General features: G+C 35.2%; 5 protein-coding genes across 5 annotated transcripts; 2 read left to right on the forward strand and 3 right to left on the reverse strand.

Annotated features, from left to right (window-relative positions):
* Nucleotides 1-12,263: 12,263 nt before the first annotated feature.
* Nucleotides 12,264-15,708, forward strand: LOC145047646 (F-box family protein). The gene is made up of 7 exons (XM_078995973.1): nt 12,264-13,192; nt 13,303-13,428; nt 13,903-14,007; nt 14,095-14,491; nt 14,710-14,839; nt 14,936-15,230; nt 15,312-15,708. Exons 1-7 carry the CDS (start codon nt 12,560-12,562, stop codon nt 15,555-15,557), a joined length of 1,932 nt encoding a protein of 643 aa, XP_078852099.1. The 5' UTR covers nt 12,264-12,559; the 3' UTR covers nt 15,558-15,708.
* Nucleotides 15,709-15,975: 267 nt separating this feature from the next.
* Nucleotides 15,976-17,444, reverse strand: LOC145046605 (bidirectional sugar transporter SWEET16-like). Its single transcript, XM_078994891.1, has 6 exons — nt 17,411-17,444; nt 17,272-17,308; nt 16,938-17,151; nt 16,697-16,855; nt 16,469-16,588; nt 15,976-16,266 (listed from the first exon to the last, which is right to left on the reverse strand). The coding sequence occupies exons 1-6, from the start codon at nt 17,442-17,444 to the stop codon at nt 15,976-15,978; spliced, it is 855 nt and encodes a 284-aa protein (XP_078851017.1).
* Nucleotides 17,445-22,418: 4,974 nt separating this feature from the next.
* LOC145046606 (uncharacterized) lies at nt 22,419-25,887 on the reverse strand. The gene is made up of 3 exons (XM_078994893.1): nt 23,393-25,887; nt 23,264-23,310; nt 22,419-23,149 (listed from the first exon to the last, which is right to left on the reverse strand). Exons 1-3 carry the CDS (start codon nt 25,885-25,887, stop codon nt 22,419-22,421), a joined length of 3,273 nt encoding a protein of 1,090 aa, XP_078851019.1.
* A 9,706-nt stretch (nt 25,888-35,593) lies between these two features.
* LOC145047647 (phospholipase D zeta 1-like) lies at nt 35,594-41,185 on the forward strand. Its single transcript, XM_078995974.1, has 19 exons — nt 35,594-36,079; nt 36,375-36,476; nt 36,603-36,718; nt 36,784-36,922; nt 37,003-37,164; nt 37,254-37,424; nt 37,494-37,742; nt 37,828-37,944; nt 38,024-38,163; nt 38,261-38,567; nt 38,655-39,122; nt 39,202-39,312; nt 39,442-39,588; nt 39,668-39,865; nt 39,966-40,067; nt 40,225-40,356; nt 40,453-40,518; nt 40,592-40,653; nt 40,759-41,185. Exons 1-19 carry the CDS (start codon nt 35,885-35,887, stop codon nt 40,997-40,999), a joined length of 3,225 nt encoding a protein of 1,074 aa, XP_078852100.1. The 5' UTR covers nt 35,594-35,884; the 3' UTR covers nt 41,000-41,185.
* Nucleotides 41,186-41,232: 47 nt separating this feature from the next.
* Nucleotides 41,233-47,562, reverse strand: LOC145047648 (kinesin-like protein KIN-14G). The gene is made up of 18 exons (XM_078995975.1): nt 46,857-47,562; nt 46,427-46,593; nt 46,197-46,340; nt 45,930-46,121; nt 45,759-45,818; nt 45,595-45,663; nt 45,449-45,520; nt 45,263-45,367; nt 43,994-45,178; nt 43,824-43,905; nt 43,462-43,722; nt 43,257-43,363; nt 42,981-43,159; nt 42,658-42,819; nt 42,334-42,587; nt 42,018-42,238; nt 41,852-41,937; nt 41,233-41,651 (listed from the first exon to the last, which is right to left on the reverse strand). The coding sequence occupies exons 1-18, from the start codon at nt 46,975-46,977 to the stop codon at nt 41,564-41,566; spliced, it is 3,555 nt and encodes a 1,184-aa protein (XP_078852101.1). The 5' UTR covers nt 46,978-47,562; the 3' UTR covers nt 41,233-41,563.
* Between the last annotated feature and the right edge of the window lie 7,283 nt (nt 47,563-54,845).

Here is a 54,845-nt window from a genome sequence, read left to right on the forward strand (position 1 = left end):
AGTAGATATCGTTTGTATAAAAAATCGTTGTTACCAAGTTCTGAAATATGTAAGCATGTTTACCAAGAAAATCCAATATTTTCTAACAGGTTTGTTGGTTTTTGAATGAAAGGTACGTTCTGTATGAAAACCCTGGCTACCACCAGTATGTAATGTATGATCGTTTGGAAAACCCTAGTTACCACCAATATGTATAGTAGTTTTATTACTTAAAATAAAACTATAGATTTTGTCCCTGGAATACCCTCCAGTAAGTAGATAAGTAGTTTTATTAGTTAAAATAAAACGATAGAAGAAAGAAATCCCGTAAACAATGATTAGTTTATACTTATTATGAGTCGTATAACCATACTAATATGACTGATGACCTCATTGACGTTCTTCAGGCGTCGTACGATTTCAAATTTGTCACCCCAGGCATGCCCACCTAACTGTAGCTAACAGTTCAGGTGTGGGATTGTCGGTCCCGAATAGATCTATTCACAAATTTCACGCTCTCCCTCCAGGAGACTCTGGTTATACTACCGGTGAGGATTTATTGGTACCCCGAGGGGAAAAGCGAAGATAGTCTCACAATCATGTATTAACTAGTTTACGTGTTTGTTCGGTTGTTCTCGAGTTCGAAATCGTTTGTAACGGTTTAGAGTATAAATAATTATTTAGCATGATACTCTAGTTTTGTATTCGTAGCAATGAATAAACTAAATCTGACATAGTTTATATGTTTAACTTTGCATGAAATTTGAACCTGTATGACTGGTAATGAAATCCCAAACTATACCTATTATAGTTTGAATGGTTGTTATGTTCGGGTATAGTTTTGAAAGCTATGTAATTATGAATTGAAAACATCCCTTATGTGTGACATCCCCAAAATCACGGTCAGGAAAGACCGGTTTTGTTTATACTTTATTTCAAAATCAGAATAATCTTTTAATAAAAGAGTTGTGAAATTTGTCCCAAAACAATATTATGATAAAGATTTATCAAAAGCATTTCCATAGAAATGTATTTCATTAAAAAGACTCGGGATTTCATGTTTGATACAGTACATAAGTATAAACAATACTGTTGAAATATTTGATTAAAATACTCCATCATCTCCCAAATTAGACCATTGACCTTTCAAGCCTGACTTCTGGTCCTAGCTAATTGCCAGCCATTCTTTTCAATGCAATTTATTGTATTTTCCTTATTTAGTTTTTTGTATAGACTATATATTCAGTACGTAAGCTTGTTCATACATACAAGAAATAAAAAAGTGATTCTGCTTTCTCTTCCATTCCTCTCATCATCATGGTCAACATGGTATCAGAGCAGTGTTTATGATCCAAAAACCATTTCTGCTCATCATCTACCAGAAGCAATGTCAGAAGAAGATAGCAATAACCTAGCCATCCAAATAGCCAATCTCCTCAAAAATGGAGTTCAAATTCAAACCCAGAACTCAAAACCAAATCCCTCTGATAGCCTAAAAATTAGCCTGAATCTTACTAGCCAAAACTACCCTCTATGGGCTCGGATGATACGAGTCGCCATAAGGGGGAAATCGAAAACTCTTTTAAACCATCTCACCCAAAACCCGCCAGAACCCAGTGATGATCAGTGGGAACAAGATGATTTGATCGTTTTTTCATGGCTCATCCAAAATATAGAGCCGGTCCTTGCTAGTAACTTAGTAGAGTTCCCGACAGCGAAACGCTATGGGATGCTCTTACGGTTACGTATAGCAGCGGAAAAGACAAACTTCAGACTTTCGATCTCCACGTCAAAGCAAACGAGTTCAAGCAAAATGGCGTACCTTTAGAAGAATTTTGGATCGTGATGCAGGGTATCTGGGGAGAAATTGAACGGCGAGATCCAAACCCGATGACATGTTCTACCGACATCGCCACTTACAACAAAGTCAGGTCAGAACACAAATTGTTTCAATTTCTCAATGCCCTTGATCGAAAGTATGATTCCATTAAAAGAGAGATCCTCCGGTGGGACCCCTTTTCGTCTGTTGAAGCCGCCTATGCTGCTGTCCGAAAAGAAACAGCGCATCAAAGTATTTTCGGGAACATACAACAAGGGGTGGCATCGGGTCTGAACTCAACCGGTGATTCCGATGGGTTACGGTTCGTTTCCAAAGGTCGTCGGTCAGACCAGAAATCCAATCCGTCATCATCCCGGGTTGATAAAAGTAGATTGAAATGCGAACACTGTGGCATGACCAAGCATACGAAAGAACAGTGTTTCAAACTTCTGGGGTACCCGGAATGGTGGGCCGATGGACATAAAAAAGGGAGAGATGGCATAGCCGCAGTCGCTATGGGCAATCAAGGGACCACCAGCAGCGGCGATAGCAGTGACGACCACTCAAAACCCGCCGGAAATCAAGAGAGCACCAAAAAAGTAAACCATGGAGGGAATTTTTGTTCGACGGCAATTAAAGAAGAAGAATCAGGGGGCATCACAGGTATAGGGTTTGAGAATTACACCTCAAACCCTTCACTCTCTCAACATTTTCATTCACAACCCTATAGTTCCAATATGACAGTCAAGTCAACAAATTCTTTTAACATCGGGAAAGTTAACATAACAACAAAAAATATAAAAAATAAAGACTCATGGATATTTGATTGTGGTGCTACTGATACAATGACTTTTGAAATTTCTGACATGTGCTCAATGTCAAAACCGCAAAAATCAAGAATTCATACTGCAAATGGAGAAGTTCTCCAAGTCAAAGGAGGAGGGACCATTCAAATTTCACCAAACATGAAATTAAAAAATTGTCTCTATGTTCCATCCTTATCTCATAAATTGCTATCGATCAGTCATGTTACCAATCAATTAAATTGTGTTGTTATAATGCATCCAACCTTTTGTATCTTACAGGACATCAGGACGGGGAAGATCATTGTGCGTGGTACTGAGCAACAAGGACTATACTATGTGGATGAAATGACTCGACAAGGTACTGTAATGCTAGCTCATGGATCTACAGATAGGGAGGCTTGGTTATGGCATCGAAGATTGGGACACTCATCCAGTGGATACTTGCATCATTTATTTCGTGAATTATTCCCAACAAATAAAGTCTTAAATTGTGAGACATGTTTTTTGGCTAAGAGTCATAGACACACTTTCAAATCAAATGATACTAAGGTTGATTTTCCTTTTTTGTTGATTCATTCGGATGTGTGGGGGCCAGCAAAAGTTGAGGGGGGACAAAATTTCCGGTATTTCGTTGCATTCATTGATGATTGCACCCACATGACTTGGATTTACCTCTTGAGAAATAAATCCGAAGTTTTTTCAAAATTCAAAAGTTTTTGTGCCATGGTTAAACCCCAATTTAAAAGTGATATACAAATTCTTAGGTCCGATAATGGGGGGGAATTTGTTAATACTTCCATGAAACAGTTTTGTCAAGAAAAGGGAATAATTCATCAAACCTCATGTGCTCACACCCCCGAACAAAATGGGGTATCTGAAAGAAAAAACAGATTCCTCTTAGAAATAACCCTTGCGCTCATGATTGAATCCCAAGTTCCAAAATCCTTTTGGCCCGAAGCTCTTGCCACAGCAACCTATCTTGTGAACCGTCTTCCAACAAGAGCTCTTGACTTAAAAACTCCAATTCAAGCCATGTCTAAATTTCACAAACCTCCATCTACCCTTACCCTTGGACCTCGTGTCTTTGGTTGTTCTGTGTTTGTTCACATACCAAAATCAGAACGTTCCAAACTTGATGCATGTGCTGAGAAATGTGTGTTTGTCGGTTAAAAGTCAATTAACAAGGTTATCGATGTTACAGTCCGAACAAACGTCATATGTACACCACGATGAATTGTGACATTCTCGAAACCGAATATTTCTACAATATCCAACATACTGGTCAGGGGGAAAAGGAGTATGATGACACATTGGGTTGGATAAAATGGATGCCATCATCAGTAGAAATTAATCACGGAACCCAAACCATGTCACAATCCACGAGTCGAGAAGACAGTACCACTAACAATGATCCTCCTAACCTGACGTCAGAGGTAAGTAATTCTCAATCTCAAGAGCATGTTGATTCTCCCATTGTTTCTGAGTCATCTACTAACTGTGAAACTCATGAGCATGTTGAAGCTCCTGATTTGCCTAACCATACGACAGAACACGAGTCATCACAGGTTGAACAAGCCAGATATGTTCTACCCCCAAGATCCAATAGAGGAGTTCCTCCAAAAAGATACTCTCCCGAGAAGGAAGCTCGAAGTTCTCAATACCCGATGGCAAACGTGGCAGCCGGAAATTTATCACAAGAAGCCCAAGCTTTTGCCACATCTCTATGCTATGAAGAAATTCCAACTACAGTTGAACAAGCTCTTGAGTCTAAGGACTGGAGAAAGGCTATGAAAACTGAAATGGATGCACTGAATAAAAATGACACATGGGAAAAATGTACCCTTCCTCCTGGAAAAAAACCAGTAGGATGTCGTTGGGTCTTCACTATAAAGTATAAGCCGGATGGAACCATTGAAAGATACAAAGCCCGACTTGTAGCAAAGGGATACACTCAAACTTACGGAATTGACTATTCCGAGACATTTTCTCCCGTGGCCAAAATCGACACAATCAGGGTCCTATTCTCTATAGCTGCAAATAAAGGTTGGCCTCTCCTTCAATTTGATGTAAAAAATGCCTTTTTACATGGAGAACTTAAAGAAGAAGTTTATATGGAAGCCCCTCCCGGATTCATGGGAGACTCTAAAGAAGTATGTCACTTGAAGAAATCCTTATATGGATTAAAACAGTCTCCTCGTGCTTGGTTTGGCAGGTTTACTTTAGCCATGAGAAAATATGGCTTCAAACAGAGTAACTCAGATCATACTCTGTTCCTTAAATGGAGGAATGGACTTGTAACATGTTTAATTATTTATGTCGATGATATGATAATCACAGGTAATGATGAAGAAGAGATGAAAAGGTTAAAGATAAATCTATTCAAAGAATTCGAAATGAAGGATCTGGGAAGACTTAAATATTTCCTTGGAATCGAAGTCCTGAGCTCCAGGCAGGGGATTTTTATCTGCCAAAAGAAATACATCCTTGACCTGCTGGCAGAAGCAGGGATGATAGATTGCAAACCTGTGGATACTCCTATGATGGTGAACCAAAATCTCTATATGGAGGAAAAGGCTAAGTTGGCTGACAAGGGAAAATATCAATGGATAGTAGGTAAACTAATATATCTCTCACATACCCGGCCTGACATTGCTCACGCAGTGGGAGTGGTGAGCCAATTTATGCATCAACCTCAAGTTACCCATATGGAAACTGTGTGGAGAATTATCAGATATCTCAAAGGGACACCTGGTCATGGAGTTCTGTTCAAGAAAAATGGGCATCTAGAAACCCAAATATATACTGATGCGGACTGGGCAAGGGATAAAGGAAATCGGAGATCAACATCTGGTTACTTTACCCTTGTTGGTGGAAATCTTGTTACTTGGAGGAGCAAGAAACAAAAGGTGGTGGCTCTTTCAAGTGTCGAAGTAGAATTTCGAGGAATAGCACGTGGTCTAGCAGAGATACTTTGGATACGGAAACTCTTGACAGAAATCGGGTACCCTCCAACCCAATCCAACAAAATTATGTGCGATAACAAAGCAGCTATTCAAATTTCAGAGAATCCAGTCCAACATGATCGCACAAAACATGTTGAAGTAGACCGACACTTCATCAAAGAAAAACTTGAAAAAGGGATAATTGAACTTCCGTTTGTCCGCTCAGAAGACCAACTCGCAGATATATTAACAAAGGCGGTCAATGGAAAAAATTTTAATCATTGTCTTGGCAAGTTGAGTATCGAAAATCCCACTACTCAACTTGAGGGGGAATGTTGAAATATTTGATTAAAATACTCCATCATCTCCCAAATTAGACCATTGACCTTTCAAGCCTGACTTCTGGTCCTAGCTAATTGCCAGCCATTCTTTTCAATGCAATTTATTGTATTTTCCTTATTTCGTTTTTTGTATAGACTATATATTCAGTACGTAAGCTTGTTCATACATACAAGAAATAAAAAAGTGATTCTGCTTTCTCTTCCATTCCTCTCATCATCATGGTCAACAAATACAACATATGCCTTACTACATTATTCCGTATTTACAGGCCTAAAATCCATTAATCTCTTATCCCAAGACATCACATCTATGCTCATGCGCCACTACCTGTAATACAAGAAACTGAGTGGGTCAGGCTTGGGAGCTTGGTGAGCACATAGGGTTTTCAACCCACAATAAATAAGTTTATTAACTTTATCAAACCAAATAAACCCGATTACCCATTCCCGTTATCCTCACTTTATGTCCCTAAGACATCTAACACAAGGGACCTAGTCTAAGGACTATCATCGGGATGGAAAATACTGCTAAGGGATTCCTCAGCCGTAAATGTCCTTAAGGCAACCATGTGTGGGATGGAGTACATATGGTGAGCACACAGTTCAAATAAACACACAGTTCGAATAAAAACCTACAGGTTGCGAGTCTGCTAGTGTTCCACTGCACTGTCTAGAATATTCCATGGTCGTCATCTATACTCCGCTAGATGACTGGATCTATAGCGAGACCTCTCATTATTTTATTTTGTCACACAGCAACTATTACATCTACCCATATTTTACTTGAGAAGGTGGTGACTCGGTACTCGGACAGCGCTTCGTTTACTTTAAAATAATTTCCTTCGACGAAACCTAGTATTATCACCACTAGATCTTAGTCTAATATTACCGTGACTAATTATTATTATTATTATTATTATTATTATTATTATTATTATTATTATTATTATTATTATAAACAATACTTTCCAACCACTATGTACAAACAGGGGCCAGACATAAAACACCGGAGGGCAGGACCATTTTGGCGTATAGCACTTCTGAAATCCAACGACCCTATGCGGCCCTTTAAACCAGATTCTCCGTACCGCGAGTAGTTAAAAAGATATTATAACGACACTTATATAAGTCATAATAATAGCTCAAATATGTATTATAAATTTATAATAACAATACTAATTTTAAATATAAACTATATTTAAAATAGGGTAAGCATAACTTACTTACAAGGGGATTTTAGCTAGGAGTCGAGCTCTGCAGGGGCAGAACTTCGTCGTTGAATCTTTCTAAGAAAGATTTGTGCAGCGCTTCAGCGCTCACCTTACTATACTAAAACTACAGAAAGAGAAGTCGAATCACGAGGGACCGAAATGCTCGGGGGATAAGGAGAGAAAGACTCTTGAATCAAGAGAATGGTGCAAGAAATATGAGAGCCCAAGCCTCTTATTTATAGTAATTGAATTCACAAAAACTACCCTCCATAATTACTTAATGACCTTATAGTTATATAAACAACTAAACACCCATTCATAATATTATTTTAAACAGATTTAACGATATTTGCACTAAACTAATGTCGAAAGAACTCAACATTAGTCTTATAATGACCGCATCGTCGATACCTTTCTAATGATATATACATATGTATATATATATATATATATATATATATATATATGTGTGTGTGTGTGTGTGTGTGTGTACGTATATATGATTTATACTTTATTTTAATACGTAAATATGGTATTATAATTTGTAACTCATTCATATCAACTCCGTTTTTGACGTTATTTATATCCAACCGTAGGTGGAGACGTACTCTAAAACTTTCATTTAGACTCCGTCGGCTAATTTTGACTTTATTTTTAAAGTTATATTTTTAACAGGCCGGGACATGATTGGTCCGTTAAAATCTCATAACTTCTTTATCCGATGTCCATTATCGTCTGTCTTTTTATCTTTACGCTACTAATAACGAGATCTTCAATTCTCGTTTATGTTGTGTCGGCTAAAAACCGCTCGATCTAATACTCGAATTTCGGGCTGTACATCGTTAAGCCGAAACTTCGAAAAATCATAATTTCCTCATAAGAAGTCAGATTTGGGCATTCTTTTTATGGACGCTCTCAGGTTAACATATTCTATGACTTTCATTTAGATTACTAAGGCTAAAAGAAGCTCTATCATAAATTTACTATTTACGTCTCCCGATGCTGTGCCGGTTTTGCCGTAAAACTTTGATGAGCCATAACTTTTTCGTTATAACTCGGATTTCGACGCTCTTTATATGTACGGAAACCTTGTAACATATACTAAAACTTGGTTGATATTATTTATTCTTAATAATCTTTTGTCGAAAAGTCGTTTTCGACCCCTATTGCCTCTAAATTGACTAGCTCGGATCTACGGGCGTTACATTATGCTCCGCATAATACAAAAGGGATAATTGTATCTAAATGTTTGATAGAAAATCATTGTAATTGCATCAGTTTTTAAGTTATGAAAACCTTTATGTTTAGCTTGTATTCTCCCCCTGAGAACATGAAAAACTCGGAAAAGTGTAGGGGTATGAACTCACAGTTTAACGTAGGATCCGAATGCACAATTGGTTACGAGCGTCGAGTGTCAACCGATTTTTTATTCGCGTGTTGACCCTATGAATATATATTACACACACACACACATATATATATATATATATATATATATATGTATATATATATGTATATATATATATGTGTGTGTGTGTGTGTATTAGATTGAGTATCCCATGATACATCATGTTGGAAAACCACCCTAAAGGCTTGGAATCACTAGAACTAAGTGTTTTATGTCTCATACTTAGGGATCTTTACAAGTTCAAGGCCAAATATGAGCATTAGAGTGGGTGTATGGCCATAAAAATGAGGGTGCGACCAGGGAGTGCGGCCAAGCTGTGTGTGCGGTTACACACATATGTGTGCGGCCGTATAGAGGGTGTGTGCGGCCGTACACTCCTCATTTGAGTCCAAAATGTCGATTTTAAGGTGTTTTCTCCTAACTTTGGAGAGTTTTGAACGTGTGTGGCCACCTTATAAAGGTGTGTGGCCGTACACCTTCAAAGGACGAAGAACACTATGAGTTTTTGGCTTAGTTTCAAGTGTTTTACCAGTTTAACAAGCTGATTGATGGAGTAATTCACGTTTTTGAAGCCCTTAGAGTGTTCTTGGATGAATTTTTTAGAGAGAGAAAGTAGTGAGAGAAAGTAGAGTGCAACCAAAGAGAGAAAAGAATGAATGAAGGGGTCCTCCTCTATATATAGAGGGGAGTGTGTGGCTGGGGATGGGTGTTCGGTTGTGCTGCACACACCTTCCTTGGTGTGTTTGGCACGATTTTGTGATGTTACACTCCTTCCGTACCTTCTTAAGACTCATATCAAAATTGTGGGTCCATATGAGTGTGTTAGACTTAGTATATCAATGAACTCATGTGTTAGACTTAGTATATCAATGAACTCATATCAAAATTGTGGGTCCATATGGGTGTTCGGTTTGGCACGATTTTGTGATGAAACATTGATATACGGATCGAATGTACATGATAAAAGTTTCGGGTTGTCACAGTGAGCCTTTGTGGATCTTTTAATTTTGGGCCTCAGTTTTGGTTCATGTTGGATCAGGGGTAAAATGGTTATTTTACCCCATGTATGGTTGGTGGGCCTTAGAATGGAACCCAATTGCTAACTGGGTGTTATTTTGATCTGATTGTTCGGAGGTGTCGTCAGATCAGCAACTAGGGAATTCTCTCAGTGAGCTTCTGCATTCGAGATGAATCTACTCACTGTTCTATGGGTCGAAGGGACCAATGTCGGCTCATTTGGTTTATCTAGGAACACCCGGGGGTTAGCCTTTGACATTATGTATGAAAGACCCGGAAGCGGCTCCTGACACACTGTATGCAAGACTAGAATATGAACTCTGGCAGTTAATTAGTTATGTAGTGTAGATTGTATGCTAGTTGTCTTTGTGATGCTTGCATGGAAGACCCGGAGGTGGCTCGTGGCACTTGTCTATAAGACTCAGGGTTATGCCCCCCCCCCCCCCCCCCGCCCGCTTAGAAAGAAAGACCACAAGGTGGCTCGTGCCATAATGACAATACTATGGATGACGCATAACACCTTTATTGATTATGATATATGAATGTTATGTATGGCTCGCGGTAATGTATGACATGTATTGACCGTTTGATGTGTATGACATGTGGTATTTTGGGAACTCACTAAACTTTGTGCATACGGTTTCAGTTTATGTTTCAGGCACTGTGATTTTCAAAGGATAGAGCTTGAGACAACCACAGCGCATACACCCGTGTGTTCCGCAACATGTGATCTTTGGGAATGGACTCTGATGATTGTTTTATTTGAAATACTTTTCAATGTTTTGAACAAAGTTACAATAGTGTTTTGATTATAATAAAAGTGAATTTTTTCCCCGTGTTTTTGGGTTGTTACATGAACGAATCCGAAAGAACCTCAAGTGGCTGCAATAGTAAAATATGAATCAGAGCAAATTGGTTAATCGTCTGTTCATCACATTCATCGCCCGATTCAGACCTTGAAGTCAAGGTGTCACTTGTTCGTCACCTTCATCGTCTGATTCAAACCTCTTCATTGTCGATTTCAAGGATAACACACCCATTTTGGGCTTCACCAATATATGCTTTGTGACTAAAATTTGCACAAAACACACAAGTGTATGATTTGCTACTAATTTATGTGTTATGTGTGTATTTTTGTGTTCCTTTGTATTTCCAAGATGACCACGGTGAATAGGGTAAATGAGGAGGAAAATGTTATGGGAGCTGAACTTGAATTTTGATATGGACAAAAATGAGAGGTGGTGGTGGACCATGTCAATGTAGATATAGTTGTGCATCTCAGTGATGGTAGCAGTGGTGGATTTCAGGTGTGATGTTTATGTAAAAAATGATGAATAGAACAAATGATGAATAAAACAGGGGATGAAGTACACGATGAACAGGTGGTGATGGGTTGTGTACATCTTTAGTTATGGAGAATAGAGATGGTGATTTACCTTTAAGTTGCATGTTTGAATCAAGAACAAAACTCCCTCGAATTGTAGATTTGAATCAAGAAGAAAACTTGATGTTTGATTCAATGGTTTCAACTTCAACTAGTTAGATGAAGTGTATGTGTTACAGACAGTTAACTAGGAAACCCTCTAAAAAGGCATTAATGCAAAAATTAAATAAAATTGTTGACTTTTAATGAACATAAAAAACATCAAATGATAAAACGCATAATTTCTTGAAAATGTTATGATTTTTTATGATATTAGTTATTTTTATATGGAAAATGATTGAAATAGTGTCAAGTGTGAATGGAGTGCCACGTTTATTATTATTTTAAGGGTAAATTACACGAATGATCCCTATGGTTTAGGGTAATTTGCGCGTTTGGTCCCTAACTTATTTTTCTAACTCGGAAGGTCCCTACTGTTTGTTTTTGTTACACGCTTGGTCCCTGTCTTACATAAAAAGTCTATTTTTCCCTTAATTTTTTAATTTATTTAAATAAACACACCCTCAATCTCATCCTCTCTCCTTACCTTACTACTATATCATTTTTCTCTATTTAAATAATTGTATTTTTACGTAAGATAGGAACCAAACGCGTAACTAAAACAAACAATAGGGACCAAATGTGTAGCAATAACAAACAGTAGGGACTTTCCGAGTTAAAAAAATAAGTTAGGGACCAAACGTGCAAATTACCCCAAACCATAGGGACCATTCGTGTAATTTACTCTTATTTTTTAAATATATTGGCTTTAATAATAGAAAAAAAAATACAACGATTAAACTGTAAAAATAAACAAAATATGATGGATTTCATATAAACAACCCTACCTTTTAATATAAAATTGTTTTAACTACTGAAAATGAAACATCATTTTTAATATTTACACCATCTTATAGAAAATGATTGAAATAGTGTTAAGCAGGCCTCTTTTAAATCAAACGACCACATGAAACTGTGAAAGCGTAAAAGCCCACGTGATGATGTATCGAGTAAACATTTCGGCCTTTTTTGCCTTGGAGAATGGACAAGGACTTAACTAGTTGAAAGATTTTGTTGGGTCAGAAATATAACATCTAAAATGTAGGGGATAAAATCTATCGCTTAACTAATAATTTAGGGACCATTTGTGTGATGTTTATCTTGTTCAAACTCGGATGAATAGGAGATAGGTACGGTCGCTGCACGTACATGGCCCCCACTGTACCACTGTCTCGTCACCCGCTTTGCTATATCCAACGGTCTAAAATCAATCACGCGTTTGCTTTTGCCACTTGGAGTGTCACGTGAATATTTACGTCAAATCTGCGACACAGCTTATCACTGCCAACGGGTGTTCAGGTTTTTGTTTTCTCTCTCTAAAACTGATCTGATGATCGTACCTCCGCCGTACAAAGGAAACCGCCGTTAGTGTCACGCCACTGTAACTCCCATACCGCCGGAGAAAATGACCGTCATCCGGAAACGGAGATTCAAGTCTTGCCGTTCTCTCTCCGCTGCTACCCACCAACCACTGAACATCCTGCTCTTCCTTTTCGTTCCCACTTAGATGCATAGATTTTTAGATTCCGATCGTACCTTACCTTCTCTATCAAATGAATTTGTGCTTAGTTCTATCTCTCCTCACGGACGACCTCCTAGCACGAGTTCTTGATTGTCTCTTCGATGATTCCGACCGCAAATCCTTCCGTGCAACCTGCAAGTTTTTCCACCGTGTTGAATCTAGCCACCGGACTCGTCTGAAGTTCTTACGACCCGAGTTCATCCCGGGTCTCCTCCGAACTTACACCAGCGCCTACACGCTTGACTTCTCCGTCTGTCCTCGGATCTACGACGGGACAATCTCTGTGTTGCTCAACAACGTCAGCTGTTATGGATGGGCACAAAGACTGAGGAGGGTGGTGCTGTCCAGGACGACGTCGTTTAGGTTTTCTGGGCTGGAGATGCTGGTTGGGTCCTGCCCTGGGTTGCAGGCTGTGGATGTGTCGCACTGTAGTCAGTTTGGCGATAGAGAGGCGGCGGCGCTGTCGTGTGCTGCGGAATTGAGGGAGATTAAGATGGATAAGTGTTTAAGAGTGACGGATGTAGGGTTGGCTAAGATCGCCGTTGGATGTGAGAAATTGGAGAAGATCAGTTTGAAATGGTGTTTGGAGATAACTGATTTGGGAATTGATCTCTTATCAAAAAAGTGTCCTCAGTTGAAACATCTTTGCGTGTCGTACATCAAAGTAAATTCTTGACTCCAATGACACATCTTATCCGATCATGTCCAATCTATTTTAAGTACTGAATTTGGACTCGTCTTCTCAATTAATGGAGTTTGTCCTTTCTTTTGTAGATAAGTAATGAGTCATTAAGGTCAGTAAGTCGTTTGAAGAAGTTGGAGGCATTGATTATGATGGGATGTGGATTAGTGGGCGATGTGGGATTGCATTTTCTTGGAATTGGTTGTCATTCACTACAGGTTTCTGACTCTCAAAATTTTTCCCTATTCCTTACTTATTTCTTATATACATTGAATTTATTTTGATCTCATTTTGATTTGTTTTCTTTCTTACATTTATTCTTAATGTATGAGCTTCTGGACCATACTTGCTTTATATGAATCGCTAGCTTCATATCCATGTTTGTGCGTGTATGTTGCACAAATTTGTGAACCACTATGTTTATTTTACATGTTAACGCATATCTTATCCAACATTCTTGCTTCAACTTTATATATATGGAAACTATACTATAAATGGATGCACTAACTACTCCTTCCATCCAAAAATTGCTATGTTTGACTTGGCACACACATTAGTAAAACGAGTTGACTATCGATCAAATGTCATTGTGTATGGGAAGATATTTGTCTTGTGATTTGCTTTCAGAATTCTTATGGACAATCATGCATATCTTTAATCAGTTTCACATACATTATAGTTTCTGGTTGCAGGTATTAGATGTAACGAGGTGTGAAAATGTAAGTTCTGCTGGTCTAATTAGTGTCATTAGAGGATGCAAAGGCCTTCAAAAGCTCAATGTTGGTTACCATTTTCTTGTGAGTTTATTCGATTCAGTACTCTACTATGAAGCTTGCCATCATTCAATGATTCTCCAAACTAAGTGATCTCTTTTGATGCATCAGGAGCTTCCCACCTCTGTTTTTCACAATTTTACAGGCTTGAAGCATCTAAAAACATTTAGGGTTCATGGAGCTCAAATCGCCGACTCTTTTTTCAATATTATAAGCACTAATTGCTTGCTTTTGGTTGAAGTTGGTTTGAGCAAATGTGAAGGAGTAAATGACACAGGCATTGTTAAGCTTGTATCTGGGCATCCTAACTTGAAGATACTTGATTTAACCTGCTGTGATGATATCACTGATATGGCAATATTAGCCATAGCACAGTCATGTAGAAAGCTTTCCTGCCTCAAATTGGAGTCTTGCTCTTTGCTCTCTGAAAAAAGTTTTAGCTATCTTGGATCATCATGTCCCTTACTTGAGGAGCTTGATCTAACGGAATGTAGCGTCAATGACAAAGGTTAGTGTTTGATATGATGGAATTAGGGAAGGAATGGAATGGTTCATTCCATTCAAACGGAAAAAAAAACTATTTGTTTTGTTTGATGGAACGGAATGGACCATTCTTGAAGAAATGTGATTCCTTCCGTCTTGTTAATTTTGTTCACTAATGAGGGGTTGCTTTCTGCAGTATAATATATTGACTAACTAAAATTTGTTATTCCTGTTTTTTCTCAGGACTTGAATATCTGTCTAAATGCTTGGAGCTTCGGTGCTTAAAATTAGGGATTTGTACTGATATCTCAGATAAGGGATTGTCTTATATTGCTTCACATTGCAAAAACCTTAAAGAACTTGATTTATACCGGTAAATGTTACATTCACATGCTGGATTTTAATCTCTATATATATTGCTTCTACTCTTTCCTCTCAACTTTTTTTTTTTTTTTTTTTTTTATTGTAGGTGTTCAAATGTTGGTGATGATGGATTAGGTTTTATAGGCAGTGGTTGCAGAAAGATTAGGAAGCTAAATATATGTTACTGCAGTAAGATTACAGACAAAGGGATGGCTTATTTAAGCCAATTGGAGGAGCTCTCTGACTTGGAGATGCGTAGTATTATACAAGTCACAGGCATAGGTCTGACAGCTCTTGCATCAGGATGTAGGAAGCTTTCAGAATTGGATATTAAACATTGTGTGAACATTACTGATGCGGGGTTTTGGTCACTCGCATACTACTCTTGGAATTTGCAACAGGTAAATAATATATTTGTGGAGTGAGTAAGCAACTTTTTTGTGGAGTTGTGATTGTATTTGTATGTATGATGATTGATGCAGATAAACCTAAGCTACTGTGGGGTATCTGATGTGGGTTTGTGCATGATGATGGGGAACTTGACACGCATGCAGGATGCAAAGCTTGTGAACTTAACAAACGTGTCAGCAAGAGGGTATGAATTGGCACTTAGGGCTTGTTGTGCTCGACTGAAAAAGGTTAAGATGATCGGCTCCCTTAGACCGCTTCTTTCCACAGAGATAATCGAGACTCTTGGAGCAAGTGGTTGTAGAATCAGATGGGATTAATTAAATAATTAGAGGAACTCAAAGTCAAAGACTTGTTTATTCCATGAATGATTGAGACCCCGAGTTTTCTTGTTGTTTTTGGGGTTTTAAATGCGGGAGACTAAAAGATAATACTTGACTTGTAGACAAGGTTGGTAATCTTTATTCTCCAGGGGCGGGGCGGGGCCCACTTGTTATTGTGATCTACCAAAATAAACTTTCTTAATTTCCTATACCCAAAAAATTAACAAGATTTATATATTTTGAAAATTTACCAATATTACATGTACGTATTATGTAATAATAATAATAATAATAATAATAATAACAACAGTTGTTTTCTTTATACAATTGGTGACATGACCATTGCAAAACAATGGTTAAATTTCATGGAATCAAATACAATGGTTAAATTTGAATCTGATATAAAAATCCTTAATTAATTTGCACCACCATGTTCAACATCAGCTTCATGATGTTGAGTAGAGTTGGGCCTCTTAGGGCTGAGGGATGGCGATCTTATAATCGGGAAGGCGTCTAGTCGACTCAAAGCACGCTTTTGTGGAATTGCATTGTTGGCTTTCACATCAATAACAGCAATGTCTCCAAAAGAAAAGTCTTGAATTTCAGTTTCCTTTTCGTTCACCATAGCTTTAGGTGTCGAGTTTTTGCACATCAAGTAAACACAGAACTGTAAGACTCCTAGCAATATCCCTATCGCATTTGGCACCTGCAATGATGATGTTCACATTACGGGAGATGAGTTCTTACATTGTTTTTGTTATATAGTTGATTTAGAATGAAAGCGGTCTTTAGACCAGATAAATCCCCAGAACAATGATAGTGATACTCATATTTGAACCTGATATCTTATTTATGAGTTTTCACTTCTTTATTGCTATATCAAAAGAGAGGATATCAAGATCACTTACAAGGACGAAAACATCTGTGACCAGCAAAGCAAATGTGAGCCAAACACACCCGTTGACAAAAAGAGAGAACACAAGGAGAATCGGCATATACTCCACACTCTTTGTCTTTATTGTTGTTCTCTGTATGCATATTACACATATATAATTGGAATTATAATTTAAATCACTTATAAAACACACGAGAACAAAGAAGAAGAAGATGATGAGATTAATGGTAACTTTGCATACCAATGCAGCCAGAGGTGCAGCATACATCATTGTTGTGAAAGTTGCACAAAGAATGCCTGTAAACGTACGTCGTGATCCGCCTTCAAATGCCACAAGCGTGAAAGCCACAACCACTCCAAAACACACAACATCCAACACCACAAACCCGAAATATTTAACCTGAAGAAATACATAACATTTTAAGGTTATATATAAAACCACATGTATTTTGTTTTAACAAATTATATATGTTCTCTTTTACCCTTTTTTCCTTTGATGAATAAATGAAAAGTAGAATGAGGTAGAGGGATTGCATGGCGACACCAGCTGCATTAACAGTGACAATAAGGAGACCTTCATCCGGGTCAAGTAGTCCATACAAAATCCACAAAGAGCAACTCAAAAGCGTTGCAATATATGGTGTTCCATTGTAGCTGTCAGCACATTTTCTCTTCACAATCTCCCGAAATTGTGATCTGCATCATTAACAAGGTAGTAAGTCGATCAGCTCAGGTTTTATTAGCAACAGATCTTAATTTGGTAGTGAGAATCACATTTAATTTTTATGTTTCGATCATAAACTAACTGATACTTACATGGGAGAAGTGAAACTCAGTATAGAGACGATGTTTCCTGCATGATATGATAAACAAACATTTAAATGTAGAAAAATACAATGAAACAAACTGTTTTTGCATGTATATGTCAGTGTCTCAGGTTTTGAATTAGGCTCACCTACGATCCCGACTACAAAGTCTGCAGCAACCATTGTATGTATAATCGGATTGTTTGATCTGAAATATTTAGAAGCAAATTAAGGAGTTTTGGAGAAGTTCGATGGGTAGATTTTGGATAAGAATTGGAATGAATTGGTGAAAGTTTTTATGGGTTTTCCCATGAATTCCCAGTCTTGGACTGTAGCTTAGATTCGTCTTCTTATTCGTTTTGTAATTATTTTTTGTTTGAATTCTATTCCATCGTTCAACATGAACTCAAATGAAGATTCTTGGCTTTAATTTACATGGGTTTCAATTTTCAAACCATAAAAACTGAATCTCTTATCATTTATATATAGAGATAATGACATAAAATAAATAAAATGGCAACATAACTCACAATTTAGTTTTTTAAGTCACTTATTTTTATAGTGTACTCAATAGGTTGATAAACCTTCTTTTTGGCTGATTACATCGTTAAAGTATATATTTTGACCAAATAAATTGGTATTGAACATCTTATGCAGTGTCCACTGTGAGATCCAATATGGTAAAGTTTGTTATAGTTTCCTAGCCGTTTTATCCTAACTAAGACATATCAAGACTTGATAACAACAATGGATAATATCAACAATGGATGACGCATAAGGTTGAAATTCATTCTAATGGAGAATGGTATAATAAAACAAACAAAAAGAGTTTATTGGTATAACATCATGTTTCAAGAAGTTCTAATTTCAACATAGTGGACAATAAATGGATCAAAATGGAGGCCTTACCTGTACCATCCAAAAAATATAGTCCAAAATTTTCCTTTTAAATCATTAAAGAAAAACCCATAACTCATAAAACAACATAATAAAATCACATGTCGTGTACTCGTGTATCTCAAACATCATATCAAAATATTGTATCAAAACCATCTATCAAAATATCAGAGTCTAAAATATTTCACGTTGAAAACTGTGGTGTGTGTCATGCAGTCATCCCAAGCTCTTCCACTTGCAACCTGAAGTACCTGGAATCAAAACTGAAAAATGTAAGCACGAAGCTTAATGAGTCTCCCCAAACTACCACATACCATAAAAATAAACACATAATAGCATATACTGGGCCTTGCCCACTGCATCGGGCCCTATCCGGCATCGGACCGAAGTCCGATATATATATATATATATATATATATATATATATATATATATATATATATATATATATATATATATATATATATAAAACATAGCAATAAACATATAACACATAAACATATAAAGCTTCCTCGGGCTTGCCCCAGTATCGGACCAAAGTCCGGAACACATAACACATGACATATAAGCTAAACCTTCATCGGGCTTACCACGACATCGGACCAAAGTCCGAAACACATAACATATAACATATAAGCTAAACCTTCATCGGGCTTGCCCCGACATCGGACCGAAATTCAGAACACATAAACAAGTACATGCAAGAATCACGAAGACATCAAACATACAAACATTCTTCGGGCTTACCCCGGCATCGGAGCGAAGTCCGACATATACTAACATACATAAGTGGGTCGACATTGGTGCCTTCGATCCGTTCCTACTGGAGGAAAACTTACCTCTCAAACTAGATGTTGGTATCTCAAGTGAGGAATCTCCGATGGCTTCAATTCACAAGGAACACTTAATCAAAAACTGAAAATCCTTCTAAGGGTAAAATGACCATTTTACCCCTGGTCAAAGTCAACGATTTTGTCAAAGTCAAAGTCAAGGTCAACTTCCAGTTGAGTTACCTCCTAACTCGTCGAGTTCCAATGCTATTCAGACTTGTGATAAACCGAGTCAACGCGTCAAGTCCCTTTACAGACTCGTTGAGCTCCACCTGGTACGGAATCAGGACAAATCGACTCAACTCGTCGAGTCCCCTTCTGGACTCGCCGAGTCCCCTTGTCTGTTTGGCTATGTTGATGGATCCAGCCCCTACCATTATGTGAGGAGGAGAAAAGATATGTAAAATAGATAGAGGTAGAAGAATACACATAGATACATAGGGTTTCAAGGGGAGTGGATTAGGGATGTCAATGGGGGCAAATGGGACGGGGAGTGCATCCCCCGCCCCCACCCCTAAATTTTCCCCGTTCCCCCGTCCCCGCCCCCACCCCCGAAATGTTCAACCTTCCTAGCCCACCCTCGCCCCTGAAACTCCTTTATTACCCCCCACCTCCGCCCCCATTCCCTCGCCCCTGGTTGATTTTGGGTTGCCTTTTTTTTGGGCTAAAATATGTTGTTATTTAGGTTAAAAGAAACTATTTTTTAGATAACAAATAATTATTTATAGCAGAATTTTATATGTTAAAAATAAAAAAATTATGACATCTTAAAAACATTATACTAACAACTTAAAAACATATTTTTGATGAATTTTGGAAGCTCAAAATCATGTTATTGTTTATTATATTTATATAATTAATATATGTAAATATATGTGTAATTTATTAACCGAGTCGTCAAGTTATTTATTTATTTATTTTTTAAATTATTTCAAACGGGACGCACCACAAGGAAAAAGGCCATTACCGGCGACAAAAGTCGCCGGTAAAAGTCCCAAATGTCGCCGGTAATGATAATAGTGGCGACGCGTCGCCGGTAATGAGTCGCCGGTACTGACTCGTCGCTATTGATCAATTTGTCGCCGCTAAAGATAATAGTCGCCGCTATTAGTATGTCGCCGCTTCTGACAATTGTCGCCGCTAATAATATTGTCGCCGGTAATGACATATGTCGCCGCTAATAGTGTCGCCGGCAAAAGTGTCGCCGGTAATGATAACTGTCGTCGGTAAAAGTGTCGCCGGTAATTTGTTTTTCAATTTTTTTTTTTTAAATAACGATTTTCGTTGCCGGTGATAATATCGCAGGTAAAAGTGTTGCCGGTGATAATATCGCAGGTAAAAGTGTCGCCGGTAATAACAATATTCGATTAAATATCAAAACCAATAGTGTCGACGCTAATTACAAAACAAACATCCTATTAAATATCAAACATAATAGTGTCAAACAAACATCCTATTACAAACAAACATCCAATATACAATTAAATATCAAAAGTCATACTATCCGAGTAGCAAAACAACAAAATTTTTACATTCTACTAAGTAGCAAAACGAGACAACATATGCAAATAAAACCCATTCTTTACATACCCTCATCGCTGTTCCCATCGTTTCCTTGATTGTTTTGGGATTGAAAAAACGAATAAAGCTCATCCCTACATGCCGGGTCGGCGAGCATTGCACGAAGATTTTCCAACTACATAATTAATAACAATATATATAAAATTATAAGTTAGATCGTCAAACATAAACAAAGTACATTGCTATATTTTCCAACTACATAATTAATAACATAAACTATCAAAATACATTGTTATTTTTAAAGTAAGATAGAAAACCAAAGTACATTGCTATATTTTGCACTTGGGACAAAAACTAAATTACCAAACTTTTTAGCAAATAACCACCACAAAACCAAAACTACCAAATCAACATGCATTTTACGATGCTAAAGTAGATTGCTATTTTACCTGTGATGGTTGTGATGGTGGTTGTGATGGTTGCGAAGGCTGTGGAATCGTCGGGAGACCAGAAGGTTTGCGGCCAATGCCTCTAATGTGGCCACGTCGCTCTCCTAATACTTTCTCGAACGTAGCTCTTTCTTGAGTTGGCGTAAACTCACTTTCACCTTGAGTTTGTTCTAGCAGCTCTTCAACTAACCGATTCTGTAACTCCCAAAAGTGAGTAACAATTAAGTATAAATAAACATTTAAATATATGATAAAATTATAATTAAATACTTACATATTGTTGTTCCGATTCAGCAGTAACAAATACACCATTCTTATCGGTGTGAGCTTTGCGAAATGTTTCCACTCTCTTAAGGTTCTGTTTAAGTTTAAAAATTAGATTATATTTTAAATAAATAATTACATGTATCGTACGGTACCTTCTTATAGCAAGTACTGCTATACGAGCTCGAACCCCCACGATTCACAATTGTTTGCTTTTCACGGATTTTTTTGTTCCTTTCTGAAACAATTTTGTGTTCGTCAGTTTGAAAATACTCAACTGTCTTCTCCCAGTTATCAACAAGCATACCATCCGGAGGATTTGCCAATGCTCTCGGGATATCTTCATACCCTCCGACCATGTTGAAATATTCTTTTGCGTCGGCTTTACGCTCTCGAAAACCTCTTAACAAGGCTGCTTGAAAACTCTCTGTCAATAAAGTAGCTTGTGCATCCTGGTACATTTGATTGAGATCAAACTTTGTCTACAATTAAAAAAAAAAGTTAACCAAGTAAGAAACAATTATAGTTAAACCTATAAAATATATTTAAATAAATAATTACCGCTAAATGTTGTAATACAGTTTCCTTTATTTCAGGGGAAACTCTTTTCCAACTCCATTTGTCGAAAGGGACCATCTGCCACATTGTTTTCCCAACTTCTCGGGAAAACATGTCTCCCGCCTCTCCTACGGGATTAAATGTGATATCTCTATCAAATTGCATGGCTATAGGTTTCCCCTGGTTCTGCAAGATTGCTTTTTCAAGCTTTATATTTTTTGCTTTTCCTCGAGCTTTCCTTCGGGCACGTCCCTCAACTACAAATGTAATTAAAAATTATTAGAAACGACATTTAATTTATGATAATTGAACAAAAATAGTAAATAAAAATTCATGATAAGACTTACCGTCCTGCTCGTGCTGGCCAGGACCTCTACCACCTGGGAAAGGTGGGTCCTCAGCTCCGTCTCCCCCATGTCCACGACCCATGACAGCAGCCATGGTAAACATAAACAACAGCCACACTCTCATCATTTCCTGAAAAATTATAAGATATACAAATACAATTTTTATTATAGATACACATTACATAGGAATAAACATTTAGATAGGAATAAACATTTCCATTTAAACTAGAAATCCAAATACAGTTCATATTATAAACACATATTACAAATACATATTACATAAGAACTATTCTAATAAGAATCTTTCTCATATCCTTCAGTGTCTTCTTCGGTATCATAGTCAGAATCGGTGTCATCGTAATCAGTATCGCAATCAGAAACATCATTGACTCTACCAGTTGGCGGAGGAACTTCAGATGCACTTTCTACATCAACAATGACTCTAGGAATGTTTTGAAAGTACATGCTGAAATCGATAAAAAGTGGAGCATCGGATGAAGAGATATTTTGAAGTACATCGACATCGTCTACATTTTCGTGTGAGACATTGTCAACATTTTGAACAAGGTCATCGTTCGATGGTAGATCCCAAATACTTCGATGATTAACATGCTCGACAACACACCGATGGTTATTGTTTGGCTCTCTGATGTAGAACACTTGTTTGGCTTGTGACGCATATATGAGTTGATCATCTTTGTATGCTTCGCGTCGTGTGTCGATACTGGTGAAACTATCACTAGAAATAACTCCTATTCGAGTATCAAACCACTTGCAACGAAATAGTACAGTTGAATAATCATGTGTATACCTCAACTCTATAATCTCTTCTAACTGACCATAATACTTCTCGCCTTTCTCACCCACCGCTAAAACCCCAGAGTTTTGTGTTGTACGTTGTGTGTCACGACTAAGTACCATAAACCTAACACCATTGACTATGCATGCGGTGTAAGAATAGGCATTCATTTGCGGGCCCATTGCAAGAACCGACAACTCTTCGTGGAATTCTGGAGATTTTTCTATTTTCATTTGATGAACCTAACAATTATAAATTAATATGTATTATGTATTCGTTAGATCAATGAAAAAAATTTGTTTATTAATTTATATTACCTTTTCACGAAACCAATTACGAAATTCTCTCTTTTCATCACTTTGGGGATGCTCAGATTTGAATTTCCTATGTTGATGACCAAAAGATATAGATTTTAAAAAGATAAAATATAAAATTAAGAATGAAAGTTAGAGATAAGATTAATTACTTGATATACTGTCTGACTTCTTCACAGCTATTCAATACAAACCATTCCATGTTATGCATTTCCGTTAAATTAAGAGTTTTGATTTGAGTTGTGCTGGTCGGTCGACATTTAGACTCAAACATCCAAAACTTTGTTTTTTCAATGACAACATCTACATTTCTTTCCGGACGATTCTTTACATCTCGAAGGTACATTGAACAAAATGATAAAGCTTCTTCAGCAACATAACCCTCAGCTATAGAACCTTCTGGCTTCGCCTTGTTTCTGACATAGTTTTTTAGTTTTTTCATATATCTCTCGAATGGAAACATCCATCTCATACAAACCGGGCCTCCAGCAATTGCTTCATCAGGTAAATGCAAAAGTAAATGAACCATAATGTCAAAAAACGCCGGAGGATAAATCAATTCTAACTTGCACAAGATTGCAATAATGTCTACTTTTGCTTTCCTCATATCCTCCACCTTCAATGTTCTGGAACAAAGTTGCTTGAAAAACGTACAAAGGTCTACAATAGGTGTATAAGTATCTTTGTCTAACAACCCTCTTACTCCAATCGGTATCAAACGTTGAATAAGAATGTGGTGGTCATGCGATTTCAACCCAATAATGTTAGTATTGGTATCGTTCACTTTCTTACTAATGTTAGAACCAAACCCATCCGGCAACTTAACCTCTTTTATAAATTGACAAAAGAGTTGTCGACTAGATTTCGTGAAAGAGTATCTTGCCTGGGGTCTATGAAACTTGTCACCATTTTTTTGCAACCATTCATTTCTCCGAATGTTTAGAATTCTCAAGTCCTCTCGTGCATTTGATGTGTCTTTGCTTTTATCGTTCATTAGGAGAGTACCTAACAAACTCTCATCCACATTTTTTTGGACATGCATGACATCTATGTTGTGTTTCAACTGTAGAGAAGACCAATACTCTAGTTCAAAGAAAATGCTTCGCTTCAACCAGTTCAACTCATAATCTTGCCGCTTTGGCTCCCCGCCTCCATGCTCAGGATGTTTACCCGGTTTACGAGTTAGTAGACGACCTAGTTGCTCTTGTATGTCATCATTATTAAAGTGTCTCGGAGCGGGTCTTGTCTCTTCCATCCCATTAAAGTCCAACCTCTTTCTTAACGGATCATTAGCATCTAGGAAACGACGATGACCGATGTATACGACTTTGTTTGTTGCACGGTACGAAGGAGTGTCTTCATTGCAAGTAGCACATGCTCTATACCCTTGCCCACTCCAACCCGATAAACTACTACGAGCTGGCCAATCGTTTATTGTCCATAACAACATAGCTCTCATTGTGAAGAATGTGTTTGTCGCCGCATCTTTAATACGTACGCCTGAGTTCCACAAATGTTTAAGCTCTTCCACCAACGGTCTAAGGAAAACATCCATATCCTTACCTGGAGCTTTCGGTCCTGGAATCAACAAAGTCAACATGAATGATGACTCTTTCATACAAAGCCAGGGTGGCAGATTGTATGTGGTGAGTATGACCGGCCATGTGCTATGTGGATTACACATGTTTCCAAATGGATTGAAACCGTCAGCTGAAAGACCTAGGCGTACGTTACGGGGTTCACTCGAGAAGTCGGGGTATTTTTTATCAAAATCTTGCCAATGTTCCCCATCAACAGGATGAATCATCACACCATCTTCTGAACGTCTGGTACTATGCCAAATCATATTTTTGGCAGTGTGCCTCGAACAATATAAACGTCGTAGTCTAGGGGTCACAGGAAAGTACCGTAACACCTTATGAGGTACTTTCTTACCCTTGGTGTTTTTATCGATCCATCGGCTCTCTTTACAAACGGGACAAACTTGCAATGAATCATGTTCTTTCCAAAAGAGACAACAATCGTTTTTACACACATGTATCGACTCATACCCCAGGCCAATAGACTTTAGTTTCTTCTTGGCTAGATAATGTGAAAGGGGAACCTTGTTGCCTTTGGGAAATGCTAATTGCAAGAGCTCAAGGAGTTGATCAAATGAACTATCAGTCCATTTGTTGTTCACCTTGATATGCATTAACTTTGCTAGAAACTCAAGGGAAGAAAAGATGCAACCAGTATACAATTGAGTTTCCATTTCCTCCAACAACTGTGCAAAATCATCATCCACACCGCTACCCCTTGTATTCGAGGTTCCTTCATCGAGGTTGGTATCATTTTCTCTCGACTCCCACATCACATCGTCGATTAAATCGGCCATTTCGTTACTTGGCAAAACGACGGGAGGAATAAAAGATTCACCATGATAGATCCAAATTTTGTACGCCTTACTGAAACCATTTATAAATATATGGCGTTCAACTACAGTCGGGTACTTGAAGTAACGGTTATCACATTTTTCACACGCACATCTGATTTTACCATTACTATCAACGTGCAACTTCGACTTCTCAATAAAAGCTTTGAGTCCTGCTTGGAACTCGGGATGGTTTCGATATGGATTAGTAGTCCAGCTTTTATCAATAGACATGATGTTGCTGAAACATAATTTTGGGTTTAGAGTTTAGTATACAAAATTAGCATTGTTTTTTTTCAATCCACATTTTTTTACATCTAAAATAATACAAAAATTAAGTAATAAAGAAATGAAAAAAATAAATTAAAAATTTTTATTTATGCATTTTTTTAATTAATTTTAATTAAAATTACTTGTAAGTTAGCTTGGGTAAAAACTAGAAGCTTTCTAGTTTTTGTATATAAGTTTTTAAACAATTTTATAGTTTTTTTTTTTGTGTTTTTTTTTTCAATTTATAAAAATAATGTATTTTTTTTTTCAATTATAGCATCCTACTTATAAGAAAACCACATACTTTTACATACGTATTATGTTGTTGTGTTGTATTTTTTACCGTCGAGATTAAAATGTATATAAGTTTTTAAAGATTTTTATAATTTTTTTTGTGTTTTTTTTTCCAATTATAAGTTAACTATATAACTTATTGGTTAATTAATTTGGAGTTAGCTTGGGTAAAAACTAGAAGCTTTCTAGTTTTTGTATATAAGTTTTTAAACAATTTTATAGTTTTTTTTTGTGTTTTTTTTTTTCAAATTATAAAAATAATGTATTTTTTTTTTATTTCAATTATAGCATCCTACTTATACCAAAACCACATAGTTTTACATACGTATTATGTTGTTGTGTTGTATTTTTTACCGTCGAGATTAAAATGTATATAAGTTTTTAAAGATTTTTATAATTTTTTTTGTGTTTTTTTTTCCAATTATAAGTTAACTATATAACTTATTGGTTAATTAATTTGGAGTTAGCTTGGGTAAAAACTAGAAGCTTTCTAGTTTTTTGTATATAAGTTTTTAAACAATTTTATAGTTTTTTTTTGTGTTTTTTTTTTCAAATTATAAAAATAATGTATTTTTTTTTATTTCAATTATAGCATCCTACTTATACCAAAACCACATAGTTTTACATAATACATAAGAAGGTGAAATTCACATACTTTTACATACATATACCACATATACATCAAATACAAATACACACAAAATAACATCCTATTTAAACCAAATACACATAATTTCACATATATACATAATAACATCCTATTTATACCAAATACAAAAGTTTCACAATTATATATCACATTTACAACAAACATACATACATTCACATACACAATAACATTCTACTTATAACAAATACATATAACTTCTACTAATATACCACATATACATCAAACACACATACATTGGAATATATATACCAAATTCACATATATTCAAACAAATACAAAATATACAATCCAATTTTCACATATGACAATTATCACATAATTTCACATATAAATACAACTTGAAGCTATACAACTAATTGCAATTAAATAACCACAAACAAAAAATTGAATAACTTGCTTCTAATCCAAAACAATACCACCAAAAACAAAAATATGAACAATTTATTATCATTCAATCACTACATAAAGCTACAAATCAAAATTCATACAAAATAAAAAAGAAATCATAAAAAAAAAACTTACCTTTCTTCAACAAATGGAGGCACCTACAAATTGATCACAAAGCTTTAACCACTTGCTTGGAACAATGCTTCTAATCCAAAACAACACCACCAAAAATAAAGAACATGAGCAATTTATTATCATTCATACAACACAAAAATGAAATCATCAAAATAAAACTTACCTTTCTTCAAGAAATGGAGGTAGAAATTGATCCCAAACCTTTAACCACACCTAGGGACACTTGCTTGGAACAATGAGGGGAGAAATTTGCTAGAAAGAAGGAGATTGAAGAAGAAATCGGAAAAATGGTGAAGGAACTCAAAGCAAACAGAAAGGGAGAAAGGGAAATGAAGAAGGCTGTAATCTGCGTGCGTTTTTTTTTTTATCTGGGATCATCAATAGCGGCGACACCTTTAGCGGCGACGCGAGGTCAATACCGGCGACAATTGTTAATAGCGGCGACAAACTGGAGGGAAGGGTACCGCGTCATTTTTAGCATACAATTAGCGGCGACTTTTTTAGGGTTTTAGCGGCGACATGCGTGTCGCCGGTATTAGGTTAGACCGGATAAGGCACCCCACCCGTTGGATTGGATATCTCATCGAACGGTTGAGATGCAATGTAGGGGGAAAGTGCGGATTCGGGTGACAACTCTTTAGCGGCGACTATGGGCTTTACCGGCGACTCTAGCTATAGTCGCCGGTAAAGCCAATAGTCGCCGCTAAAAGTGTCGCCGCTAAAGGATATATTTCTTGTAGTGACGGAACCCTACGAGACTTTTTGACATCATAAAAGTATTCAAGTTAATGTAAAAAAAGATAAAATAAATATAGGGGCAAAATTTTAACTTCAAATCGGACGAAGACCAAGACTGGCCATTTTTCTTTATTTACGAATATGACACATTGTAGGCCAATCTAAAGAAAATATCAAACACTGGCCATTTTTTTGTAATTCTATTTTTTATCGATTGAAAATAAATAATATTATCGACATAAATAGTCATGGGGGGGTAATACTTCTCTTTGTGAATCTCATACCTCAAGTGATTGGTTTAAATTATTATTAGGTTAAAATAATATGGTCACCTTTACACCTTAGACCAACTCCAAATTCAAAATGGTGGAAAGCTTAAAAGCATCACCATTTTTGTGGAGAGAATTGATGGCCGCTATATTTGTGGTATGATTATTTTATAAAAAAGTACTTTAACTTTTATCAAAATCCTTTTAGTAGAAAATAAATGGTAACTTTATAGTTTAGTTAGGGTTAATGTTATTCTAAGGTAATCCAATATTAGGATTTAGGAGTGTATATTTTAGTCATTTTAATATTGTTACTTGTAAAGCCCATTAAATTATGTTTTACATAATTTTTTGTGAAAAAAATGACATAAGTACGAGTGCTAGTCATAAAATAGGGTGGATATGTCATGATATCCGGGTACAATATATAGTTATATACAACATGCAAAAGATAATTTACATTAAATTAAAGTTAACTATACAAAAAGTACATTCATAGTTTATTAAATGAGCTCTAATTGACCGAACCTTGAAATCATCATTTTTCTCTTCCAACACGTCTCTAGAAATAGCTATTAATCAAATGTAAGAGAAGAAATGGGTACAACTCCCTCAAGCCTTGCAACATTTACCATTTTAATCCATATACTTTCTTATTTCAAGCTTTAACCACCACATGACTTAATATTTAACCAACAAACCTATATTTCACAACTAATCCTTCCACGTCTAGTTCATCACATTCCAAGTCCTAAATTGGTCAAATAAGTCAACCTCAGTTCAACTTCTCGAACTTTCATCAAATTTATTCTTTTAACCCTATATATATATATATATATATATATATATATATATATATATATATATATATATATATACTTTTAGCACCCCCAAACACACACACACACACACACACATATATATATATATATATATATATATATATATATATATGTATGTATGTATGTATGTATGTATGTATGTATGTGTGTGTGTTAAAATGTGGATGATATCTATTACACGGATATGTGTGGATAGTGTTATTTTATAAGAATGGCTAAGAGAATATGTTGTTTGGTAATGTGAATACGTTCAACCTTACATAAATATCGTCATTATCATGCATCATCTCTAATGCTTATTCATTTTTGTTCTCATGCGTCGTTTTTCACTCATTCTTATTCTTACATAATATGATTATCAAAACACATTTTTACAAAATGAGAATCATAAAAAAATCCACACTATCCTTATAAATGATTTAATTAGTGAAAATGTATGATAATGATAATAGTTACGTGAGGTTGAACGTATTCACATTATCACATAATAGTATTGTCTACACATTCGTATAATAGATGTTCATCCATATATGAACTTGACTATCTCTCTCTCTCTCTCTCTCTCTCTCTCTCTCTATATATATATATATATATATATATATATATATATATATATATATATATATATATATATATATATATATATATATATATATATATATTATTTTTATAAAATATTAAACATTCTAGGTCCTAAATAAAAATGTTACACTTAGGGCATCCGTAATACATTGAACTTCATAGAATTCAATGGATTGTCATCACATCTTTTTACAATCCATACAACTTTACCATTTTTCCCCATGATGCATTGAACTCTACAAATTTCAATAGAATAATACAAAAGTTAATTTGTAGTATATATTTAAGAATTAAAAAAAATCACATTGAATAGTTCATTGGTCGTTGAACTCCAAATTTATTGAATGCTAATGTGATATCTCAGAATAGTAGAGTTTCATCCATTGAACGACACCCAGATTTGACACCTCATTCAACTCTCTCATTGAACTTATCATTATGAGTGCGCTTAGCACTTGTAGTCATTTTAGAGTGACATTTGTTTGTGTTGGCATTTGTATGTGTGACATTTTTCTTCACCTTTTTTTACAATATTTTGTATTTATTAGTTTTGCTTCATGTCATTGATGCTATTTGTTAACACTGTGTGCACATACATGTTTACCCTAATCATCTTTATTTGTATATGTATTGTTTTATATCTTCATTCTTTTTCTTTGGTTATTAACCACTAACAACTAACCATTGTCTATTAAACTTGTTTAATTATTCATTTATTTTTTTCATTGTGCCATGCTGAATTGACTTTCATTAGAAGATGATCATGTTCAAGGAGCCAAACATGTTTGTCTTTTTCACTTTTTTTTCTTTATTCTTCTATTTTTTTTAAAGGTTTTTCTTTGAAAATATTTTCGATTACCCACAACCTTGACTTCCTCTTCCCACCCCATTCCCATTTTATTGAACCTGGGGATTTGTGAGTGTCATTGTTAGGTGTTAAGTTTTCGAACTTCATTTATTGTATTATTTCATTTTCTTTATTATTTTCTACTGCGCATGTTAAAATTTCACTTTATCAAAAACAAACCGTTTATATGCAACATTTCTTTACCTTCACCCATGTTTGTCACGCCATTTATTGATTCACAACTTAATTAACTTGAAGTGAATATATTGTAAAACAATATAACAAATTAGGAATATATGCAATTAGAATATATGCATTGTGTATATATCAAGGTTATCAATAACATGAAGCGTGGACTTAACTGCAAGTTCAAAGTTAAGCCATGACGAGTCGTGACGTTTTTTAGAGCATGATTATTTTATATATATTAAAAAACATAAATCATATAATTATTGAATTTTATTAAATATATCAAGCTTTTAGAAGTGTTATATTAATATTTAATATAAAAAAACTAAAACTCAATTATTTTAGGTCCAATTAAAAAAACAAAACAAAAAAAAACAAAAAATTCGCGCCTTGAAAAAAAAAACGTGCGTCATAACACGATAAGGTGAGCAATGACACATTATTTGGATGATATGTTTAACAAACCTGACTTTGACATTTTTGTAGTGTTTAAACCACACCTTCCACAACGGTACATCATGAGGCACGTCATGATACACTTTTTAGTAGGGGTGAGCATAGGAATGGCAATGGGGCGGGTCATGGTTTCCCAAACCCGCCCCGATATCTTTCGGGTATCTTATCGGGGTGCCCCGTTGGGTTCGGGTTTTCCCATCGGGTTTCGGGTATCTTATCGGGTTTACAATAATTCATAATGAAATCACTTTAATAAAATTAACTAAACGTTATATTAAAAATTATTTGATTTTAGTTTAGTGTAATACGTCAAAACATAAAAAAAAAACCATTCACACCGGATTGGTAATAACTAAAAAGATTGTCCAGAATAAGTATTTTATCTTTGAATGCGTGCAATTAATATATATATATATATATATATATATATATATATATATATATATATATATATAATCGGGGCGGGGCGGGTCGGGGCGAGGATAACCCACTCCCTGCCCCGAACCCGATAAAAAACCCGAAAGCGACCCGTTACCCGACCCGAAATAATCGGGTTTCGGGTTTCCCCGTCGGGTTCGGGGTTTTTTGCCATCCCTAGGTGAGCAAACCCAAACCAAAAAACCAAGAAACCGATTAAAACCGACGAAACTGGAACCAAAAAACCGAAACCGAAGCAAAACCGACGGTTAGGGTTGATATTTTTAAAAACCGAAAAATCGGGTTCGGTTTCGGTTTTTACCCTGAAACTGACTCATCCAACCCGAGAAACCGACCCATACTTAAAACCGACAAACCGTCCCAAGAAACCGACTCATCCAACCCGAGAAACCACCCATACTTGATTGTGTTTTGGTTGTAATAGACTATTTTGGGCTTTGGTTGTAACTTGTAATAGATTATTTGTCGTAAGACTCATGTTTTTTGAAGTATTTAACTTCAATTTGGTGTTTTTTTTTAAGTATTTAGCTTGTTGTTTCGTTTATAGAAAATGGGTTAAAACCCAAAACCCATGGGTTTAAGCCCAAAACTCGTGAGTATATGGATTGAACCCAAGAAACCGGAAAACCGACTTCAGAACCCGAGAAACCAAATTTACCAGAAATCGTTCGTATTAGGTTCTGAAAACTAAAAACCGACCATTTATGGGTTGGGTTGGGTTTGGGTCCAAAACAGACTCAAACCGACCCATGCACATGTAACATACACGTTCAGAAATCGTGTTTTGTAAATGAATAAAATTGTGAAATACTATATGAAATTGAGTGTTGAGTTCTAACAAGATGGTTTTTACTAGAAATGAAATAAAACTATGTTTAGAATCACTAATAAAATGTTGGAAGTCCTATGAGATTCCAATTAAAAACCAAATAGTGAAATTTAGCGAAAATATAAAATTTTAAATAAGCAAAATTTTATTATTGAAAGTTGTAAATAATCTTGTTAGAAACTTGTAGGCGAAAACCTCGTCGAAATCCGAGTTATAACGAAGAAGTTATGATCAATCGAAGATCCACGATAAAACCGACATGACGCTGAATGACGTAAAAAGTGAGTTTTTGATAAACTATTTTTTAGCCTTAGTGATCTAAATGAAAATCGTAGTATTCGTTAAACCGAGAAATTCGTTAAAAAGAACGCCAAAATCTGACTTCGTATGAGGAAGTTATGATTTTTCGAAGTTTCAACTTAGCAGTAGACAGCTAAAAACTCGAATTTTAGATCGAGCGATATTTGACCGATACATCCTAAATGAGAATTGAAGGTCTCGTCATTTTTAGTACAACGGTAAAAAGTCTGACGAAAACGGATATCGGATGAAGAAGTTATGAATTTTTAACGGATTTTCCTGTCCCGGTCTGTTAAAAATAATAATATTAAAAATAAATTCAAAATTAACCAATGAACTCTAAACGAAAGTTGTAGAGCGTAATTTTAGCTACGCGTACATATAAAGAACGTCAAAAACGGAGCTCGTATGTGAAAGTTATGGATTTTAGAAGTTCGGGGCTCAAAATCCGAGAAATCTCGCATGAACAGTGACAGGCCACGTCACCTCGCACGAAGCAGCAGCGTATCCGAGACGTGGCCCAAGTCCGAGACCAGCGCGTGTCCTCTTTTGATTCGTCGGAGGCCGAGGTCTAGTAAGAACGAGACACGTCTCGCATCGGTGGCCAGTCCGACGCGAGCCATGTCCCGCCTACCAACCTCGCTGCTGATGCCACGTCCGAGCCTCGCAGCGGCCTCGTGGCCTTCGCTCCTCCTCCCAAATGTCCAAAGCTCGCATGAGCCATGCTTCTCCCTCTTGACCGAGCCTCGCAGCTGCGACATGGACTCTTCTCAGCCACAAAGACTAAACCCTCGGCCCTATATAAAGGGAGGATGCGAGCTTTCCCGGGTAACTTTGAAATTTTGATACTTTTTCACCCTAATTCCATATATTCACTATTTTGATTTTCCCTGAAGCCCCGGTATCAATTTTAGCACCCGAAACACGTCCCGAAGCTCCGGAGAAGCCCGAAAATTTTATCTTTTCGGTTTTGAAGCCCTACCTTCGTAGAGCCTGGTTTTCAATTAAGCTCCTGGTTTTCAACATAGAAAGTCATATTTAAAGCCGAAGTGCTGTCCAAATTACTATTTTAACCCCCGGTTAATTTAAGGTGAGTTCAATATATAGGAACAATTGTATGTCATGTGTTATATGTGCTATGTGCTTTTCAGTGTTATTATTCTGTATTATTTTCCCGTGTTATTTTATTCGCTATATTTATAGCAAATGTAATACCTTTGACCATGTGATTAGTGAAAGGACTTAGATTCACATTGGTACTGGTACGTAGCCTCTGGCCATGTAGAGCATGTCTCCGTAAGATAATGACTTCTATTCTATGACATTGGTAAATGGTTAGATAGGACTATAAGCCTGAAATCTAACAAGATGTTAATCAGAAATTGCATGTCTTCTATGCCATTTGGGCCAAAGTTTTATTGATGTATATCAGACATTGAAAAGTAAATCTTTGAATAAGGTCTTTGATTGATATGAACGTTTGTCACATGATTTCATATATGTCTTGTTGTTCCTCTTTGCTTTTGCCACATTGAAGTATATATATGGCATAACATTACATTGTATCTATTATTGAACTCACTATCAATGTTTAACAATTGCAGGTGATAAGTAACTAGTATGATCACATACTGTTGAAAGATTTAGAATAGTTTGTAATAGTACTTTTTTACTTCAGTTTATGTTTGTATAAATTACAATATCTTGGGTAGTTATGTAATATATTACACTTTGTAATAGTCGGTTTGTATCTAGTAGTTTGTAATCCCTTTTATCAATGTAAAATATTGCTTTTATGAATATGCAAATAACATGTTTTTGAGTAATAATATTGTGAAGTATGAAAGTTTAGATCATTCAAAAATACGAAAGTTGGGGTCTTTCAACACAACCCTACTTTTTAGAACCATGGTATACGACAAAATACATATAAAATATAAAATCTTGAAGTTCATGCGGGGAGGTAGGGTGGTGTTTGTCTGTCTGATAGTTGGAGTTAGGGGGTCGTTTTGTAATTGTTGAAAAGTAAAGGTAAAGCTATGTAAGGTTAGGGATTCCAATAAATATGAATAATTAATGCATGAGCACGGCACCATCTGAGAATATCCGTTGTTCCAAGGTTTGGTGCTCATTCAATTGGAATATGCTAAAACTACCAAATCATTGGAACTACCCATCGCAGCCTTTTAATTTTTTTTTTTTTGGGTGCAATGTTCAGATAAATTCATTATGTAATATATAATGATTATCAATAAATAACTTTGAATTAACGATTTAGAAATATAATACATTTAGGCATACATGATAAATCTGTAGCTAATTGGACCAACGTCTTATAGAAATTGTTAATATGTACAAAAACAAAGTAATTATTAACTTTTAGAAAAACTAAAACATTCTTATAATGCAAAATTAAAAGGGGATTAAATGTTTTGCTTCTATAATTATGTTTGATTTAATCAGCTGTAACGCAGTTGTATGATCTGTGTTAGTATATAAATTTGCTAAAAATGTAAAACATTATTATTTACATTTATAAAAATAAAATGTAGCTATATAATTTAATAAAAATAGAATACAATAGCGTAATATTGGGTCATTGGGTGTTTCGTCTAAAATCTAAATAACTATCTGGTTAATAACTTTAAAATAAGGAAAAAATATAATGATATAAACATGAAAAAGGTATATCTGATTAAAGATCCAAACAAAATATTCCTTCCAACTCCATCGCAAAAATATGAGTACATAACCTCACAAATCCAGGCTTTCAAGCAAGGATTTCGTATCAATTTTGACTTTCGATTTTCAAACTTAATTCCTTCCATCTCACGTACTCTCCTATCTCTCTGTCCATAGTCCATGCTCCATACACACTCGATTGCATATTGGTAATGCAAAGCACCTTCGCCGGCGATTATCTGAACGGAAGTGGCAGTTTTTCTTAGTGGTGGACGGTGGTGCTGTCATAACTACAGTTTATAAATGTCGACTGAGCCTCTAATTTCGAAAGGTTCTTTGCAATCGCACCATGGGTCTCAGTCTCGCCGCTCTTCCGCCGAATCGATCCGCATATTCGATGAACTCCCTAAGGGTACCATTCTATCTGTCTCCCGAACCGACGTCAGTGATATTGGACCCTTGCTTCTCTCTTACACCATTCAACTCGAATACAAACAGGTAAGCTAATGCTAATTAGTAATTACCTTTGCCGCTGTGTATTAATTACTGTTTTAAGATTGGGACACAATACCCTCTACATGCTTGTTCGTATAAAAAATAAACAATCAATTTATGTCGTGCCCACTTCTATAGTTCTATAGTTGGTTGGTTTTCTATTATTGTCATTGTTTTTTCAATTTTAGGCTAAAAACCAGGAGATTTAGATCTTGGGATATTTGAATTGAAGTAATAATTATTAGGTATTTCAATAAAAAACATCGGTTAAACTAGCTAACCATGTGTATTCCAACAGTTCAAATGGCGTTTACTAAAGAAGGCGTCACAAGTTATCTACTTACATGTCGCATTGAAGAAACGTGCAATAGTTGAGGAATTTCATGAGAAGCAAGAGCAGGTTCTTTTCATAAACTCCTGTTGTTTGTCATGCACATAAAGCTGAATGGAATTTCATAATTCAATTTAAATGCCTTAATTTAAACCATTTAAACATTTTTTTATCTTTCTGAAATGAACACCAAAGGTTAAGGATTGGCTTCAACACATAGGAATAGGAGATCAGACAGCAATTGTGCATGACAATGATGAACCTGATGATGGAGCTATTCCTGTACATAATGAAGATAACATTAAAAAGAGGTAACATTGTACATGAATGCCTTATTTTTATCAAGCATGTAATCTCACCATATAAGTGAATGCAGATCTGTCCCAACTAGGGCTGCTCTATCAATTATAAGACCATCAATTGGGAGGTCAACGATTTCAGAAAGAGCAAAAGTTGCAATGCAGAATTATCTTAATCACTTCCTTGGGAACATTGATATTGTGAATTCTCGTGAGGTAATCCTACAAGCTTTTTCATTTTTCCTTCATAAATTCGATCTTGAATTTTGTCTTTGGTACTCTTTAACTCGGGTCAGGTTTGCAAGTTTCTGGAGGTCTCTAAGTTATCGTTTTCTCCAGAGTATGGTCCAAAGTTGAAAGAGGATTATGTTTTGGTTCAACATTTAAGTCATATCCAAAGAGATGATGGAGATGCAGGATGTTTTATGTGCTGTTGTTGCAGAAACAATTGGCAGAAGGTTAGTTTTTAGAAAATGAGATGTCTTCTTCATGTATTGGATGAAGCAAATCAGCAAGTTACATTGTTGCATGTTTCTTGATTTTTCAGGTTTGGGCAGTATTAAAACCTGGATTTTTGGCTCTACTAGAAGACCCTTTTAGTGGCAAACTCTTAGATATCATTGTTTTTGATGTTCTACCTTCAAATGGGGATAAAGAAAATCAAGTACTTTTGGTGGAGGAAGTAAAGGAAAAGAACCCTCTTCGTTATGCATTCAAGGTGATTATTGTGAACATTTTTTTCTTATACCCATTATTGATGTTTGATAAAGCTTGAATCTTTTGACAGATTACATGTGGAAACCAAAGTACAAAGATAAGAAGCACAAGCAAAGCGAAAATCAGAGACTGGATATCAGCCATTTATAATACTGGTCAAAAGCCAAAAGAAGCTTGGTGTAATCCTCATCGTTTTGGTTCCTTTGCTCCACAAAGGGGTTTGACTTTGACCGATGATGGTAGTCAGGCTCAATGGTTTGTAGATGGACATGTAGCATTTGAAGCAATTGCTTCATCAATAGAAAATGCAAAATCAGAGGTATACAAATTGCAAATTGCAAATTGCGATGTCATCACTTTCTAAAACTCCAGACTCCTTAATTGTCTGAATCATCTTTTATCAGATTTATGTTACTGGATGGTGGTTATGCCCAGAGCTTTATTTAAAACGCCCGTTTCATGCAAATGGAGCTTCACGTCTTGATGCACTGTTTGAAGCAAAAGCCAAGGAAGGTGTGAAGGTACAATTGTCAATTATATTGTTTTACCTTTTAACGTGGTTCTATTATGTTTTAATATTTATAAACAACTTACTTGCAGATATACATTCTTCTCTACAAGGAGGTCCAAATTGCTTTAAAAATCAATAGTTTATACAGCCAGAAAAGGCTTCTTAACATTCATGAGAATGTTAAAGTGTTGCGTTATCCTGACCATTTTGCAGCTGGCATCTACTTATGGTATGTATCTTATGAATTCTTAAGTAATTTTGTGATATTACAACTGTACATAGATCCTTTTATGTTGCTTTACTCTGATTACCTTTTTAAAATGCAGGTCACACCATGAAAAGATTGTAGTGGTTGATCACCAGATCTGCTTTCTTGGGGGATTAGATTTATGTTTTGGTCGTTATGATACAATTGAACACAAAGTTGGTGATAACCCTCCTTTCACATGGCCTGGAAAGGACTATTATAACCCTAGGGAATCTGAACCAAATTCTTGGGTGGACACCATGACAGATGAATTGGACAGAAGAAAAGTTCCTCGCATGCCATGGCATGATGTTCACTGTGCTTTGTGGGGACCACCTTGTCGTGATGTAGCTAGACACTTTGTGCAACGTTGGAACCATGCTAAGGTTAAAATGCTTATACAATGTAACAAATGCAGCTGTAAAAAGATGAGTTTTTGTTTCTCTAATTAGTTACCTTTTTTTTTTTTACAGAGAAACAAAGCACCAAACGAACAAACAATACCACTACTAATGCCACAACAACACATGGTCCTCCCACACTACATGGGAAGAAGCGAAAATTTAGACATTGAGAGTAACCCTACTGATGGAGACCAGATAGGCATTACACAGAGTCCTTTTTCCTATAAGTCACCATCTCAAGACATACAGTTTCTTTTGCCTAGAGAAGCTCATGAGATAGATTCTTCAAATGTCAATAACAAGTTGGACAGAGTGAACCAGAGAAACCCTCTTGATCCATCTCATGATGAACATTTAAACCAATCCCTGTCAACAACAGATTCTGCAGATGATTTTAGTTCCTTGGATCATCAACGTGAAAATAACATGGTGACAACGAGTTTTGGATCCGAAATGTCAGATGAGAGTTGTGAAAGGCAACAGGTTTCTAGTGGTGAAATTTCACAAGTAGGACCACGTACATCATGCTCGTGTCAGGTTAGTTATTTTACTATTAGAATGAAGTCCATGCAAATATAATGAAAATCAATCAATCAATCATGTATTTGATTTGCAGGTTATCAGAAGTGTCTGTCATTGGTCAGGTGGAACGAGTCGAACTGAAGACAGCATTCACAAAGCTTATTGTTCCCTAATTGAAAATGCAGAAAAGTTTATTTACATTGAGGTAATTTCATGGCTAATATAAATGGTAGTTGTCAACTTAAAGCAATGTGACAAGATGGTTTCAATCCCACAAGATCTATATCTGTAAAGCTAATATTTTTAATGATGTCTTTTGGTTTTTTTCTTCCAGAATCAGTTTTTCATATCAGGCCTCTCAGATGACGACATCATAGAGAATCGTGTCTTGGAAGCTCTGTACAGACGTATACTGCGTGCACATAAAGAGGAAAAGTGCTTCAGAGTTATTGTTGTTATACCACTCTTACCAGGATTCCAGGTAAAAGCATGGTCTTGAATATGAGAGTAAATGACCATTTTACCCTTTTGTGTACGTGAAGTAATGAATAAACAAACAGGGGCGTATGGATGATGGTGGGGCAGCAACTGTTAGAGCTATAATGCATTGGCAGTATCGATCTATTTCAAGAGGAGAAAATTCAATACTACAGAAGCTCAACTCAGTGGTTGGTCCTAAAACAGATGATTATATATCATTTTATGGTCTTAGGACATATGGGAGATTGGGTGATGATGGTCCACTTGTCACAAGTCAGGTAATTTAGTGTTTCCTAATAATGTATTTATATGACTTTTAACAATTTATGATTGAAGGGTAGTGATAACTTATTAATCAATGAATGAAATCTTCTTCAGGTGTATGTGCATAGCAAAGTGATGATAGTTGATGATCGTATCACCTTAATCGGATCATCCAACATAAATGACAGGAGTTTGCTTGGTCACAGGGACTCCGAGGTACAAATCTACATTCTTTTCTTTATTCCTCTAACTAAAAAGAAGAAGTGCAACTTGTCTCATAAATTGGTAAAACTGTTTGCATAAGATGAAATGCGGTTTTTTAACTACCTAATTAATAAAGTCAATCATTAATATGCATAAATATGCATATCAGATTGGGGTTCTGATTGAAGATAAAGAGTTTACTGAATCAACAATGAATGGTGAAGCTTGGAGTGCTGGGAAATTTGCTAATAGCCTTCGACTTTCTCTATGGTCTGAACATCTTGGTCTTCATGGGGAAGAGGTAACCTAATCACCATTTTACCAACTTAAAAAGTCCCTGTGTTTGGCATAACCCCAGAATGGTATTTTCTTAAAAAGTCTCTTGATTTTCTTTCAGATTAGTCAGATCAGAGACCCAATAGTAGATGTGACATACAAAGATTTATGGCTGGCAACTGCAATGGTATAAATAAATTATAAAAGACATGTATATATGTATTCTTCAAACTTTATTAAGTAATAATAATGTTTGACAGGCAAATGCCCAGATTTACCAGGATGTGTTTTCTTGCATCCCAAATGATTCTATACACTCAAGGTAAATCCTTATCTCCTAAATCCTAGACTATATAATGTAGTATCTGGTATGATGGAACCAAACAGACCCTAATAACTGTTGGTATTTATCAATGAATTAATGCAGATATGCTTTTCGACAAAGTATGAACTACTGGAAAGAGAAACTTGGACATACAACAATTGATTTAGGTTTAGCCCCTGAATCATCATCAACAAGGGATGGAAGTGTTGTTCCTTCAATGGAGATATTAAAGGGAGTAAGAGGGTTTCTTGTTTCGTTTCCATTAGAGTTCATGTCTCAGGAAGATTTAAGACCCATGTTTAGTGAGACTGAGTTCTATACATCTCCTCAGGTCTTTTACTAGACATTCAATATTCAATTAGGGAGAAATGTATATATAATTTATTTATTTTTCTTGTGATTGATTCTTAGAGGGAAAAGGGTGGTTGTGTAGATCAGTGAAGAAATGTGAATAGATAAAGTTGTGTAGAACAGTGAATAAATGAATATCTATCTTGAGTTGAACCACATGGACACATTTTTTGAATAATCATTCCAATTTCCAAGTCTTATATGGAAAAAGCTTTTGTTAACTGTTATATGGAAAAAAATAAAATACAATCTTTTACATAATCAATGTTTAGTTTCTATACATGAAAAATAATTACAACATCACAACATTACAGAATGAAACAAACTCTGTATACCTATAAAATATTCTTCCATTTTCTTTATGAACAACAAAGACTAAAGAATACCACCCCCAAAAATCAACTTCCATATTTTCAAAAAGAACCCACATCCCTCCCTCTGTTTTTACCTAACTGTAACTATATATACATATTCTTTCACTCACTCATTTAGAAGGATTGGAATAAATGCCATAAATTTGTTCCTTGATAGATCCACCATAGAACAGAATAGCAACTTACTTCTTTTTAGGAGCCGGCTTCGCAGCAGTCTTTGCAGCTGGTGCAGCCGCTTTTTTCGCCTGTGCTGCTGCTGCCGCCTTACCACTGTATTTATATTATTTAATATTTATTGGTAAGTTGTATTGAAAAAGGGTAATAACGTACTTTTACAAAAACTAAAAGGTCAAATTCCATTAAGCTTTTGCTAGCATACTCTTATGGTTTGGGTAAAAAGAAAAAGTAAAAGTATATCGTCTATATTGGTAAAAAGAACAAAAGTAGTGATGATGTCATCAATATCATACCTTGGGGTTTTTGCTGCTGCTGCAGGAGCAGCTTTCTTGGCTTCACTGCTTGCATCTTGGTCGTCACCATCTCCCACATCCCCAGACTGCAAATATTCACCATGAATTGAAAAAATAAAAAATCAATTTTTGATTTGATTTGATTTGATTTATAACAAAAATTTACCTCCATATCTGGAAGCTCTCCTCCCGCCTTCTCCAATTGTGACTTAAGAAAAGCAACATGTTCTTTCAACTCCTTGAGTTCTATGATATCTTTGTTGGATTTAGCGGCCCCAAGTTCAACACTAGACACCCTTTCAGCAAATTTCAATGTGCTGATTGTTTCTCCAACTGTATCCGGATCACCTCTTACATGAATAAACATAAGTGTCTTGGCTTGCCCTCCTAGTAACATCACAAATAAAAACAAAGTCATCAAGATTAGTAAAACAAAAAAAAATAATAATAATCAAAAGAGGAGAGGACAGGACAGGACCTACCAAGAGCATCCTGAAGCAAGAGGGTGAGTTTACTGTTCCTGTAAGGAACATGAGCACTTCTTTGTGCAAGAGAGGCGATAACATCTCCTAAAGCAGAAAGTGATTTATTTATAAAAGTTGCCTCCTTTAATCTATCACCTGTAGCCTCTGTTTTATCAGCTCTTTCACTTCCAGCAAGATCCACCAGATGCATACAACCTCGCACCGTTGTACCCGTTGTCAGATCCTTTCCAGCAACATGAACCGTAAGGCAACTGCAATAATTATGATAATATTATGTATAATATATAATATATAATTTAAAAATACAAAATGTGTTATTACCTGTGAGAACGACTACTACGTGCGTTCATTTGAGTGGACCCCACAGCACGATTATTATGGCCAAGATTCATTAAACGTATAACATCTTCTGTTGTTGTAACTGGTACAAGATTTGCATCTGGTACATTTATACCATCCGCTGCACCCAGTCGAATATCTAATGTGCTTAATGGGTTAAGTCAACAAACTCCATCTCACACCTATTAGTTATTATCTCTCTCTGTATATATATATATATATATATATATATATATATATATATATATATATATATATATATATATAATTATGACTTTATATAAACATGATAGGGAAAAGGATATTTCTTGCTAACTCCATCTGTAAGAAGGAGATCTCTGATCATTTCGTTATAAATTTCAAGCATCTGGACAGAAACTGTGTAGGAAATCATTCCCTTCCTTTCTTCTCGGATTCCAAACAAATCATTTAGTGCCCTGTAGTTTACTCCCATTGTCTCTTCTGTAAAAACATCAGGTCCAGTCTGCAAATGCAAACACCGCCTTACTAACTTTAATTCATAAAACATTAATCTCATAAGTCAAAATGCAAAAAAGTTGAATGAATTTCTTACTTCTTACCATTGTCCAAGTTTTCCCAGACCCTGTCTGCCCATATGCAAATATGCAAACATTGTATCCATCAAGAACAGAACGGATCAACGGTTGGGTGTCTTTGTATACCAAAGCTACAACATCACAAAATGGAAAATGGAAAATGTAAAACATAAAGATAAAGAGAAAATGTAAAGAAATGGAAGATGATTTTGGAGGAGAATAGTCAGACCTTGAGTTGCACCTGGACCAAAAACTCTATTAAAAGTGAATGCTTTGCGGATTTCTTTTCCATTTTTAACACCTGTGATAATTTCCATGGTTCCATCATCTATGCAATCAACACAGCCTGCTTTTCCCCCAGAGGGTCTGGATCTACAGTACACCCTGATATTTCCTTTTAGATCTTGAACTTCATTATATAGCCTTCGGTTTTCTTCTACAACTTTCTTGTATCCTGATGCAGCTTGAGCCAGATTACGCATCTGATTGCCTGACAACTCACAGCAAACATTTTTTTTTTTTATTCCTTTCAAACCCAAACCCAACCTTTTTCTATTTTTTTTTTTAATTAAAAAAAAAACTGTTATGTACCTAAAGCGTTGAACTCCTTTTGATAGTTTGTTCGTAGTGTCTCCAAATCTGCTTTTGCAGTAGCAAACAGATTTTTCAATGCCTGCATCATATCGAAATCTCTATTAGCCATATCTGTGCTCATAAAAGCTTTATAATGATTAAGGTGGAGAAAAATAGTATATATATACTTGTAGCTTTTTATTCTGGAAATCAACCAGCTTTTGCTGCTTTTCAGAACTGGTTTTTAACCTGTCACATTCAGACTTAACCCAGTCATAGTATTTCTTATCCTTGGCATCTTCAATTGCTCTCCTTTCCATCTCTTTCTTCCTTTCCATTTCCTTCTTCTTTTCAATCTCCATCTTCCTTTCCATCTCTTTCTTCCTTTCCATCTCCTTCATTTCACTTTTCGCCTTCTTCTCCGTTTCCATTTTCTCCATCTCTTTCTTCTTCTCCATCTCCCTCTGTTCCCTCTCTTTCCTCTTTTCCTCCTCCTTCTGTTCCTTCCCTTTCAACCTCTCCGCTTCCTTCTGCTCCCTCTCCCTCTTCCTCTCCAACTCCTTCTGTTCTCTCTCTTTCTTCCTCTGCAACTCCTGCTCCTCCCTCTCTTTCTTCTTCTGAAGTTCTCTCGCTTCCTTCTCTTTCTTCTTCTGTAACTCCTTCGCTTCCCTCTCTTTCTTCTTCTCCATCTCCAGTCTTTCCATCTCTTTCTTCATTTCCATCTCCTTCCTCTCCATCTCTTTCTTCTTTTCTATTATCTTAAGTTCCATCTCTTTCTTCATCGCGTCACTCATATCACTTGTATCCGTGTTCTGCATTTCCAAAAGCTCTGATTCCATCTCCTTTTGCATTGCATCGTGTTCCGCTTCCATGGCTTCTTCTTCTTCATCTACCTCTTCCTCTTCCTCCACCTCTTCTTCTTCTTCCTCTTCCACCTCCTCACCTTTCTCACTGCCTGACTCTGGGCTATCTTCCTCTTCTTCACTTTCCTCTTCCTCTTCACTTTCCTCTTCCTCTTCCTCTTCCAACTCATAACTTATTATATTCTTGGAAGGAACCGAATCTGTTTTGGGAATTGCAATCGTGGTTGGTTTCTCTTCTATCTTGACACTTACATCGACAGTTGACTTTTTGACATCTGGGGTTGCTTTCTTTTCCATCAGATCATTCTTCACGACATCTGTTGTTGGCTTTTTATCCATCTCATTACTGATATCACTACCCCACTTCTTGGTATCCGTGTTTGCTTTCTCATTAGATACATCTCCCCACTTTTTGGCAAATGTAGGTGTTCTCCTTTCAGTCTCCATAGGAGATTTCACAGCATCTTCGGTTACTTTCTTTTTCATCTCGTTTATTATAGAACTAAACGACTGGAATCAAATGTTTTTTTGAATCAGTAAGTGAGTTATAAAGAAATTTGGAAATAAGCCATGATTCATGAACAATGACAATACCTTCTTCTCTTCCTTTCTCCTGGTCTCTGGAATAGCATTTTCATCCTTCTCCTTATTAAGCATCTTTATAAATTCTTCTTTCTTAGACTTTCTTCTATCCAGGGACTGACATGATGTTAATCAAAGGATTTGCTGTATCAGAAAGTGTGATACAAGTGCGAAAATTTATGAAGAAATCAGCTTTACCTTTGCATCTTTACTTTTAGCTCTACGAAGAGCTTTATTTGGGTCAGTTTCTTTAGGAGGATTTGCAGCAATCTGTTAAAACAACAAACAAGATACATAATATATTGTATTCAATATGTGTGCAAGTGGTATACACAGCTGCTTACCTGTTCTTTGTGGGTTTCCACTTTACGTTCCAATTCCTGTGTGAGTTTGCTTATCACAATCTCAACAACCTGTGGGAAGTAAGGGAATTTGTGAAACAATTATATATAAAAAATTAAAAAGTAAAAAGAACGTTTTAATAAAGCATCTCCCAAGTTTGACTCACTATAGGAACATCTCGTGGCTTATGATTTGAAAGAAGATCACGAACACGTTCTTGAAGGGGCTTACATGCATAAACAAGAATCACTCAAATTATCAGAGGCTTTTACTTTTTGCATAATTTGTTAAGAGAAAGTAAAGTAAACCACACTACACTACACTACACTACACTAACCTTATCCTTAACTTCTTCTTTCCAAAGATCATCACATTTATCCATATCCAATGATTTATGAACCATTTCTTTCCTTTCTGAAGAGGGTTTCCGATACCCCCACCTAAACTTCCCATTTGCACCTGCCTTTTTCCAGTCACCATATGCTTTTAAGGCTAGTACACAGTTCACCACTCTTAATAACCTTCCCCCCTATCAAAATAATTAAATTAATAAAGGAGGATTTGCAGTTTTGATTTTAATTTTTTTTAAAAAAACAAGCTTTACCTGTTCTAAATCTGAGGCTTCAAAAGATGGAAGCTGCCTTTCTTCTATGGCTGAAAGAAATTTTGTGATATTTTCAAAGTATGGGGATGTAGATAGAGGTTCTCCATCTGGTATAACAACAGAATCAAAGGGTGCTTCCACGATCTGGGAAACCAACATACATGATTTCATTCCATTTTTTATTTTTATAAGAAAAGAAAATCTATTAATTACTAGGTAAAGAAGGTTACTTTAGAAATTGCACCAGGTTCAATCTTGTTAATAAATTTGCAAAAAATAATTCCACTTCTTAACCCCATCCTAAAAGCATTTTCTGAAGGCTCGGCTGGCAAATCTTTTGCAGCCACCACACCTACATACTTTCTTAGCCATCTTGTTGCATCATTTCTTTTTGTTGCTGACAAATCAGAATTGCAAACATCCTCAGAATCATAATATTTCTCTTTATCAATAATCTTATTGCCACAATCAACCACATACATACAACACAACAACATAATGTATGTATAAAGTCCAAGTAGATATTCTATTCTTTCTCTCTCTCTCTCTCTCTCTCTCTCTCTCTCTCTCTCTGACAATAGATCAAACACCTAGTATGCATGAATTCTATTCTACCAAAATTGTAAATATTACAGATGATCAAAGAAAGGAGAAACGTACCGATTTTTGAATTAGGCTTGGATGGCACATTGGCCTCGACCAATTTCGGGCCTTGCTGCTGAAGAACTTCTTCAACCATTGACCCGACAGAAAACGTAAATGTGGCTACAGTCTCCGCCATTTTGGAAACAAACAAAAAAATAAATAAACAGGACACCCAGAGAAATGCTAACAGGGGAAACACTCAACTTTTTGGGTCCTCTTGAATGCAATCATCTATGGGGAAGGGAATGCAGCATGTTGATGGATGAAGAGAGACAGTTTTACAAACATGGAGGGAGAGCTGGCTGTAATGAAAGCAGAAAAAGAAAATTGAATTTGGTGATGTCTTTATTTACTCTCTCTGGCTCTATCTCTCCTCTTTGTGATCATATTCTTTAATTCAGTTTTCTAAAATTAATTTCGTTGTGGGAGGGAAGAAAGGGTTGTTGTTAGAAATGGAGAGAAATAATCTCGTTCCGTGCCTCTCGCCATGGAAGGAAAGCTCCTAACCGTTTATAATTTTACAAGGGCGTAGGCCAGTCTTTTTCACCAAATTACGCTTTTACCCTTACAATCTAAACATCCCTCTTCCCTCCTTCATACATTCTTTAATCAAGACTTGTATTTTAGAACACCGACTTCATCGCCGCCGATTGCCCTACTGCACTACCCAACCACCGCCGTCCCCCTTTCACTGTTGCCTCATCCGTCCTCCACATGCGTTATCGTCGTTGACAGCCCTCATCCCCTCCTCTTTAAATTCATTCAAAAACATCAACCGATATGTCCAAACTCCAAACAGGAATGACGTAAGCAAGCAATGACATTATTTTTACTGTCATTATTAGCGAAAGACATTATCATTTACTTGGAAGCGATTATATTATTAATGTAAACTGGTTTATAATTATTAATGTAAACTGGTTTATAACATTTAAATTTTTATAGTAAAAATTTAAAATTATTAATCAATTATTTTAAATATATTATTAATTTAAGAGATATTTTTTAGTTATTCGAAATTATAATCGTTGATTCAAATAAATATGTAAAATTAATTTTTAATATATATTAGATATTTTTTATTTGTGAATTAATGAAAATATTAATATAAAATTTAAATTTTAAAATAAAGAATAAATACATTGACAAATAGCATCACATTAATGAGAAGGTCAAAAAAATTTAAAACGGAGAACTAATATATTGACAAGTGGCAACATATTAATTAAGAGGTCTGATATGATAACACATGACAAAAGAACTACTCTTTTATTAGTATAAAGATATTGTGTCGGTAGAATTATTTGTATTTGTCGTTGTATAATTATTGTTTGTATGTGTCGGTAGAATATCACACAAAGTAGTGTCGGTAGGATGTAACATAAAGTGTAAGATCCTCCATAGTCTAGGGGTCTAAAATGTAAATATATGTTTGTCGGATTGCAACAATAATTGTAACCGGCTCTTTCGAGCCTATAAATAGGGCTTTTGCCCATAATAAATAAACAAGATATATTTGAGTGTTTAAGACTTGAGTTGAATCTCAAAGTTCTTCATCTGTTGAAATAGTTGTTTTATTTCTGAATAGAAGAATCCTATCCAAACCTAGCCATATAAGCATCCATATAATTTAAACAATTCATCCGGACGCATCATTCAGGTATAATCATATCCTAATTTTCTATTAATTCCGTCATGTCTTTAATTTTGGTATCAGAGCTAAGTAACGTTCTTATTACGTAAGCAATGACGTAAAAAGCCATTATTATTGAAGAATTATTGAAGACACTTGTCCTTTCAATGTGGAAGGGATTATATTATTAATGTAAATATTGTGTCGGTAGAATTATTTGTATTTATCGTTGTATAATTATTGTTTGTATGTGTCAGTAGAATATGACATAAAGTAGGGTCGGCAGGATGTAACATAAAGTGTAAGACCCTCCATAGTCTAGGAGTCTAAAATATAAATATATGTTTGTCGTATTGCAATCATACGATTGCAACAATAATTGTAACCGACTCTTTCGAGCCTATAAATAGGGCTTTTGCCCATAAGAAATAAACAAGAGATATTTGAGTGTTTAAGACTTGAGTTAAATCTCAAAGTTCTTCCTCTGTTAAAATAGTTATTCTATTTCTGAATAGCAAAGCTCTATCCAAACCTATCCATATAAACATCCATATAATTTAAAAAATCCATCCCGACGCATCATTCACGTATAATCATATCCTAACTTTTTATTAATTTCATCATGTCTTTAATTTTGGTATCAGAGCTAAGTAACATTCTTATTATTATTTTGCATATTCAATCTTTCATTCATAAGAATATATGCATATGTAGCATAATAAACATGATAATAAATATTCATCATTTTACATATTTGTTCATAAATATTCATATTCAAAAGTCATCGTTATTAAAAATCAATTCACCAACAATTGAAACAATTGTCGTAAAAAGGTTTTAATATTTATGAATACGTACCAAGAAGTTAAATTCACAATTCATCTTTCACAAAAGTTTTCAACTCTCCGTATTACAAACTTAATATTATCACCCCACTATATTAAATTCTAAAAACTTTATACCTAACTTTGAAGAACATTATCATTTTGTTTTTATAAGGTTTAATCATGAGTTTTGTAAGTTTAAATATTAATAAACAAGAATTAAATTTTTTTCGTAAAACATTAAAACAATCTAAAAAATTTCTATTAAACTTAAAGTTAGATTCCGATATATCGATAATCAATTGTATATCTAACATTGAAGCAATACATATAATAGATAATAGTATAAATTGGAAACAAAAACAAATAAAAAAAATCTTGAAGATAAGATAACAAGATTAATTTGTTAAATATATCTCAAGAAATAAAAAAAAAATCACTAATAATAACTACTCCGTTCATTAAAAAAAAAATATTAAAAGATTTGTTTTCAAAAAATTAGTGCAAACAAAATTTATTAATATGAAAACTTTACAAGAAAAAGTAGAAACACTAACTAAATTATTCGCAACACTAGAAATTTCATCCGAAATTCAAGAAAATAATACAGAAATAAAAAATAATTCAGATAATAATGACACAGAAGTAATATATGATTTTTCATCAGATGACGAAAATCCTTATTCAAATCCATATATAGAATTCACAAAACAATTTTGGATTAAAACGAAAACAATCATATTTTGAAGATGATTATCAAAGTCAATATATTTATGGACCACCTTCATTATAAGAAAAAATTTTATACAGACAATCAATAGTTAAAAATAAACAAAACAAATGGGAAAAAATACATCCATAATACATATCCAAATTATTTACTTTTCCAACAAATTCAGATATTCTTTTTATTGATTGTGATCAAAATCTCGAAACAAAAATTCAAGAATGGAGTAATAAAATGGGAGTACAAATTCAGTTAACTGAAGAATTAAGAAATTTACACCCAACATATTTTCTTAATTATATCATTCATAAAACACAAGGTAATGCATATCGTTTTCTCTCATCTCTTGATGAAACTGAAACAATGATGATAGCTACTACTGATGTTATGGAAACATTTAAAAATATATTAAGTCGTTTTATTCGGGAATTCATAAGAAAACAAATTGAAGATAAAGTATCACAGGAAGCTTTTCAATTAGAATCTTTATGGCATTTAACAAATCTACAAATTTGTAATATGTGTTATCTAGACCCATTTATATGCGAATATTCTGAACATTATTATAATTTAGATTCCACTAGAAAAAAAGTAGCATTAGATATGTTTTATCAAAAATTACCATTGTTAGTAAGCCAAAGTGTAATAAAAGATTTTCAAGAAATCTTACAACAAAATAAAATTGCAGACACTCTAGGAGCACGAATAAGTATACTAAAAGCATGAATGCAAAAAAGATGTTTAGAACAAAAAAAACAAAAGATGCAAAAATTGATTTATGTTGTGAAGCCTTTTCTAATAAAGTTAATTAATATGGTTGTAAAGATAATAAAAAACAACGATATAAAAATAAAATTTGGAAAAAAACAAACTTATAAACCTAAATATAAACAATATTATAAATAAGATGAAAGAAAATATTTTTGAAATAGAAAGAAATATAAATAAAAATATCAATCTAAAACAAATTATTGCCCATCAAATAAAAAGGATTGTAAATGTTGGATGTGTCAAGAGAACGGACATAAAGCTTATGAATGTCCAAAAAAAGACAAAGAGGAAAAAAGAAACAAATTTATTAAAAATTGCATATGATCGAGGATATGAACCTATAGAAGATTCAGATATAGATTTAGACATAGATATTTATGCATATACAACTGATTCTGACTCGGATGCAGATAAATAATCCTATGGAGAAAGCATTATTGGGATTAGAACATGAGGGAAGCCTCATATCTAACCCATCCAAAGTATACATTGCTAAAGCATACATTGGTATGAAAATACCATCTGAAGTAAACAATGATAAAGTATACAGTGATTCAAATATATCACCAAAGCATACATTGATACGAAATATTCTCATATCATCATTTGAAATATTAAAAACAAACAAATATAAGCAATCATTCAGGTACCCAAAAGGCACAAGTATTCAGACAGTAGACATATTGACATGGAAGCAATCATGAAACAAATACAACACTACCTCAAACAGAAGCAGGAGCAAAAAGCATCATTAATTAGACAACTTGAAGCAATCAATCATGAAGAAGAGCAACTACAACAAACACTACAAATTCTATCATCTTAATCAGTACCTAAAGAAGAGGCACCTAGCAGCTCAACAACAAAGCAACCAAAAGAAGACATTCAAGAAATATCATTCGATGATAGTCAGTCACAAACAATACATAAAACAGAAAAATAACCTATAACACTAAACCAAGAAGAATATTCACCACTTCAAGTCGATCATAAAAACATAAAGAAATGGTACGTGATTTTCAATGGAGAAAACAAAGGAATATATGACGATTGGAGAATTGCCAAATCATATATTCTTGGAAAAAAAATGTCATTCACAAAAGTTACAAAACAAAAAATGAAGCAGAAGTCACATACAACGAAGCATACAAAGCACCCATACAAGATAATGTCGAATGTTCAAAAACAGTTCTCCTTACACCACAAAAACTTATATCCAACTTTACCCTACAAAAACATGTATCCATCCCAAAGTCTCTTAACCAATTAAACACAAAAAATACCCTTGAAGCCATTCCATCAACCAAAGATAATGTAACAACCATAAATTTTACGCCAAATTTAAACTTTTTCAATCGTAAATAAAATCAAACAAAGTTTGTTTACAAAAATGTTTTCAAAACCAAATCCATCAGAGTGTCCCAAAACCATAACATAAGGATGAGGAGCGGTATGGTCACGCCTTCGCCTTTCCACGACCTCCTGAAGTACTTAAAACAATAAACGGAAAACTGTAAGCCCGAGGGCTTAGTAGGCTACCCCTAAAATACTAGTACCACACTAACAATACCATATCAGTTATAATCAGTCAATCAACATGCATACTGGGCCATCGGCCTGACTGGACCGCCCTACCGGGCCTACAGTCTGTCTGAATCTATCCTGAGCCTTCGGCATGACTGGTCCGTCACGTGGGCCTACAGTCTCGCTGGACCGCTCATAGGGTATATTGGCCTTCAGCACTGTCACACCCCCAAACCAAGGATGGCGGAAACGTCCGGGGGTGGAGGACTTCATGTATAGCATCATAACCACAATTTTAATAGTAATTTAAGCAAACACAACCAACATATATATAATTGAAAAAGTTACATCACTTGTATGAATTACATGTTTCCAAATCAATTACAATATGTTGTCAAAATGTGAAAAGTTTGACGCCTTAACGTCCCATCCTCAAAAGCACTTGATAACCTGATTAGTGTTTTCCTGTGAATACAAGTTGTTTGAAAAGTGTCAACACAAAGGTTGGTGAGTTCATAAGCTTTTATTAATAAATTTAGTAGAAGTATTTCACATGTAAATGTCGCGTTTGTTTCAGAAAAATCCGATATTTCCCTTGAAATCCGAGAAATGTAGCCTTATAACCAAGACTAGAGTGTATGAGAAATCATCGTTTCTTAGTAATAATGTTGTGAGTTTAATATGTTATGGAAAGTAAATTTCTTTTATCAACCTAAAACCTACTTCGGTTTTATGAAACCCCGTAAACTTCATGAATTGTTATCCCCCTAAGTGAGTCGCTATAATCATACTGTGACTATGTGAACCTGCCACAACGTTTCTCAGGCGTCGCGAAAATGAAATGACATTTGTCACCCGTAGACCTGCAGGTCCCACTGTAGCTAGCAGCAAGGTGTGGGGTGTCAAACCCAATATAGATCTATATACAAGTATCACGTTCTCCTTCAAGGAGATTCTGATTATAACTACCAGGAATTATATCCCGCACTCGGACGTACGGGGAGAGAGAGAGAGAGAGTCTCACAACATAGGTTAACAAGTTTACGTGAAATGTGTGTGAATATAAATCTTTCTTGTATGGATGTACCCTTTTTGTACGAGAGCGTTGAGTGATGTATCATAAACTATACCTATTATAGTTTATCTAAAATGTATGTAATATGTATGAATTCTTTTATGGAAATGTATTAGTATTGTTAATTTATCAAACTATACTTTTTATAGTCTAATAATACGTGTTCCAAAATGAATGAATAATATTTGATATTTAATATGAATGTCTTAGTTTCAGTTCATAATGATAATCTAACAAGGAAACACATACAAATACTAAAGCTTATGATTATACACTTTGCTCAACATAATACAAAGTGTTATGATATTTACATGCTGTTGGCAAAATTTAGTAATTCTGCCCTGTTTTGGAAAAATCATAGAAAAATCATACGAAGTCGAAAACTAGATCCGTAAATTCTGAGAGTTCACAAAATGTGTCTAGTTTGCTCATAATTTTTATCACAAATTAATACGACCTCTAACTTGGGTGAAAAAGTCCAAAATCACAGACTGGTCCGGATTGTTGTTTGAAATGATAGGCAGTTTTGTAAAAATCACCATAAATTGTAGAAAAATCGTATGGAGATGTGCAAGTAGCCATTTTAAAGCTAAAAACTTGAACTATTTGCACCTTGTACAGTTTTGAAAACAAAAATATTTAAGATGCCCAAAACAGTCCGTGAATGGAGTTGAACTTTTCTGATGAAGGCTGTTAGAAAAATTTAGATATGTTCTTAGTGTTTTAACTTGTATTTCCCCCCTGAAAACTTGAGAAAACATGAAAATGTAGGGGTATGAACTCACCTTGAGTGATTTCAGTAGATGATTGTTGAAGAATGGAAGTGTTTAATTCAAGAACACTTGGAGATGCCTTGAAGATTTTCGAGAATCTAACATCATAGTTAGGGAGTTTGTGTAAGCAACCAAAGATTTGAGTAGAATGAAGTGAAATAGTAATAGGGAGGATGAATTTTTACTTACTAAGTGTGGATGAACACTTTAAATCAGCCTTGGATCTCGAAAATTTGTGTAGAAGAGTTTGAGAGAAAAAGTGGTGTTTGTTACTTAGTGGAATGAGAGAAATGAGAGAAAATGAGGTGTGTGGTTGTTTGTTCCAGCTCAAAAATGTGGGAGTGAGTGAAATTTGAGTGTAAGGGAACATTGAAGTGACATAGGTAAGGTGGGGAGGTATGGGGTGGTTGCTTGTGTCATAAGTTAAGGCAAAGTCAACACTCTACCTTAAATAAATCCCCCATTAGATCTTTATTATTTAATTAATGATTTTTATAAAAATGTGTTTAAATTATGAATATTTAGGGTTTATTATGTTAAAATAAAATTTCTGGAGAAAATCCCGCTTTAAAATCACGAAAAACGGGCTTAAAATGTTAAAAATATCAAAAATGGGCTGAAAATGACAAAAATGCGAAACCTGGCCGAGGTTCGGCCCTCTTATGCTGAACCGAGAG

Source organism: Lactuca saligna, chromosome 5 (assembly GCF_052625555.1).
Source record: "Lactuca saligna cultivar CGN05327 chromosome 5, ASM5262555v1, whole genome shotgun sequence".
NCBI classification, from domain to species: domain Eukaryota; kingdom Viridiplantae; phylum Streptophyta; class Magnoliopsida; order Asterales; family Asteraceae; genus Lactuca; species Lactuca saligna.

Bases quoted from the DNA above. Each gene is read 5' to 3' on its own strand.
- LOC145047646 (XM_078995973.1), top strand. From the start codon at position 12,560: ATGAATTTGTGCTTAGTTCTATCTCTCCTCACGGACGACCTCCTAGCA. The intron at 13,429-13,902 runs GTTTCTGACTCT...TTCTGGTTGCAG, and splicing joins TTGGTTGTCATTCACTACAG to GTATTAGATGTAACGAGGTG. The intron at 15,231-15,311 runs GTAAATAATATA...TGATTGATGCAG, and splicing joins ACTCTTGGAATTTGCAACAG to ATAAACCTAAGCTACTGTGG.
- LOC145046605 (XM_078994891.1), bottom strand. From the start codon at position 17,444: ATGGTTGCTGCAGACTTTGTAGTCGGGATCGTAG. The intron at 17,309-17,410 runs GTGAGCCTAATT...CATATCATGCAG, and splicing joins CTTTGTAGTCGGGATCGTAG to GAAACATCGTCTCTATACTG. The intron at 16,856-16,937 runs GTAAAAGAGAAC...GTATTTCTTCAG, and splicing joins ATTCATCAAAGGAAAAAAGG to GTTAAATATTTCGGGTTTGT.
- LOC145046606 (XM_078994893.1), bottom strand. From the start codon at position 25,887: ATGTCTATTGATAAAAGCTGGACTACTAATCCATATCGAAACCATCCC. The intron at 23,311-23,392 runs GTAATTAATCTT...TCATCAACATAG, and splicing joins GAAGTCAGACAGTATATCAA to GAAATTCAAATCTGAGCATC. The intron at 23,150-23,263 runs GTAATTGGTTTC...AAATGAAAATAG, and splicing joins TGATGAAAAGAGAGAATTTC to AAAAATCTCCAGAATTCCAC.
- LOC145047647 (XM_078995974.1), top strand. From the start codon at position 35,885: ATGTCGACTGAGCCTCTAATTTCGAAAGGTTCTTTGCAATCGCACCAT. The intron at 39,313-39,441 runs GTAATTTCATGG...TTTTTCTTCCAG, and splicing joins AAAAGTTTATTTACATTGAG to AATCAGTTTTTCATATCAGG. The intron at 40,654-40,758 runs GTAAATCCTTAT...GAATTAATGCAG, and splicing joins AATGATTCTATACACTCAAG to ATATGCTTTTCGACAAAGTA.
- LOC145047648 (XM_078995975.1), bottom strand. From the start codon at position 46,977: ATGGCGGAGACTGTAGCCACATTTACGTTTTCTGTCGGGTCAATGGTT. The intron at 41,938-42,017 runs GTAAATTTTTGT...GAATATTTGCAG, and splicing joins GAGAGCTTCCAGATATGGAG to TCTGGGGATGTGGGAGATGG. The intron at 41,652-41,851 runs GTATGATATTGA...ATATAAATACAG, and splicing joins GCAGCAGCAAAAACCCCAAG to TGGTAAGGCGGCAGCAGCAG.